Source organism: Pseudochaenichthys georgianus, chromosome 23 (genome assembly GCF_902827115.2).
Source record: "Pseudochaenichthys georgianus chromosome 23, fPseGeo1.2, whole genome shotgun sequence".
In the NCBI taxonomy this organism is placed as follows: domain Eukaryota; kingdom Metazoa; phylum Chordata; class Actinopteri; order Perciformes; family Channichthyidae; genus Pseudochaenichthys; species Pseudochaenichthys georgianus.
In genome coordinates, this window is record NC_047525.1 from 16264035 (window position 1) to 16336123 (window position 72089).

Genomic DNA, 72089 nt, shown 5'->3' on the forward strand with positions numbered 1-72089 from the left:
AACCCAGACCCTAACTATCACCCTTTCCCTCTCAAAGTCCCTGAACGCAAAAGTGAAAGACAGCATTACACAAACAAATTTGAGCAAGGAAAAATCGAGCATCTTAATATTCTCTATGCTTGTTACTACTATCGACAGATCCCAAAACAATACCAAAACTAACAATTAGTCCATCTTACTCCAACTCCCTTACCTGATTGTGGTACTCAAGTTATGGTTAAAACGTCAACATGTTAGAAATACTTTTTCTCAAAGTAAACGAGGGACGCTTACATTTTATTACACAACATCTTGTATTTGGCTTATATCCTTGTTATGAAAAGAATCGATGTTCTTCCAATGTAATCCATTTTAGAAGCGATAAACAGCAACCACTAATGCAAAGACGGCAGCAGCTGGTGAATATCTATTTTGAAGGGCCACTGTATTATATATCGTTTTTTATAACCTGAATATATTACAATATTTCTCACCTTTTAAATAAACCAACAACATATAAACTTATTTGTTAATAAAATATTTCCAGCTTTTAAGAAATATGTACTTTTTTATTAATAGGAAGAAGCAGAAACAGCTCATGATAACAGTCAAGTCAAATGTGTTGACCAGAGGTAGTCTGATGAAAAACAAACTCTGTTAGTCACTCAGATAAATTCTTATTTTTTATTTTTTCAAAACTCTCTCCCAGAGGAATGAACGGACTTGTTTTCTTTACAGCAGTATAATGCAGTGTGAATGTACATACTTGGTCACAAATCTCAGATAAGTGTTTTGGTCACAGGATGCCTGACACCTCATTAAGGGGAAATTCTAGGAATGTGGACCCATATTTGTCTATGGGACAGGACCGTCACTTTTTAGGTTCATCCATAAAACATTTGTGGCAATGGCTGTGTGTGAGTTCCTGTGTCCTATCTCTCTGCTCTGCAGCCACACGGGTCAAGGCACATGTAAAGTCCTACTGTCGAGCACCTTTGCAGCCCAGCTCTGTAATAAAGTCTCAAAATGAGTTCATAGCTTGTTTCATTCCTTTTTCATAGACATTCTCTTCCTTTTTTAAGAAGATTTATTTCAATAAATAACACAAATATATTTATACGTCATATATAGATAGATAAACATGTATAAACTACATGCATTTCATATAATTTAAATAATTTATATGTACAGTTCCCCGTCACACGTCCCCCCCCCCCCCCCCCCCCCCCCCCCCCCCCCAGCCCCTCTCAAACGAGTTCTTCTGCGGCGGCAATTGCACCGTGGTGGATTTGCAGCACATTGATGTGAATTTTAAGTGGACCCAAGGTTTCTTCAGTAGAAGTTTCTTTAGCAAAGTGTCCTTACAACATGATTCATAATCCCGTGATGGAGAACTGTGACAGGAAATAAAAAATCCTTTGCAGGAAGTAGAATTTCAAACAGGCTGTCACCAGCAAGGCTTGAATTGTTTTGATTACGTCCTATGTCTCGGACGTTTCCTCGACAACGCGCAGACGCAGGAAGTGTCTATGCGTATCCACCTCCAGCCAACTAAATTGCGAACTTGCGTCAGCGCGCGGACATAAGTCTGCGTCGTCTTGCACTGCGAGTTCCAGTTCTTGTCATCGATGCCCCTGCAGCCCCCTTTGAAGGGCCTTGGGTTCAGACAGCGCGTCTCAAAAAAGTATTGTTTGATGTTCTGCGTGGCGCTGGTTTTAATTTTGGCCAGTACAGTGACAGCTTGCCCTTCGGTGTCCACTGCATTGGTTTTATCTATCACCCACTGGCTCTCGCTGTCGCACACAGAATATTCCCCACGGTAGCTCTTGTGCTCAGCATAACGCTTCTTCCGTGTCTTGTTCCCCGCCGCCCCTCCGTCCAACCCACCGCTCACGTAATCGTCCGAGGGGTACAGCGGCGGGGGCTGAAGGGGGGGCCGGTCGCTCAGTAGCACTCGAGGTGAGTTGAATCGCTTGTGTTGCCTGAGAAGATTTGAGTTCAAAACCACGTCGTCACTGCTCCCCCCGCTGCGACCCCCCCAACGCTCCACATCGCCCTGCTCCTCTGAGGGAAAGTTTGCAGAGAGGTGAGGCGACAGCGAGTCCCTGCTCCCCCCCTGTTGGCTCTCGTTCCCCCTGGTCCTCCCCCTCGTCAGGTCGGCTTGTAGCAGCTGGATGATGAGGGAGTTCAACGGGTCGGGATTCGGCTGCTGCTCCTGATGTTGCCCCTGGCGACTGCTGTCCATGTGGGTCGCCTGGATACCATAGAGGTACATGAGGACCATCACATACAGCAGGATGGACATCACTAGATTTACCTGCAAGATCTGCAAAAGACAGAAGGATAGAAACTTGTAAGAGATGTGCAATGTAGAGGTGAGGCAAAGATACTTAAGTAGGTAGAAAGAGCCAATACATGCAACAACAGGAAGTTCATTGTTGTAGTTTAACCTGTTCCTTTGTCCCACTTATTTACAATCAGCATAGACTGTGAGAGATTAATTGCGACTGACACTTCCGGTTACAGTTTTGTCCAATGTTTTTTAGCAAATTTATATAGTTAATTACGCATGTTTTTATGGGAGCCTTTGGCTTGAACTCATTTACCACAATATAAATGTGGTAAATGTGTCTTGTATGCACACAGTAATCGGAAGTGACGTGCTGCTACATGCACAACCTACCATGTGGTGATTTGACACATATAATCGTATTACATGAAAATGCTTGGCACAAAATGTAACACACCTGCGCATACGCACACACACATTGCCAAATGGCCAATCCCTGGAAAAGCAGGATTAGTTCTTAGAGAGAACTTATTATTGAAGCAACAAAGATTACGCTTAAAAAAATACTAGAAAGTCAAATTGTTTTATTTCATGTGTATTAATGGATCAATGGATAAATAGTTAGATATTAGATAGATGGATATTCACTGATGTGTACTTTTCCAAAATGATCAGAAACACTTCCATCTTTACTAGTTTTGGAAACCTTAGTCAAAGATTGCATCACACCCCAACAGTGCCTTGGCTCTTGTCTTGCTTCCTCCAGTCAAAACCAAAATGAAAACAAGCCTCACCTGAAGCAGCTTTTCCTACCACAGTATAGTACCTTTGTGGGGGAGACTTCTGAAGCAATAGACTGTCTCTCTGAGTCAGGACTCAGAGAGACACGAGGAGAGCTGGAGCTTTGATGGCAAACACTGACGGTTTATTTGGAGCTTCGGCCGGAGAATTCACAATCAAAGGGCCACGAGTTGACCACACGGTGCAGGTGCCTGTGCTCAGTCAGGACAGTATGAACTGATAAACTGGGTCGAAGTTATGGATCTTGGAAAATATTTCCCCAACAACCTTCACATCTTATTTGGGCGCACCCAGTCATCGAATCAAGCCTGAAAATGCTCTTTCAGTCTTTCTAACAGACTATCAGTCATTCATTACAGTTTAAAAACCTGTGTGTTGATCAGTGGGGGAACTGCATATCACAGTAACATTATGCTTGTGCCACAAACCTGAAACCCATAGAACAACTGTACAAGAGAGCTATCAAGGTTTCTGACAGAAAACCAAATTCATATCACCACTGTACCATCCTTGAATAACACAATTTCTTGAGTTTTGACAATTTTAAGTCTTTTAAAAGTATGTGTTTTTTTTTATAAATGTTTACATGGACTGCCCCCCCCCCCCCCCCCCTCCCCCCTCAGGGGAATTCATCCACAGAAAACACACGCTGCACTAGGTCAGAAACCAGAGGAGACTGTGAGGTCCACCGTAGACGGACAACTTTTGGACAAAATGTACTCTCCATTAAAGGCAGGTCATTTTGGAATAGCCTCCCAACTGATATACAGGATTGTCCCACTCTCAATAGTTTTAAAGGACAACTTAAATAATGGTTGAGCAACAAACAGACGTGTAATCACCACTAAATGCACTATATGTAGCACTTTTATCTTATCTTGCACTTTATATATCATAGCTGCTACATTGCACTGCCATGTGGTAAATACTTGTGTGCTGCTCATGCTCTTCCCACTTATCATGTATTTATTTTTGCTATGTATATAATTGTCATGTTCTTATATGTTGTATGTGACGGGATTACGGATGGAAATTAGCTCAAAGCTAAAATCCGGCTCATTTACACTTGTCAGCATTATTTTGTTTTAAAGTGTTCATCAATGTGCACTGTCCCGATTCAAATAAACGATTAAATTAAATGAAAATTAAATGTCAGAAAGCCAATGTTTATGTACGTCGGTGCAGACGTTTCAGCCCCATGCTTGTTTCCAGACAGTAAGGTCAAGATGTGTTGCTGGTTTTAATCTCTTGGAAGATACAAGCTCTCAGATAAGATGTGTTTGTCTTCCTTTGTATTTTCTTTACCAAAGCTGATTGGTGTCTTTCATAATTTGAACATTTTAGCAAGAACATCTTGTACTGTTGGCCATTGTACAGTTTGACAGGTAGCTCAGCGGTCGACAGCCTGGAGATGTAATGTACCTTTGAATTAACCTAACCCTAACCTGCAATCACTGATGACTCAGCCGAAGAAAAATGTGAACACAACACCAACACATATTCAAATGTCATATTGAAAAGCCATTCATGGAAAAAAGAAAGCCATCCAGCAGTCATGTTCTGTTCAATATTATCCTACTGTTGCTCTGTTTTGGTCTCAACCAACTCCAGAGGAACGTTTTTGTCAGTTTAGCGGCTAAATGCTCCTCTTTGTTCACCAGGGGAGATGCTAACTTTGTGTGTGCAGCGCTGTTTAGTGCTGGGTAGTTAGGATACAGTAGGTTTATCGGGATTTTATAATAATCTAACACTGACCATCATTTCAGAAATGGTTTACTCTGAACCTGGCACGATTGTAACCTGGTAATACCATTTTGTTTCAAACATGCTTTTGGACGTAGTATTTTATTGTCTGACCATCATTACATTCAGTTTTACTAACCAACTGTTCTTGAGCCTTGCCAGATACACAGTTCTTTAAGCCATGCCCTGAGAAATCATTGTCCTTTAACTGGTAGCTTTGTTAAATTCTCTTTAGCATTTACATTGCAAAGACGCATCATCCCCCATTAGAAATGTTCTCCTCAGTTGTCCTTTGCTATAGAAAAAAAAAATCTTTCTCTGACTCATACAGTAAATATAATTCAACCCTGCAGGTTTCTCCTCAACTCGAGCAAAGCTAAACCAAAATGACTTCAAATTATTTCTTAATCATTATTACCACGAAAAGAACAGTAGCTCCTCTCACATCAAAGGCCATGTGAGGCTCTTGTTATAAATGGAGGTTATAGTTTAAGCACCTTTGTTAACTCTGAACCATAAAAAGCAGGCTGTGCTCTGCAGCATCATATTCTAGGAATCTACATGTATCAAAACGGAGAAAAATATGTATGCACAGTCATACTCCATTTCTCCCCCTGGTCACAAGGACAAAACACTAAACAATTCATATTATATTCATCTTAGTCTAGCAATCGTTGATAATAACTAGCAGATGTATGGGCTCAGAACAGTCTCATAATACACACATGTATGGGGGTTATTCCCTATCTTTATTCAAGAGCGTGGTATTTAAATTTGAGAGCATACTTTATGTATTTATTTCCCTCAAACTCTGTCCTCGCACTCAAATAGTGCCCTCGCACTCAAATAGTGCCTGCTTGCACTTAGATTTGCTCTGCTTGTGCTCAAACTGTACGCTTGCACTCAGATATATTGCTGCTCAGAATTATTCTGTGCGCGCTCGAAACTTTTTCTGCTCTCAGAATTATTCTGTGCGCGCTCGAAACTTTTGTGCAACAATCCTGTCAAAATCCCTCAACCAATAGGAGGCCAGGTGTCCTTGCGGGTGCGTTCGCTTTACTTACTACAGCGTCCCGTACATCACTTCGCTGTACAACTTTTTGGGGGGTGTAAGCACAGTTAGTACATGTTTATAAAACGGACAATTCAAATCAAGCAATCTGATGTTTCTTAGTCGTGATATAATGAGCGTATATCCGGGGTATAATTGTAGTTACTTTTCACAAGTCAGTATCCCTCCGCGTCTGAGAACCGCTACAACTGTTACATTACGTCCGTCACGAAACTAACTAACAAAGCTTAAAATGGAAACATTTAAGGTTAACTTCGACCTCCGGGGTGGCCTGACGGCCCGTCTACACTACAGCGTCGACAGCGTCGAAAGCTCCAATCTGCTCCAATATGCCCATTCACTTTCAATGGGGTGACGTCACGTAGCCTCGCTTTTTCGCCGAACTGAATTGTGGGTAGCAGAGCCAGGCGTCTCAGGCGTCTCAAGCGACAGAAGTTGAACAATGTTCAACTTCTGTCGCCTGAGACGCCGGAGTAGCCAGCGCCAGCCAATCAAATCCCGTTTCCCAAAATCTGACAGCTGAAGCCGTAGCCAATCAAACCGCGTCTAAGCTGGGAGAGATATCCCGCCGTTCATTTCTATATTTCAAAAAAAGTCGGAGGAGAAACTAACTATTGCCGTAGCAAATCACCCGGTTTTGTATGACCAGACCCTCTTCACCTACCGGGATACAAACCGGAGGAACCAGGCATGGAGGGAGGTGGCAGAGACAGTGGGGGAAACTGGTAGGTTTTCGCCTGTTTGGGGAGTTTATATATATATTGCTCGCATAAAATCCCCGGGGGTTTTTGCTTTGTATGTCGGGAGCGGGAGATTCATGTGATTGGTTGTTGGTCGTGTTGCTTGAATAAAATCCCCAAGCTCCAGACACGCCCAGCTCCAAGCTATTTTTGGAGCTGTAGTGTGGACGCTCCGTTACTATGGACGAGTGGATTGAGAAGTGCCTATCTCCAGAAAAAAAAGCACCTAAACGACGACAATGCTGTCTGTCTATTATGTTCTCTAGCTGTTATTATTGTTGCATAGCAACCACCTCGCACTATGTTTTGTGCAGAAGGCAACGGAGGGACTATTTTATTTTGAACCTCATTATTTAATAATAAAAAACTATTTAAATTGTGTGTATTTTTCTTTCACATTGCCAGCCACATGTGGTAACCGTTTTATAAATGCAATAGCTCACTTCAGGCCGTGATATACGAATATCTATACAATATGGTTGTCGACACTCCGCTTCGCGTCGGGCCGAACCAAGCCGTAGCACAACAGTGCTGGAGCAGAACAACAGTCTGGAGGAAGAAGTGGGCCGGTCGGAAAATTCACTAGCAATCCCCCCTCCCAGAGCTCTCCATATGGCGCTGCCCCCTCCTCCCGTTGACAATTTACTAGCGATAACGAGGGCCGGTCGAAATTCCCGGGCTGATTTTTAGTCCCAGTACGCCACTGAACGTAGCTATTATGTAAGGTGCTGGTATATATATATACTTTTGTATATATATATATATATATATATATAGGCCTACTAACTGTGCTTCCTCCCAAAAAAAAGTTGTAAATCAAACAAGTGAAGTACATGTTATAAAGCCGTGGAGGGCTGGAGTTTCTAAACCAAAGAGTAACCGCCCTTACGGGGCTGTAATAAGTAAAGCGAACGCACCCGCAAGGACACCTGGCCTCCTATTGGTTGAGGGATTTTGACAGGATTGTTGCACAAAAGTTTTGAGTGCGCACAGAATAATTCTGAGAGCAGAAAAAGTTTCGAGCGCGCACAGAATAATTCTGAGCAGCAATATATCTGAGTGCAAGCGTACAGTTTGAGCACAAGCAGAGCAAATCTAACCCCCTAAACGCACCAGGAGCGTCTGCACCGCGTTACGGCCGCGGCGGTCGTAAGGATCGCGGCCACTCTAGTCAATGGGTGCTATTCCACCACACGCGCCGCGTTACGGCTCAGACGCGTCCCAGAAGCGGCTCGGCGCAGCGCTTCTCTAAAATTAGGATGAATCCTATTTTTGCCGCGGCGCAGCCGTAAGGTAAGGTTGGGCAGGCAGCCCCCCCCTCGCAGGAAGTGGAAAGGTGAGCATCCGGGCCAGGCCCATCCCGCATATATACTAATTTAGCAGACCCCCCTCCTTCATCACAACACCTCCACTACGATACGCACAATGGACGACGAGGTGTTCATAATGGAAGTGGAGAAACACACCATGTTATACGATGTAACCAATGCTTTTTACAAGGACAACATCAGAAAGGACAAGGCCTGGTTTTTAGTCGCTGCAGTTTGTGGAGTGGAAGGTAACAACTACATATTAATGTTTTAAAGTTAATTAAGAACTGCGAGGCTGCACACACGACGCTCCGCTTCCGCAACGTTTTGAAACGCGCCTGGTGTGTTAGGTCGCAGGAGGAGGTCGCAGCGTGGCGCAGCCACAACGTAACGCGGCGCAGACGCTCCTGGTGCGTTTAGGGGGTAAGTGCAAGCAGGCACTATTTGAGTGCGAGGACAGAGTTTGAGGGAAATAAATACATAAAGTATGCTCTCAAATTTAAATACCACGCTCTTGAATAAAGATAGCAGCTACAGGTTAGCTTAGCCTAATCGATCAGTGCACTACGAAGCCAGTGCTAGACAGTGACCTGTTCACAGGGGGGAGCCCCGCCGGTCATTATCGGCCGATATTCACTCTTAATAGTTTGATCGGTGCTCTCTATAAAGGCCGATTAGGAGAGCTGGATCTGATCGATATGGACATAAACGCGAATGAAGTATAACCGGACGCAAGAGAGAGATCAGATCAGCTGCTGAGTCTGATGGAGACACGCTGCTCTGCATGATCACCTGAAGCTCCGCCCTCTGTTTAGCGAGCTGACCGGACTGCGCAAAATGCGTACATGAAGCGCTACGTCATGAACGCAAGAAATCATACCCTCGTGGGGGCGCGCTCATGTGATTGGCTTAGAATGGAGGAGACATCTGATTGGCTATAGATAGAAAAAATTACAAGTACGAATCGGCTGACCGTCAGGGGAGTCTCAAAAAACCCACACACGAATGCACAGCGATCCGTGCACAGAAAGCGGTTTGTGTTTGCAGGTTCAGGGGATTTAAACGGAAAACAAATATGTTAGGATCAAAAATACATATGTAAAACCTTTTTCTGTAATTGGATTGTATTTACATGTATATGAAACGGAACACATTTGTGTGTGCATTGAAAAACACAAGTGTGGATCCGGAAATACAAGTTTGAATCCTTCTGTGTGCATGTGTGTATTATGAGACTGTTCTGAGCCCATACAGATGCCCCAGCTTATAAACATCAGTGTTCCCTTTAGAAGAACTGTATGCAAAGTCAAAGACAAAATGAGATAACAAAATACTTTTCTCCTGTGTCAGCCAGTGTAATGATAGTATTTACACAGATAAGCAGATGGTGATAACAGATTTGCTTTTGGGAAGTTTTTGTTTATGTCGCAATGCAGTGCACATGCATGTTCAATAAACCTTTCAATGACAGGTGGAGGTTAAAATGTATTTCCGAGGGAGGAGGCGGTAAAACAAAAAGAAACATAATGGACAAACAGATGGCTGCGAACAAAAATAGTTGGTTAGTGACAGTGGGACTTCTGTTCAGCAGCAATGTCATCTTGTAATGGATCTTAAAACACACACACACAGACACATTTGTGCTGTCAAGGACCCTAATGGACATATTAACAAATAATTTACCCTGAAAGCATTTCTTAATCCAGCAAGCAAGCTCTTCTTCTGATTTATACCTCAGATAAAAATGAACATATAAAACACTGTTCGATGGTCATTGCGGTTCAACGTCAAGAAAGCAGCTCTCTCTTTTTGATCCAGTTCCTCTTTGTATTTTAGCTGTTATATAAGAGTTATGGTCTGAAAAAAGTATGCTTCAGTATCAGAGTTGGGTGTAACGCGTTACAAAGTAACGCGTTAACAAAGGGTGTAACGCGTTACAAAGTAACGCGTTAACAAAGGGTGTAACGCGTTACAAAGTAACGCGTTAACAAAGGGTGTAACGCGTTACACCCGTTACTGTTACACCGCGTTACTGTAATAATATTACTTTGTCGGTAACGGAGTAGTGTAACGCGCTACTTTTATAATTCAGTAATCACACTACAGTTACTAACATTGCCCCGACACGCGTTACTTTCTAAAATCAGTCATAATCAAACCTCAACAAACACCTGCAAAGAACACATGCTAAGGTGAAGCTAACGCACATAGCTGTTGTTTATTTATATCACACACGTAGTCTGTTCTTCTTCTCTGTTTTCCGGTTGTTGCCTGTTTTGAATGACGAATACACACTACCGCCGCCTGCTGGTAAGGAGAGTTATTGCCACTTACGCATGCGCAGTTCGTACGTGCTCGGCTGAAGTCTTTGCGGTGTGCTCCAGTCTGGCTCCAGTGCAACACATGGCCAACACGCAGGAGAACACGCTGACGCAACAGCGTGAGCAGAGATAGACTGCGCAAAATATACAGATAGCAGGAGACAGAGGACAGCCATGGTCAGATAGGAAAACATTCAGGAGCTATCTGGATCAGTCTTATGCGACAATGGAAACTGAACTAAAGAGAACATTTGAAACTTTAGCAGTCTGCGTGATCTGCCTGCAGGGAGGGGCGGGCCGGCCCTGCGAGTAAAGTAACGAGTAAAGTAACGAGTAAAGTAACGAATTACTTTATGTAGAGAGTAACGAAGTAGTGTAATATATTACTTTTTTTTAAAGTAATATGTAATATATTACTTGTTTTAGTAACGACCCCATCTCTGTTCAGTATATATGGACAGAACTTCTTTCACCTATGGTTGACTGTGGCTACTGGGTTGCTTTATGTTTGATTTTGGTGACACCATGAAGCAGGGTCGGCGTCATGGGGGGTCATTCGCGGGCCATGCCCCCCCCAAATGAGTCACTGTGCCCCCCCAACGCAGGGTGGGCAAGCCTTAATTGCCACTTTGCCGTTTTTTAAATTTTTTTAATCATATAAGTCAGTGACCACCAACTGGCGGCCCGCGGGCCACATCCGGCCCGCCAGACATTCTCATCCGGCCCGCACGACGGGGTGACTGTGGCGTTGGCGGAGTGGTTACTGCGTTCGCCCCCCACCCATTTCTTTGTTTACAACGTCTCGTGAGTAAGGTGCAGTACCGGAGTCCAACAGAGAGGCAGCAGCTGCGGGACAGTAGACTGCGTACTGCGAAACCTTCCCTCCCCTGAAGAAGAAGTGATCCTTCGTTGTGAAGAGTCTGGTTAATGCGCTCTGCACCACAGCAGTAGCCCCGCTGCGACAGAGTCCAACAGAGAGGCTGGAGCTGCGGGACAGTAGTCTAGAAGCAGGGTTGGGTTGTAACGGAATACATAATGGCGTTACGTAATCAGAATACAAAAAAAATCAAGTAGGCTAACTGTATTCAGCTGGCGTTACATTTGAAAAACGAGTAGTCTGATTACAGTTACTTTCGTAAACCTGAAGTGAATACATTTTGGAATACTTATTGGAATTATTGGTGTAAAACTTTCCTCACAAAATGTAATATTCATTACCGGCAGAACTGTGTGCACACTGCACAGCGCTGCAGCATGTCTGTGAGCGAGAGAGAGATGCAGCGTGTCTGTGAGGCCCCACCCCCGCATGCAGATGAGAGAGAGAGAGATCTCTTTTAAAATATATTGAAAGTTAGAAACGGAGATGGTTAGATAACATTTGCAAGATAACGTTTATGTATCATTTCTTTATTGTCGAAATGATGACATTTCATAACGGGATGAAATCAAAGTGAATAGCCTGCTGCTGCTGAATGCATGGGGCAAGTGACTGGAAAACGTTTTAAAAGTTATTACATCGTTTCAGATAATAAATAATAATGATAATTCATTCTATTTAGGGGCGCCTTTCAAAGCACCCAAGGACACCTTACAATTCATAAGGAAAGGTTTTAAGACAGTACAAAGAATGCAGTCCGGGTGATGTTTTTTATGTGGGTGCAGATGAGAGAGCTGTCCAGAATGACACCAAGATGTTGTGTTTGAGTTCTTGATAAGCCATTAATACAGTAAAATAAGTGTCTCCTGTGCACCAAAACATACCCATCTGTTATGGAAAAAGAAAGTATTCCAAAAGTAATCTGAATACTATTTATAAAATTCTGGTCTATATAAAAATGGCTGGCCCGCGATAGTGTCTATTGGTTACATTTCGGCCCTTGGACAAATGTAGTTGGTGATCCCTGATATAAGTGAAAACGTTTTGTGTGCAATACATCAGAAATAAAGAATACAGGTGTGCTCACTGCTGCTCTCTGATTGGTGTGTTGCTTGACCAATGACCCCCGACCTTTGTTTTGTTATCATTACGTGGATGTGTGTTTAGATGAAAGCCCAGTGGCGATCTGTTAATCTGTTACACTGATTATACAGTAAAGCTATCGAAAATAATATGATATACAGTACAAGTACAAGTAGCCTACATGGGTCTCTGTGTTTCATTCAAGCTCGGCTCTGTGTGTGTGTGGCACGAGCACATTTTGTGAGTGCGCGAGCGGTAACGTGGAATGTTGTTGTTAGCATCTGGTTAGCTAGCTATGCTAACGGATATAAAGAGCTGTTTCTACACCAAGGTGGAGGAGAGTCCTCTCCTGTCAGACTGAGAGGATCTTATAACGTCAGCTCAGTGAGGTAAGGACTCTCTCCGTGTTTAGATAGTTAACTTTAGTGTAGGTTAACTTATCTCAGTGGGTCTCAAACGGTTTGGTCACCATTTATGTAAACAAGTATTTGGGGGAATACCTTTATATGATCATTATAGTTATTAAAGAATAAGAGAATACATGAAAAATGGGTATGGAATACTATAGGACAGTAACACAAGAATACAGTTTAAAAGGGGAGTGATTAGTCAAATATCCATAAAGAAAAAGTACATTTGTGTACAGTTCTGTTTCATATGGATGCTGAGAGATGTAGGCTATCCATAGATCTCCTAATGTTGCTCTCAAAGTGCACCAGATTGATGCATTTAACTTCAATATTTTAAAAATAATCTTCCCGGGGGAGCATGCCCCCAGACCCTCCTAGAGGAGGTTAGGTCCACCCCCACCTAAAACATGTTCACATGGATAGGATACTAAATACATTTGCACACTTTTTTTGTATGGTGGCCTATGTCCATATGTTTCTGTTTTGGTGGTCGTGCCACAACCGTGCATGTATGCACAAGTCATAGGTGTGCTATACAATAGCACTACACCCTGCAATGTGTATGAAAAACAATAGACTTTACACAGGGGTAGACATTAAGGGTAAAATGCCATGGGCCCTCCGGGCCGGTGGAATTGTATTATCACTGGCCCCACCATTGTAACCACTGGCCCGACCGGAGCATTCGTCCAAAAAAAAATCGACTAATAATGAAGAAAATTAACACATTTGTTGCAATAGTAATCTATGCACTAACTACATTACAACTTGTACTACAACATTTGAATCATCAGTTCTTCCTCAATTTCCTCAATTGTTCATATTTGATTTATTAAAATAATGATATTGTGGTCATTGCTAAATAATGTCTGCTATTATTATGAGTATTATTATTTTTATAATGCGCTTTCTGCCTTCCTGTCATTAGAAGTTAGAAATGTAATGGCTATGTAATAGATTAGATTAGAACCTTCATTATCCTAAACTGCTGGGACATTTCCCTAAAGCCAATACCTTTATATGTTCTACTCTTCACTTACTTGTCAGCATGGTCGGCATTGATGTACAGAGCCGACAGAAGACCTTGTTTATATTGGCATCATATTGAGAGGTGCAGCCAGTGACGCGTCCTAAAACCAGGAAGTAAGCTGCTGGTTCCCTCGACAAAAAGCAATGGAATTTCTCCACAGGGTTTTGGAAAATAGCTGGAAATAAGGTCTGTGGAAAACAAACCTGTTTGATAAATGCACGTTTTGTTCAGCCGGATAATATCCACATGTCTACCCTACTTTTATAATTTTCGAAACTTAAATCTAATGATAGATTATAAAAGGGTTTTAGGACACGTCACTGCACCACTAGAAGCCAACTCCATCCATCAAGCTGGCTAAAACTTCCTCTCCCTCTTCTTCTCATGTCACTCTCCTTTAACTCCTCCGGTGACTTTCTTTTATTTGAAGATTGTTTTTTGCCCGGCGCTTGGCCGGTTACCGCTGGTATTAAAAACATTTTTGGCGAATGGTTAGGTGGCGCGATAGTCTGTAGTGAAGGAGCGCACTGCCGCTCACGGGAGCCTGCTCGCGCTGCGCTCCGCAGCAAACAGCTGTTTGCTTTCCACCCAACAACGACAACCGACTCACGAAACGCTATGTTGTAGCGTTGATAAACGAAACAATTTAACTAAATTGCTAGTCAAAATACCAATACCACCACAGGACCATTTTTTTTAAAGCAATATTTTTAGTGGCCCGAGCAGGCAAGTGGAAAGTACATTATGCTGGCCCGGGGTGTCTAAATAGTGCTTCCGGGCCAGCGGGCCATTTATAATGTCGAGCCCTGCTTTACAGCATGTTTTTTGAAGTTGCGTTGGTGTTTGTGTGTTGGTTGTTGATGGCAGTGTGTGCCCCCCCCTTGGTAAATGATTTCCCCCCCATTCGATTTGTTCTAGAGCCGACCCTGCCCTGAAGACAAGCAGACGTGATTAGCCCTTCATGGCTTTTTGACTTTGAAGGATCAGGTTGGGGCAAGAAGAAACATCTCAAGCCTCAGGGAACTCAGGATTCCTCACATTCATCTAGGTCATCAGAACTTCTGAGGAATTTCAGTGTTCACAGGAATCACGAAACTGGCCTCTTGTTTTAAGTGTAATGTCACCATCAGCATATATTATCTAAGCTCACAGTATTTATTTTAACTGACTTTTCCCTGTCGAAAATAAGAATGAACTTGAAAACAGCAGCAAGCGTGTTTACCAGAATTTCACCGGGTGCCTCTGAGCAATGTGCTTCACACTTAAGTGGGTAATTGCTCAAGGAAAATATATATTTTTCATGTGACATTCAGATGGTACTGTGGACTGAAAATAGTCACAGAACTGGGTGATACTGGAATGCAGGGTTTTGCACCATGTGACTCCAGTTCATTTAACAGCAAAATTAGCTAAAGGTTTTTCCGTCATTTTCTGTTGCCAATTAACACACGGAAATCTGCCTAAATTATGAATGATTGGACAGGACAGTAACAAAAATATACATCAAACAGAAGGTAAAAAATGTCCTTATATGAGGAAAATGTGCCCACTTCTTTCTTTATTTATTGAATAAGCAAACATTTTCCTGATGAGTTTATGGTCTCAGTCTCTAGTTTAAACTCTTCTTTAATACAGCATGATATTGATTGAGTAAACAATGATCTTATTTAGATTGAAATCATACAATAAAAAAGCAGATTTATAAGAGCGGTGCTAGCTTGTGATTGACTGGTTTCTAGGGTTCTTACAACCGTAACTCTTTTTCCTTCAACACATGTATTTCTATGATTTCAGTTGCCTAAATATGTCTTGTTAATCATTTGGTTGTACCAAGCTCTACTCTCTCATGTCACTTCTGGTTCCAAAATCACAGATAGCTATGCATATTGGGTCATACATTTTAACTTTGATAAATATCTCTCTCACCTCAGGCTGCGTTCCAACCTTTTTTAAACACGCTGTAGTGCAGCCTCTTATCAAAAAACAGAACCTTGATCATTCTGTTCTCTCCAACTTTAGACTTATGTCTAAGCTTCCCTTCCTATCTAAAGTCCTAGAGAAAGCAGCACAGAAACTGCTCTCCTAAGAGTTTTTAATGATCTTTTTTTAACTGCTGATTCTGGGAATTCTGCTGTGCTAGTGCTTTTAGACTTGTCTGCTGCTTTTGATACCATTGACCACCAAATTATTTTATCACGCCTTGAACTGTGTGTTGGTATTAAAGGTAACGTCCTAAAATGGTTTCAATCTTATCTGTCAGGAAGGACAGTTTCTGTGCATCTTGGCCACTATTCTTCAGCTGCAGCCGCACTAGGCTATGGGGTCCCTCAAGGCTCTATCTTAGGCCCCATTTTGTTCTCACTGTATTTGCTACCACTGGGGTCAATTTTCAAAAAGCATAACATTTCATATCATTGCTTTGTAGATGATCTAGGAATGCCTTGCTTAGCTGTCTGAAAGACATTAAATCATGGATGGAAATCAACTTCTTGACTCTCAACTAAAACAAGATAGAGATTTTAATATGTGGTTCCTCTGTGCAAGAAAGAAAACAGAGGTGACAGGGCTTTCGCTATTGCAGCTCCCAGACTGTGGAAATGCCTCTCAGTACATATCTGGGATGCTGAGTCTATTAAACTTTTTAAATCTCAGCCAAAAACTCACCTCTTTGCACTGGCTTTTAATACTAGTTGAACATAATATGTTTACATTTGTATGTGTTTTTATTAGTGCTGTCAAAATTATGGCGTTAACGGCGGTAATTAATTTTTTGAATTAATTGCGTTAAAATATTTAACGCATTTAACGCATGTGCAGAATGGCCCGCCCCATACGTGCCACCAGTGGCAGCGCCAGGGTATGGCTGGGGTAGGCTACACCCATACCAAGAAATGGCTTAGCCCCACCATGAAAAATTATGTTAAAGTAAGCAAAATAAAGTCTGCCAACTCGCGGAGTAAATTGCACAGACAGCAGTTAGTAAGATTGATTTCAGTAGCCACGGTTTTGAAAACTTTTGTCACGTAGTGATCGTCTTCTCAATAGAACATCTTTGATAACGGCGTGGTGTTGTTGCAGGAAGTCCCGACGGAGCATACTTTTGCCGTAGTACAGGGCAGAGCCATATAATAGTAATAATATGGCTCTGGTACAGGGGTGCACATAACTGGTACGCAGGTTATGGGCGTAATCTGAAATGCGTACCGTCACTTGTCTCACAAAGCGCATTTGCGTACCGACGTACTTGTGAAGCTTTTCCAGAAGGCGGTTAGATCACCGGACGACAGAGTCGGTCTCCGTGTGCACAGACAGGGCTGCTGTTAACGTCGGTCTGTACAACGGAACTGTGCCAAAACTACGCCAACCGGCTGCGGAGGGAGACTCCCCCCTTCACTGGAGAACTGCGCTAAAACAGCTGATCACAACGTTCACACTCTGTGGTCACGAAGTACTCCACTAGCCGCCGCCGCCCCCCCCCCCTCTGTCGACTTTCCTGAAGTACTCCCCCGTTGATAGAAATCAACACGTAATGAATTAAGACCCCACGGTTTGATGATTGATAGGTGTGTGGGTTGTCTTTCATTTTGACATGCAGAAAAATGTTATAATAAACATAGATACTGTATGTTAAATTGATATATCCGCCTTCTTTCATTTATCTTTCCATTCCCACAAAAATATACATAAATAAATGGCATATTTTGGACATAGTTCGAATGGTGATTAATCATGATTAATTAATTTTTAAGCTGTGATTAATCTGATTAAAAAATGTAATCGTTTGACAGCCCTAGTTTTTATATGTTTCTAGTTATTGTGCATTTTATCATGTTTTTAATTATTGTTTTATTATTTTACTCCCATTGTGTTATTTTATATTGTATTTATTGACTGTACAGCACTTTGGTCAACTGAGGTTGTTTTAATTGTGCTATATAAATAAATAAAGATTGATTGAGATTGAGATATGAGAGAACCTACATCACAATCCTACTCTCACACGCATATTTACTGCAGACAAGATGGAGAGGAAATCATTACGTAAACATGGATAAGAACAAGGTTTATTTCTGGCAACCACATCTCCAACCTCACACACATCACCGTACAGGGATGTTGAAGACAGAGATGTTGAAGACAGAGATGTTGTGTTTGACCCCCTTTGAAGGAAATGTTGCTCAACCTCTCACCACTCAGAGCCCACCACAATTGGTTTGAACATAATTGACCTGTACATTGAAAGATTAGCCATATAATCCGTTCTGAATGAGGCACACAAGCTTGCCCTTGCAAAGAAACTTGAGGAAACAACTTATTTGTGCTGCTGACCCTCATCTCAACCAACATAAAGCAGAGAGGGAGAACTTTGTCTTCATCGTATGGCTATCATTAGCAAAGACATGATTAAGCATGAATTGTATCATCTGCCTTGATTCCCGGTAATGACACACAGACTTCTGAGGACAGGTCAGGGCTTGATGAGGCAGATACTTGTGTTATACAAAATACAAAATTATACAAAGAGCAGATGTTTTCAGCTTCCTTTATCCGAACCTCAAAATGAGTTTGAAGGGCTTTCACCTCAGGCGAGGGCGAGGGGCAGAGAATATGAGAGGTCTGCAGTAGGAACAACAAAGGGAATAAAAGAAGGTGTGAAAGAGAAATCAAAGGAGGAGTGGAAATATGTAATACAATAAAAAGGAGTGTTTTATCATGAGGGCAGTTCATCCTCTTCATTTATCATTACTTATAACGCAATGTGTAATAGTTGGTTGGCTGGTTTGTGATCAGGTGTATAACTGTTGAATGTAAAAAAGTTCTTACAAGTGACAGATGATTCAAATATTTTTGAATTATATAATATCCATATACACAAACAGTTTGAAGTCTACAGATATTTTTCTTCAGGAAATGTGCCTGCCCAGCAAGCATCTTTCTGTCAGGTTTTTGGAACTTTCTCTATCTGCATGAGAAGTTTTTAGGTTTCTTCTCACAAAGCATAGGATTTTAGCAGGTTTCTAATTTTTGTTTGAAACTTGATTCTATTGTTTTAAGAACTTGCAATCTCTCCCGACAACAAGTGTAGCTATTACTTGAGTTCCTTGAACGTCCTTGTGCAACATTGTACAAGGCTTCTTAGCTGGCATTTTAATTGACTCAATAAAATAAAATTGGGTAAAGTAGTAACATGCTGGCGGGTGAAACTGCACTCTCTCTGGGTCTTAAACATTCACACTTTCTAGGTAGGATGAAAAGAGTTTAACAACAGTACATGATAAAATGCTGCTCGACCTGCATGTGCACATAAAAAAACACAAAGTCAGCACAGCGGTCCTGCAGTTCACTGCTGAGGAAACCTGTCTGTGCTTCTGCTAAGACGCTGATTATCCACATCAATCCCCCAGGAGTTAAAGGCTCAGAGAGCATGAGCCTGCAGCTCTACATGTGGCCCCACAGACTGCATGCAAAAAGTTACCTCATGGACGTATATCTGCCCTCTCACATTTGTGTGTACTTATTGCACATTTACATTATGCAGCTCTCAGCTTCAGCGCCAGCTTGTAAAAGCAGCTTCAGTGAGCATAAAAAGCAGGCAGGCCAAGGGCCTAGTTTAGTTTGCTGGGAAATTATTAGTACTGGTATTTTGGACGTGAACGGGTTAATAGTAAAAAAAAACGGGTTTACTAAAAGCTTAGGAAGTTGCAGTGCTGATGTAACCGATGTATAACTTCACTTGTTTCTATTTCAGTAAAATCATTTTTGTCCATACTTTATTTGTAAAACTTGTCACTTTATTTTTTAGATGCTTTTATTTTGAAAAGTATGTTTTATTTTGGTACTCGTGGCACCCGCACATTTCTGCAGACTCGCGCTGCTTTCCTCAGTTAGCTTCAGGCCCCACTGAGGAGAAGTGTGAAGTTAGAAAGCTGATGAAGCCATTTCCTGCTTTAATTATTATATTCTGTTTTGCACAGAGAATAAATCCTGGTTGGCAAGAAAGAAGTTGTTCTCATTTACACAACACAACGCAGAGATCACATGTGGCCAGGGGCGCCGCCAGGGATTTTGGGCCCCATGAAAATATATCACATTGGGCCCCACCACCAGGCACAGGCCACTTTGTTTATAAATTACCTCGAGGGCCGTACCAAATGTTCTAGCTGTCCGTATACAGCCCGGGGGCCGGAGATTCCCCACCCCTGCTTTAATATAATAACATTAGTATTAATATCATAACCAAAATGTCAGTGAATAACATTTTGTTTACAGACTGATCACTCAATGCTTCAAACGGTCCATCATCCTAAATAGACTAAAAGCAGTTTTTTGTTTTATATAGATCATTGGCTATGTGGAAAAATACTGTGTTTGAAATGTATAATTTAAATTAGATGTTAGATGCTAGATGTTAGATGCTTTTTGTTATATATATATTGTATTCCAGTCTCCCTTCAGATATGTTAAGTGGCATTCAACACAATGCTGCTCACCTCCTTCAGTTGGGACTAAAGCTGGTTCAGGTTCAGCCTTATGGGGGGACAGGGCTGCTGAGCCTAAAGATGGATCTGTTGGACCTGGCACCAGTGGGAGGGACAACTGATTTAGTATGAATAGGCACTAAAAATGTGCCTGCATTTATTAAAGGTAGGTAGGTAAGAATGGAGAAACCAGCTCGAGTGCGCTAGAATTTGAAAGTACACAACCGAAAAAGTTCCTTACAGAGCCCCTCCTCCAACACACACAAACGCGCACATGACCAATGAGGGCACGAGATAAGTTTGTGCACAGATGGAAGGCTGACAGGCAGGTAGGCCATCCAATTATTTTAGCTGGGCCGGCTCAGATGATTGGTCGTGCTTTTTATAGCGCCACGGCTTCCACAGATGAATTTTTTGTAATTATTGTCAAAGCATTTAATATATTCATTGCTATCGGGATGTTAAGAGCATTCCATGGAATATAACAAAAATGGCTTCTGAAGTGAATTACCTACCATACCTTTAAATGTCAGCTAAAAGAGCAGTGAATTTGCTGTAAAGATATTAACAGTACTTAATGTCAGCTTAGTAAACAAAAAAACATTAGCTAACAGACTCATTTCCACCACTCATGGACCACACCCACCTTTTCTTGTGAAAAACTGGGTGACATATTAGCCGCGTTCACACCGCAGGACTTTCCCTGGTACTTTAGTTCTTTAGTTCCGTTAGTACCAATAATGTCGCGTTCACACCGCCGGGACTACTCAGTGCCGGGAACTCTTTTGGAACTCTTTTGGTACTTTTTAGTCCCTGCTAGAGAGGTGGTACGAACCTGGTGACAAAAGAGTGCCAATTTCTATTCTATTTCTATTGGCTGGGCGAATTGCAAACCACGCCCCGTTAGACTCTGAATTTGTTTTGTTAGGCAGCCATTTTTTTCCTCGCTACAAAACCACATCCACACCTGAGCGAGTCTTTTTTTTGTACTTTAAAGCAGTTATGACCACACGTACTACAACACCGGAGCGGTGGAATGATGAGGAAGTGTCGGCGCTTCTGGCAATTTACTCCAAGGACGGGATGCAGCAGCTTCTACAGAAAGCAGTTCCCAACTCCAAATGTTTTGAGCGATGTTCGCTACTTGAGCTGGGAATCGTGCACAGTGCACACGGATGCCGGGTAAAAATAAAGAAACTCAGGCAGGACTATAAAAAAATTAAAGACCACAATAATAAGAGTGGTAACGATTTTCTATTGTTATTATATATATATATTGCCACTGTTTTTTAATACTGACACCTAACTTGCACTAAGGCGTGTCTGCTGCTATATATATTGCCACTTTTACATTGTTTTGAAACTACTTACACTTTATTTTACATTTCACACTGTTATTTAACTTCAATTTACATGCATACGACACACCTGGAACAGCATGATGCCGTTATTGTTATGTCTTGACTGTGCAATAAAACAAACAAACTGGCGAAGCTTTATTTATTGTGTCCCACCCCAAATTTGCAGAATAGAAGAATGTGAGAGCAGACAGGTGTCGGTGGTTGAATTTATCAGAAACACAAGTCTTACACACATAAACACAAGTAATTTATCATGTCATTTGTTTTAGATAAATAAGGGAAAAACACCAAACAAGGGTTGATGTCCTTTTCCAAAATCAGCCTGAGGGGGTAATATATAATAAATACATAAAGATAAAGTCCATTGTTATAATGGGGTATTTTATTTGTAAATTACCCTTATGAACTCCATCATGTCTGAGGTCGGAAAGTAAACAAACGCCTCATACAGCGGATGGGCTTTATACCCCCCCCCCCCCCGTGTAGTTCTTCTTCTCTCGTTTTTTTGTTGTACTCGCCGTGAAGTGGTTTTGCGGCCTGCCAGTAAACCCAGAGAAGAAGAAGACGAAGTGACGTCAGCGTAATCGTGCCTCAGGGAAAGTACTGCGGTGTGAATGCGATTGGCACTAGCCCCCTGGCGGATTTAGTGCCGTGGTACTTTAGTGCCGGCACTAAAGTACCGCAAGTCCTGCGGTGTGAAAGCGGCTATACTGGCGCCCTTTAGTCCCTCTCTCTTGTCTTTCTCTCCTTTCTCTTCTTTTCTTAGAGCCTGACTTTGTTGGTCGTTGAAACATGGTACAACACACGTATGTAGGCTAAGTACTAGCATCCCTCCTCACATGCTTTCACTCTCTGCAAGTGCCGGTGCCGCACCGCGTTTGGAGGCAGGACCAAACCATTACACGTAAATAGAAGGGGGTGTACAGAGGCTTTGGGTAATTAACTTTTGGTAGAAAATAAGTTAAATGGATCGTAAGTTTAGTGAGTAATTTATCAATATAACGTTCTATTAATGTTAATTATTGAGGATTGATGAAAGGTTACTTACATTTTTTTCTTAATGTTCTGAACATTTTGGGCCCCCTGTCAGTCACGGGCCCTTAGAATTGTCCTAACTTTTCACCCCCTTACGGCGCCGCTGCATGTGGCGTCAAACCAGACCGGTTACACTGACATGGCCACATATTCGTTTCAACCCGATATCACGGCAAGACGTGAACATGTGACGATTTACCACGTTGGGAGACTTGAAGATGTCACGATTTCGTCCCTTCAAACGTGACAGTTACACGGTATTGTTAACCCATGTTAACCAGTGGAGAAATAACCGGAAATGCCAAGCAAATGCTACCCCGACGGTTGTTATTGTCAATATTAATATAATAATGATTTATATTTTAATAGTCACACTCGATTACGTCGATTTTCTTGTTGCCCCAGCTGGTCGACACCTCTTTTAGCAGAAACAAAGGCTACATTCATGTATTAAATCGATGTTAATCCATGCGTGTGGAATGGATGTGGAACCGGAAACAGACGTAGGCAAGATCCTTAGCTCGATGATTGGATGGTTTAGCCGCAATGCATGCTGGGATTTGGTGTTTATGTGATGTGAAATCTGAAAACGTTTTTTAAAAATAAAATAATACTTTATTCCGAGTGTGCTTGCTTTTCTCTTTGAAAGTCATCACATAACGGCATTGTAATACACGGTTCGGCTGCATTAAATATTACATATCTGCCGTAGTTCTCTATTTATAGAGCCCTGCTGAGAAGACTTCTAGACAAACAGGAACAACTGCCGCCAAAACTGAAAACGTGACGTGGATCATAAATATATAAGCAATTAAACAGCATCTTACATTTCTTTTCACACAATACGTGTTCTTTTCCCCATAATGACCGCGTCGCTGCACATTATCCCGCTTATTACCCGTGGCCACATTCTCAACAAAGTAACGACATGACTCCCAATATTAATTGAAATGCTTTTATGGATTTAGAAAATGATTTTATTGATTTAAAAAATAGTTGTATTGATTTAAATGGACATGCATCCGCTAAGAAAAATAGTCCGTTGTTACTGTTTGAACTAACGTAGCAACAGCAGGAACTGCTTCGATAGTGTTTTTGAGGAGCTTTTTGATTACAGATTTGAAAACATTGTTGCTTGCTTTAACAGTATAGCACAATTCATTATGTCAAACCTTGGAAAGTATCTAGATATCCCTGCCTTAATGCCAAAGTAACTGCCAACTCCCCTCTCCTGCAGGGGGGCGTGGTCAGCTGCAGCTCACAGAATCAGGCCCCTGCAAAAACAGCGCCGGAAAGAGCAAATAGAGCGAAATGATGCATGGCTAAAATGCAGGATCTGTTTGGTATTTTGAAAAAAAAAAAATATTTATATACTTTATGTATGGCCCTACAATATATGTTTCAAATATAGCATGATAGGTCCACTTTAAACATTAAAGAGTACTTTAGGTTAAGGTATTCTTTTGAATAAGAAAAAAGCTTTGAGGGTATAGAAGAAGAATATGGAGGGATGAAACCCTCTTTAATGGTCACAAATGCAGAGCACACAGCACACACAGTGACATTTGTATCTACAGATAAATATTAAGCCTGACAAAGTACTTAATATATTGCTTTCCTACAATGTTAACTATGTTTAAGCACTTATTTTAACTGATATTATACATATGTATTATACTCTTATAAGATGTAGGTAGATAGTATAAGAAAAGTGCAGAATGTCAGTTTAGTGGTGGAGGTATACACACATATTGATAGATGTCTTGGAATGCACTGTTGAGGAACCTGTGACCCAAGTTTTTCATTAATTGCATAACTACACCGTAGTTGTGTATAATATGATATGTTAATAAACTTAGCTTAGAAAATCTTGAAATCTTGAAAGGGATGTGCAAACTAGTCATTATATACAGTCTTTAATGAACTATTAGTAGAGAATAACGAGTAATATCTAATAATAAAATAATACAATTAAATAACGTGCTTCAACCACCAGGTGTCCCTTTATATCAGCTCTGCACCGTTATGGTGTAAATACAGCCTATCTACCAATTGGATCAAATATAAAAGTCAGCCGAATTAGTGTTGATGCAAGGAGACGTATTGTGTGAAAAGAAATGTAAGATGCTGTTTAATTGCTTATATATTTATGATCCACGTCACATTTTCAGTTTTGGCGGCAGTTCTCCTGTTTGTCTAGAAGTCTTCTCAGCAGGGCTCTATAAATAGAGAATTACGGCAGATATGTAATATTTAATGCAGTCGAACCGTGTATTACAATGCCGTTATGTGATGACTTTCAAAGAGAAAAGCAAGCACACTCAGAATAAAGTATTATTTTATTTTTAAAAACGTTTTCAGATTTCACATCACATAAACACCAAATCCCAGCATGCATTGCGGCTAAACCATCCAATCATCGAGCTGAGGATCTTGCCTACGTCTGTTTCCGGTTTCGTTTATGACAGATGTATTTTGTTATACACACATTCCTTCACATTTACATTTTAATTTGCATTGAAGTATTTTGTGAGGCCTTCTAACATGTTTTTAAATATAAATACGGTTATAGTTGAAGAGTTTGTAAATTAACATGAACCGAAGCTGTTGCCTGGCAACGCAATCGCACAACGTCACGTCCGTTAATTCCACATCCACACGCATGGATTAACATCGATTTAATACATTAATGTAGCCTTTGTTTCTGCTAAAATAGGTGTCGACCAGCTGGGGCAACAAGAAAATCGGCATAATCGAGTGTGACTATTAAAAAATAAATCATTACGTCGAGGTAGCATTTGCTTGGCATTTCTGGTTATTTCTCCACTGGTTAGCATGGGTTAACAATACTGTGTAACTGTCACATTTGAAGGGACGAAATCGTGACATCTTCACGTCTCCCAGCATGGTAAATCCTCACATGTTCACGTCTTGCCGTGATACCGGGTTGATTCGTTTATAAACTCAGTTTGCATTGGACTAATGGTCTAAGAGACCCGATAAATTGATTTTAATATTAGAGAATGTACTCTAAATGCTAACAGTGCTTACATTTCAAATAAAATAAAAAGTATATATTTATGAGCAAATTGACCAAGTTCTATTGATTCTACAGTAACAAGAGGTTACAAGAGGTTTTGACATAATAGACATTGTAATAAAGTGACAATGAATATGAGCAGCTGAGCAGGTGAGTGAGATGATGAGCGGATGTTGCTAGAAAAGTGGGGAGGGGGCACTGACCTAACGAGCCCTGAGCCTCCTGAGCTGACCAGATGAAGAAAGCACAGAAACATGGACATCCTTGTTCTTCTAAATATAAAAGGCACATTTTCTTTGTGAACAATTTGTAATCGTTTTTACTTGGACATGAGGTCCCTGCAGATGTATTCTGTGATTTGGTTTGGTCCCGAAAAGCTTCTGATTAATCTATTAACTCATGTCTTGTGATGGTGGGTTGGGAGCAGATTGGGGTTATCTTTCTGTGGGGAGAAGATCATTGATTTCCTCTCTGATTGACTGGATTAGAGTTATTAAGTAATGTGAAATGAGATTAGGATAACATGGCAAGGATGCAGTAATTAGAGGAAGAAAGGAAAAGGGTGGGGAAACATTGAAGTATTATCAGCACACAGGTTATCCCTCAGGTTTAACCGAAGCAGTTTGATCAGATTATGATATTATGGATCTCAGCTTTACTGACATTTCAACTCATACGAAGTTTTGACAAATGACAAACATCTCCACCTGTAGGAAATTATCTGCAACAAGCGTGGATAACAATATGAAATACTGGGATTATAAACTCTGAACATAAATGACAAAACATAGAGAAGGAACCCTAACCCTAACCTTTTAACCCTCGATCCTGAGAATAATTTCTACGGTACACAACTAATTTCCAACGCTAAAAACAATTAAACAATAGGAGACCAAATGTTGTTAGAGACAACTGGAAAAGGATTTCAAAGGATTAGTGATCTCTGACTCATGGATTAATAGGGATTATGCTGCTATGGTTGATGTAGAACGACAGGTTTTTTTTGTTGACTAATTTGAATTTAAAAGAGGGTGGGAGATTTTATAAATTGATTAAAGATATACAATCAAAACTGTCAGCATGTCACTGGTTGTAGACAATATTATGGAGAGTTTCACCATACAAATTAAGATCGACACATTTAAAATATCTAATAATAAACTGCATTTATAAAAACCCAGAATTGTTCAGATATATGTGGTCAGGGCTGTAAGATGTGATAGACAATAAGAAAGTGGTCTTTGGCTTTAGAGATTTTGACTTTGACGTGCAAAAACCCACATAATCATAACTAAACTAAATAGTTCATTCATTCACAGTATAATCCTATATGCTTAAATCACAGGTTCAACTGGATTAACAACACAGTTCAGCATTGTTGCTGACACAAATGTTATTGATTGGAGACTACTACTGTAAGTGGACCATTCAAACACACTGAAATGTTGACTTTTATAAAATGTATTATGTCAACAGATTTCACATAACTGTAATAGGTTAGTTATAAGCAATAATATTACGTTTTCATAAGAAATATTAGGTTCAACTTAATATTATTGCCATTGACACTTTCGAAGAAGACCTAAAGAAGACTGGAATAAAGTGTATTGGGAAGATGTAAACGAAGCTTGTGAGCTTTTTTCCATAACAAGGAACCACGAGGTGACTCATGCCCAACCATTTCTGAAGATCTCTCTTCCAGTCCCATGTATTTAGGCCTAGCTAGTTCTAAGAGAATAATCACAAACTGCATGAGAAGCCAAAACAAACATACCACTATAACACCTCTATTAGCTGACGCCAACAGGCAGGAAGGAGACGAAACGCAGAGCTCGCAGCAACACAAGGCCTCAGGCCTGTGCTCAGCGAGGGGAGAAAGTGATCAATAAACTGGGTTAAAATGTTATGGGCCTAGGAAAACATTTCCCCCAACATCCGGAAACCACACACACACACACACACACACACACACACACACACACACACACACACACACACACACACACACACACACACACACACACACACACACACACACACACACACACACACACACACACACACACACACACACACACACACACACACACACACACACACACATTAATAATGATGTTGAATTGGGAAGTTAGTGTCTGACTTGAGACACATATTTCTTTCAATGATTATTCAAATCATTCAAATCATCAAATCATCTCGCCTTCCAGGAGAGAATGTGTCCTATCATTTCAATCAGATATAAGATGTTTTTGACCTTTTCCACATCCTCAGGTTTAGTTGTTTATCAGATATCAACCCACATTTTCTTCTTAGGCCATCCTAAAGTGTACTTTTGTTTTCCAATACAGTCCTTTAATCCATTTCCAGTATTAGGTCATAAGCTGCCTCTTTTGTGAATCATGAAGTTGTTTTACAGGATTCCTTCTCTGATGACACTGCCAACCGTGACATTATGATGATTTGGCATTACTTCTAACCATGAATGTGCAGTGGTGATAACAATGCAGTAGCAGTGCAGACAGCATGGTTATTATTTCACATTTAGCTTGCCTGTAAATGAATAATTTGTTCACAAAGCGAGAAAAGGTCAGCAAAACAATCTCTTACGCCTGCACCCCTTTTAATGCAGCACGTGTGTGTGTGTATATCTGCTTGTGTGTAGTCGTCAGTGCAGCCTGTGGCAATAGAAGTCAGATCATGTCGGCAAAAGTGTGTGTGACTCCTATGAGCAAGTGCTTGCAGTGTGTGTGTTAGTGTTCATGTTTGCAATTAGGTGAATGAAAGTTACGTTAATTTACGTGTGTGTGTGTGTGTGTGTGTGTGTGGCAATTCAAATAAACAGAATCACCGTCATTAGCACTTCAAGGCAAACACAGGCATGTTTGTTGGATCTTTTAAAAAAAGCAAAGCGTTAGAGCAACGTGTTGTGACTTTTTCTTGGCCAAGCGCAGACACTGGTTTTGGATAGCTACTTAAGAGCTTTACATGTTAAGACCTGGAGCATCCTGGAGCAGTCCTTGAAGAGTAATACTTTAGTAGGGCTGGCCCTGTTATGTGAGCCAAATACGTTGAAGCCTTGAAAATTTTTGAGGAATTAGAGGAAGAAAAGAAAGTGTGAGGAAGGTAAAAAGAGGCGAGGTGAAGAAAAAGGTGTGAGAAGATTAAGCTGTTAAGAAATGAAATGCAAAGGAAGTGACAGTGAGCAGCAAACTTTTGTCTAACCTCTGAACTGATTCTTTCTGTGATGGCTGAATAAGGCAAGCTGTCAAACTTTTGCTCATTTGCACATTCTTTAATCTATTTAGGGGCGAAAGACGATTTACTGTATTAGCTGGTTCCCTAAAGCCAATGATTATATCTCAACCTTTCCTTAAATTGTACATTTAATGAAGGGATACCACCTATGTGCACTTCCAAGTAATGTGAATGTGTTATAAGTGTATTTTGAAATAAGCAAAGCGAATAAAACTTCAGGTGAGATAGGCAAACATTTGATAAATGTGTTTTATTAGGCTACATTTGGAGGAAAATGAACAAATAGTCCATCTGCTTAAAAGAAAATACTTTATTAAAAGCACTATTCTTGAGCATGAATAAAGAAAACAGGTGGTTTTAATGTAAAAATAATAATTTCAACCACTGCCTGCAAAACCATGATCCACTTACTCATGCTTACTTAGTGTGCTGCATGAGTCAAACATGAAACTGCTAGGAAAAATAAATACTCGTGGAAATCCGGTCAAGTCTGATTCCTTTCGTGTGTTCATATACTTTGCCAATAAAGCTGATTATGAAAGAAAACAAAGTCAAACACGTTAAGTAAAGAATGCTTCAAATATGGATGTGGCTCATTCTAACAAAGAGGAAAGAAGATCCATACATCACAAATTCAGTATCCCACAGAATGTGAAACATGGTCAAATCTGCATGCGTTGAATACATTACATTACATTACATTACATTACATGTTACTTGTTAGACGCTTATATCCAAAGCGACTTACATACTCAATACTGGCAATCCCCACAGGAGCAATTTGGGCAATTTGGGGTGAAGTGTCTTGCCCAGGGACACAACGACATGCTGACTGCAATGGGGTTTGAACCTGTGCCAAACCAGAAAATCCTCCGAAGGGATTTTCTCCTGCCAATGTCTGAGCCCTAATACGATCCAATTGACTCCAGATGTTACGGCACAGAGAGAGTGGGAACACGACGGATAAAGATTTCCGGTCTGTGGCTTGGCTTTATTTATACCGCATAATATAATTCAGAAAAAATAGTTGCAATAGGTGAAATAATGTGCCTAACAGTGCTATTACCTAGAAAGGTACAGATATGCAGTGAATCTATGGAATGCTGAGGGGCTTGTGGCGTCTTGATCTTTATGCATCTTTTCCAAGCTCACATATAAATGAACTTTTTGAGAGCGGAATGAAAACATCGCTCATGTTTAGCATGTTTCAGAGAGACAGAACGACACAAATAGGAAGTTGATTGCAACAGATCCATCTGGATTTCTGAACCTCCATCTCCCCACCATCTGGTCTCTTTTGGGAGAGGGAGTGGTGGGAATGAGGATAGGCCGGAGGAGATGTGGAGATTTTTCACTGGAATTCCTGAAACATCCTGGAATTCACAAGTCCACATATGGGAAACCTGTGTTTCAAGTCAAGGGGTTACGAAGCAATTTCAAATATGATAATGTGTTCCTCCAGTACATGTTACACTGAAAGTAATAATCTCACGTTTTTTGTGTCAATGGATTGAGATTGATGCTGCTCCATAGTCTTTTTGTCGGGGTCAATGATCAGACTGATCTTTTTTCATGAATGACTGCCTCGTTGCACATTATCCGGCTTGTTACACAGGCGCATTCTAAATAAGCCAACCACCTGACCCACAATATTAATAACATTTGATAATTTAAAATGACAGCAGCACTGATCAAGGTTTTCTGTAACTGTCTGGCAACCTTCATGTAATGTCAATACTCCACTAGTACATTAACTACTAAGAAATAAAGTCTTATAAATCCATGACACGTCAATTTAGCAGTTCTGTTTTTTTGTAGAAATTCAACAAACAAGATATAATACTAAAAGGTGCTGGTTTTGTAAGAAGAGGCCAGACTAGATGTTTCTTATTTGATAATATTATAATACTCGTGTAAGTTTATAGTTATTACTTCACTAACCTGTGCTATTATCCACTTCCTCTGGGAAGAGGTCTTAGAAGTGATGATTCTTAAGGCGAGCCACATTTAGGTTTTATTTGACTATTTTTATCTTTTTGTGTCTGTAGATTTTTTCTAAATTCACAAAAAGTTAGCATTACATGCCACATAGCATATTTAGCATTCCATTTGTGAAGATGTGTAATACAAAAATACAAGTGATCAACTGGGTTAGTTTAATTGAGATGTCTTTAAGTTACAATGTCTTACCTATTTACCTGTAGTTGACCTCTTAACACCACATTTTAAATAGAGTACATTTTAAATCTTACTTTCTGATTGAGGCTGTTTATACGATCGGACTTGTCTTCCTCCTGCCTTTCTCTGTTTTCACCCCCTAGATGTTAGGGTAAGATAAGTGAAGGGATGGGCAAAATTCCAATCAAAACAGTGAATTACCCTCTGAATATTTGGCCGTCTGCAGCCAGGTGAGTCATTGGCATATTCCCTTCAGCAAACTAGTTTGTGTACATTTGTGGTTGCAGAGCAAGCGTCTTTGGTGTGGCGCATGTTCATGTTTGCAATTAAGAGAATGAAAGTGTGTGGGCCTCTGTGTGTATTAGTGTTCATTTCGTTGACTAAAACTATGACGAAATATGTTCGTCAAGGACCTTTTTTTCCATGACGAAAACGAGACGATGACGAGACGGCACCGACGGCAGTAAACAATAACTGTAACAAAATCATCATGCAATATCGTTGACGAAAAGTGACGAGACGAAAATGTAGTTTACTAAATAAAAACTATGCCAAAATCTCTCTTTACTTTCGTTGACGAAAAATAACGTTACATCTCTGATAGTCAGTTTTTCTCCCAGCAGTTCCATTTCCGGTGCTGCGCTGGGCAGCAGCTGTGTGTCTGTGGTGCGCGGCGGTACATTTGAATTATACCGGGCAGCGGCAAAATATGAACCGTCAGGAAGACTCGGGTCTAACTCATGGTCTAACTAACCTTATTTAACAGAAAATAAAATGGGGAGCAGGGCTTGGGAGCAGTGGTCTTAAGTGCTTTGACAAAAAATCCATAAAAAAATGTAATCTGTAGAAGCCGTAATACTGTAAAAGGTACATCCAGTCCGTTTAGCCTAGCCGGCTAAACGGACTGGATGGCCTACCTGCCTGTCAGCCTTCCATCGGGGAACAAACTTATCTCGTGCCCTCATTGGCGTTCGTGTGTGTTGGAGGAGGGGCTCTATAAGGAAGTGGCAGATTTTCTCCGGTTGTGTATTTTCAAATTCTAGCGTTCTCGAGCCGGTTTCTCAAACTTACCTACCCCACCTTTAAAGAGCCTGTGACACCATCCCAACAACTGTTGTGCAATGAAATATTGGGCTACTAGTAATCTCGAACCGTCAGTTTAAAAAAGAAAAAGCGATACCGTTTCGTTAAATATCAATAATTTCGGAAATTCCTTCACTCATTTTGAAGTTTTGGGGGAAGCCGGAAGTGACGTCAATGCGGGAACGCTTCGAGAGCCAAACACGGACAAAGTGTGTTGTGTCATGCGTAGAAATGGTGAATTACTGAGTTTAGGCACGTTGATAACGTTTTGATGAAGTTGACTACAGTATATTCATATTTGTCAGTGCTTTCATGTCAATTCGGCGACATAAACATAAATGATCGTGGTGAAGATGATGATTACATGAGGATTAAAAATCGGGAGTGAGAGCTGCTGAATTTCCTCCCGTCGGATGTGATATAAAAACAAATCGATTATTTTTGTGGTTATAAACTCAAGTGGATGAAACTACATTTATTAGTGCTTTCATGTCAATTCGGCGAACATATGATACATTAAATGATGAGTGAGGATGATGATTAAAAATCGTTTGTTTGAGCCGGTCTGCATTTACTGATGAGAAAACAAACCGATGCTTTTTGTAGTTGTAGTACACCAACGTGGATTAAATGTGTGGTTTTTTACCACATCCATCCATCCATCTTCTCCCGCTTATCCGTGGTCGGGTCGCGGGGGTAGCAGTTCCAGCAGAGAGCCCCAAACTTTCTTTTCCCTGGCGACATCAACCAGCTCTGACTGGGGGATCCCAAGGCGCTCCCAGGCCAGCGAAGAGATATAGTCCCTCCACCTGGTCCTAGGTCTACCCCTTGCTCTCTTCCCAGCTGGACGTGCCTGGAACACCTCCCTATGGAGGCGCCCAGGTGGCATCCTAACTAGGTGCCCGAACCACCTCAACTGGCTTCTTTCGACGCGAAGGAGGAGCGGCTCAACTCCGAGTCCCTCCCTGATGACCGAACTTCTCACCTTATCCCTAAGGGAGACACCAGCCACCCGGCGGAGGAAACCCATCTCGGCCGCTTGTATCCGCGATCTCGTTCTTTCGGTCACGACCCATCCTTCATGACCATAGGTGAGGGTAGGAACGAAAATGGCCCGGTAGACAGAGAGCTTTGCCTTCTGACTCAGCTCCCTTTTCGTCACAACGGTGCGGTAAAGCGACTGCAGTACCGCTCCCGCTGCTCCGATTCTCCGGCCCATCTCACGCTCCATTGTTCCCTCACTCGAGAACAAGACCCCGAGATACTTGAACTCCTTCACTTGGGGTAAGGACTCATTCCCTACTTGGAGTGGACAGTCCATCGGTTTCCTGCTGAGAACCATGGCCTCAGATTTGGAGGTGCTGATCCTCATCCCAGCCGCTTCACACTCGGTTGCGAACCGATCCAGTGAGTGCTGAAGGTCGCAGACCGATTAAGCCATCAGAACCACATCATCTGCAAAAAGCAGTGGTGCAATCCTTACTCCACCGAACTGCAGACCCCCCCCCCCACGACTACGCCTCGAAATCCGATCCATGTATACCACAATGTTGGGGAAATTAATGGATAAAATGCACGGATTATTATTATTATTCCCACTCCGATCGGGACACTAGGTCCACCGTTTCCCCGCAGCGAGGCTCCCCCCGTTGACAGTTTACGTGGGCTGGGTGCAGTGGCGGACTGGCCATCGGGACGAATCCCGATGGGCCGGTACCGAAGTGGGCCGGTCGGATAAGTAACTAGCACATCCCCCATAGGCGGCGCGTGAGGCTCAGGTTTGAGAAGGCTAAATAACTTATTTTACCTGACGCTGCCCGTCTCCGGCGTCTATAGAAAAGAGATCCACTCAGTGTGCGGAGTTTAAATCTCTCAAGTCATATTACAGGATAAAGGAAATACAGTTTAAACTGCCGTATGCAGAGAAGACGCCGACGTGTCGCACTTATCATTCATATTACATCATCAATCAGATCATCGATCATATAATATCATAATATATCATATATTTCCTTATCTGAGTCAGCTTCTCCAGCCTCACCTGGCCGTGCAACACTCACAGTGTCACATACTGTATGCAGAAGTATTATTTAACACATTATGTTGACGAAACACTCGAGACAAATGTAATTAAAGTCAGATCCACTCGTGTCTTAGACGTGAACGCGCTCTCAGCAGGAGAGAGAAACCCTGGCTTGATTTACCGAGTTGATAACCAGCGTAGTAGGACCGCTTAGCGAGATCTCGTTTGTTAGTTTGTTTATTACTCAAACATATCCAGGGTCTGTTGAACTGGCTTCGTAGTACAGGGCACAGGTGGCTAGCAGCGCTAATGTCAAAGACACAGACATTATACATTATATTTGTATTTTACATCCCCCGCCCCCCCCCCGTTGACAATTTACTAGCGGTACCGAAGTGGGCCGGTCGAGAGTCCCGGGATGATTTTTAGTCCCATTCCACCACTGGCTACATGACCATATGATCGCCCATATTGACGCACCTCATTCCTAAACTTCTAACAGATACAACATAAACCGATCCTTCAGCCTCATATGAGCTCTCAGACACGTTCAACATTAACCTGTCATCGCTGTCTGAGCTTGCTGCTGTGTGCGCCGTCGTGCGTTTACATCTGACTGTATATATATAAAGGTTTACATGCAGATGCTGGGATCCTGAACGGTGCAGCTGGAGCGCTGTGCCCGCAATGACGTCACCCATCATTTGGCGGGACTTGAAGAATCCGCGAGAAGATCCAGAAAATTGTCAACATTGAAGGCAGATTAATGGTTATCAAAGTACAAATATCCAAAATCAGTTCAGTAACGGTTTTCAAGGGGACAATATGTACTCAAATTGATGGGTTTGGATGATGGGGGAAAACCGTGTCACAGGCTCTTTAAGTTCTTGTTGAGAAAAACAAGCATATCTGCCTTCTCAGGCATACCAGGAAGAAATGTTTGAACATTTTAAAGCAAAATCCTTCAATCTGGTGCACTTTAAGCAGAATTACTAGAGACTAGATCTAGGGGGTACATAAACACCCATATGAAAAAGATCGGTTTACATTTGAATAATTAAATAAGTATGTGAGCATAACCAAAAACCCATAGCCAATAACAAATACATGTAACGTATTTTATGTTTGTTGTTCATTCATATCTTATTTTACTATTGTGACGTGAATGCGCCTGCATGGGCACTGATTAACTGAACTGAAACAGGTGTGTTAATCAGCGGAGGAACTCACAGCTGGGAAACTGACAGCGGAGAGAGAAAAGGCAGTGGAGAACTGTGAATGGAGGTTGGAGGACGCTACATGTGACTCGGCACTCTTTTGGGTGGGAGGGTGTCGTTTGCAGCGGATAGAGCTGCCGGCGACAAAGACAGCCAGACAGGAAAGACGTTAGAGTGTCAGGATCGGGAGGCCTGTTACCTCCTATAGATAGTCAGGGCCGGGGTTTTAGTGAGTGCGAGCCGCGATCCCTCCTTACGCACGGCGGTGCCCAAGCAACACGGACACCAGCTGTAGTGACTCAGTTCACGTCGTCCAGCGAAGCCGATCCCCGGGGAGTTGGACGGCGTCCCAAGCGTAGACCCCGGGGGAGGGTCTTGCCAACTGGCGAGTTACGTATACCCATTTATATTGTTGTATGTCTGATTTTAGAAGTATTTTACAGTGTATGGAAGGAGAGCAGCAGGGGAGAGGCTACCACGAATTGGAGCTCTTGCCCTAAATTGTTGGTTGGGTCATTGCAGTGTGTGTGTGCTGTGTGTGTTCATTTTGCCTAGTTGTGTGCCTCCGGCAGAGGGTGTTTGCATGCCGTGTTCTTGGTGTGGTGTGCCGTGTTAAACGCTAGTAAAACTAGCCCTGCTGAAGTGTATTTAAAAGTGGACTCCACAGTCTAGTGGGGGTTTCTGGTGCCCCGTGGACTCGCTTCCTTTTGTTCTCTCCTCTCCTCTTACCAATTAACTGTGTTAAAATAAAGATTGCCCTATATTTTGTACAAAGCTGACTCTGTATTTATTGGAAGGTTCTGACAAAGTGGTAGTGTTTCCTGCCACACCTGAAGCGAATCCAACATATATTACACTATTTTATTTATGCATATTTTTTTATCTCCAGTTTAAAACGATATGTCTGGTTTACTATCCTATAGTATACATTGGAATGATTTCAAACCTGTTTTATCCCAATAATTATAAAGGAGTGCCTTGGAAATATGTGTTTACATAAATTGTGATCAAAACGTTTGAGACCCACTGAGATAACTTAGACTAAAGTGAACTATCTAAACACTCAGAGTACTTTACCTCACTGAGCTGGAGTTATCAGCCTCAGTCTGACTGGAGAGGACTCTCCTCCACATCATTGTAGAAACATCTTCTTCTTCCGTTAGAGCAGCTAGCACCAGATGCTAATAATAACAGCGCCGGTTCCAGTGCACCCTCCCTTTCTCCCTCGCTCACTCGCACTTTGGCTGTGAGCTGCGGGTGCCAGATAAGCCAACATCCCCCATTTTCATCACTTGCAGCGCCCATCGTACAGGGGAAATGAAACGTGTAACCGGGGTGAAAAAGGGTGTTACATTTACTTAATTATGAATGTTGTTACATCAAGGCCGAAAATTAGGATGAGCACCAACGGTCAAAACATTTGTTTTCCCTCCCAGAGCTGTCAGCGCAGCGCCTCCACAGATCTGGCGCCCTAGGCGAACATCTATAATGCCAGTGCAAGAGTGTCACTCGGTGACACCTGTCAGTACCAGATGTGTTTGGGCTACATGCATGGATGTATAATAACATGGGGCTACCAGATATGTTCGGGTGTATTTCCGTCGCCAAAGTTCAGATATTTAATAAAATACTCAGGGGAGTTTCCTGAATTTTCATGCCCAAAGCCAAGCACTAGGCCCTGGGTAAATTAAGAGGCTGATCTCGGGCAATTTTGTCCACTTTCCCTGGTGGTAGAAACTCAAGCCAGACATCCCTGGAATCGTCTTAGAGAGTAGATGATCAGTGGGGCCTTGTTTTTACTGAATGATTTGTTTTTTTATGGGGAATTCAAATATGAGCTTATTTTTAGGATTTTCTGAGACTTTGCACACGTTTTCACAAACATTTTCACGCTAGGAGTATGGGGGTACTTCCATTCGAGTATGGGAGTACTTCCATTCGCTTTGTCTTGATCTGTAGATGTGATTTGATGTGTCGTGTGTCTCCCAACTCCTCTCCAAAGTTCAGATACTATATAAAAATACTAAAAGGTAAATAAAACATGAAACATAATGACAAAATAACAACCTGAAAGATATGTATTCTATCTACACATTTCGTAATTATCTAATCTAGTGGCTTTATAAAAGTGTTGGCTAAAGTAACGCAGAATATATATATTTTTTAATTGTAAATAATTAGAAACATTTATGTGCACAAGTACATGGGACCCCACCATAGCACCCCACACATAACAAGCTGTCCCGAGTTCCTCCGGCTGCAGTTCCGCAGACAGCCGGTGTGTGGCAGCAGAGCGCTGGGAGCAGAGGGAGGTGAGTAGACGGATATGACGGATGACGGATGCGACGGAAATACACCCGAACATATCTGGTAGCCCGAACACATCTGGTACTGACTGTCACTACCCGATCCGTCCCCCTGCCCGATCGGTACTGCGCATGTGCGAGATGGTCCGCCATATTGGACAACTCCGGACGGCAACCCACGATGAACAGTTGACACAGTGGCTTTTAGCAAAGCTCAAAAAGAAAAACCGAGAGAGATGAGTTATTGTTATTACAACGTGACTTCACTATTATTAAACAACTCTTTTTATTGGGTTCTTTTATTTTGGGTTAAGTACATTGTCAGAATAAGTGAGAAATTAATTTAACTTCTGTTAGACAGCCATATGCCATACATGTTTGCACACATTCACAGTAAATATGTATTCAGTATGATAGCTGTCTAACAGAAGTTAAATCCATTTCTCACTTATTCTGACAATGTACTTAACCCCAAATAAAAGAACCCAATAAAAAGAGTTGTTAAATAATAGTGAAGTCACGTTGTATTAACAATAACTCATCTCTCTCGGTTTTTCTTTTTGAGCTTTGCTAAAAGCCACTGTGTCAACTGTCCATCTTGTGTTGCCGTCCGGACTTCCGGACCATCTCGCACATGCGCAGTACCGATCGGGCAGGGGGACGGATCGGGTAGTGACACTGACACCGGCCCTGGTCTCAGGTTACACTGTAGGAAGTGTAGGTACGCTACATTTCCCGCCTCGCCGCAGTCATACAGTAGACCAGGGGTTCCCAAAGTGGGGGTCGATGTAGATGTTTTCAGAATCCTCTTGATGTGACCCCTGAGGTGTTTTTTAAAAAAAAATAAAACATTTAAAATATATTTTTAAATAATTATTATTTTTATTATTAATAATAATAACGTGTGCATAGACATTTTGTATTATGTAAGTCTGTTCAAGACACGTGGGCGTCCGCCGCAGAGATGGAGCCCCTCACTGGGTCGGTCTGGGGCTCATCGACAGCGGCAGCCGCAGAACCGGAATCCCGCACCATATCAGGCCGAGACCCGGTGGCGGCAAGAGACGCGGGAACGGGGCCCCGGCTGGACCTCACCATGGCTTCACCCGCGGAAGATGTCCTAGAGTTAGACTACATGGAGGACGAAGAGGATACCTCTGAGTTCCTCCTGTCTGACTCGGATGAACAGTCCTCTGCCCAAGCTGCCTCGAACTCTGCTCGGTATAAAACACCGAAGACGCAGAGGTCGCAGCCCACCCCGAGTCCCCAGCCCAGGCTGGAGACAAGGGCAAGTTGGCCGAGAAAATCTCCGGTTCCGGCTGCAGCTCAGGCTCAGCCAACCCAGAATTTCGGCCAGCAGTCGAGGAAGAAGAAGCGAGCGGCCTGACAGCCCCTCCTTCTCCCCTCTGTGACAGAGCTGGAAGTTCTTTCCCCGGCTCTAAACGTGTCCCCGCTGCCTCGAGAGATGCCTCAACGTCATCCTCAAGTCTGCATAAAACACATGTCACATCTTTGTTGTTTAAATAAACCATTTTCCGCTGACGCATCCAGGCTTCGGCCAAGGGCGCAGCTCAAAAAAAATGAAAAGAAAAACAATAAACAGTCCGTTAACTATAAATCCCCTTCTGAGAGCAGCTACGGCCTCTCTCAAAAGGCGGATAATAAACGGGTCTGTGAAGGCACCACCGTCACGCGCATGCGCAGTGCCGGCTGGGGTCGTGAAGGCTCCACCGTCACGCGCATGCACAGTGCCGGCTAGAGCTGTAAAGGACAGCACGCCAATTCTTCCCCTTTTGAGAGCAGCTACGGCATCTCTCAAGAGGCGGATTATTGACGGGTCCGTGAATCCACCGTCTCGCGCATGCGCAGTGCCGGCTAGAGCTGTAAGGGCACCTCCGTCATGCGCATGCGCAGTGCCGGCCGGAGCCGTAAGCGTGACATCTCAGCTGGCTCTAAGGAGCATACAGCAGGAGATACTCACGACATCTGCCTGGGCTTCTCAAAATAGTTATACTTTATCTGTTTTCACAAACCCAGAGAGAGTCAACCCATATTCTGGAGAGAGAGGTTCTCTCTCTCCTAGAAAGAAGGGTTTTATCTATAATGCCCACCGAGCGGAGTCAGATTACGGGGGAAAATGTCCTCGTAAAGCACCCACTCAACATGGGCCTCATAATACAACTAAACCCCGCGCGCCACGGTGTGCGGAGAGTTTTGGTTATTATGTAATGCGTAGTGGCACTACACCCGACTTTTCTAGTGTGGGACGCGCCTACGGGTGCCGTCCTTTCACGGAAGGTGGTCACCACGGACGCAGGTCAGACAGGCTGATAGGGTATTTACGAAGGTCGCCCGGTGAGAGGTCCCTAGAGCAGAGACATCCAGCGGGCACACGTAAACTACCCGGAGCTTTTAGCGGTGTTCCCCACCCTAAAACGCTTCCTGCCTTCTCTCAGAGGACACCATGTCCACGTGAGGACAGACAACACGATATCGTGTATGAACCGCCAGGGGAGGTTGCGTTGTCTCCAGTCAAACACACTGGCACACAAACTGATCCCTTGGAGCGGCAGACGTCTCCTCTCTCTGAGAGCGACACAGGTACCGGGAGTTATGCACCTCGGGACAGAATTACTGTCCAGAGGTGCACCACTCTATGCAGACTGGACTCCTCATCCAAGGATCGGGAGTCCGCTGTGGGTGCGTTACGGCGGAGCCGCGTTAAGTCTGTTCGCAAAAGGAGAAAATGCTCGACAGCTGTTCTCTTTAATGCACGATTTAAACACACTGTTAGGCAGGGACACACTCGTACACGATTGACCTCCGGGTCCTCTGTGCGTGTTCCCACCCCTGGCTCTGTTACCCCCAACTCTGGCCAGAGTGAAGGAGCAACGCCACTCACTTACTCTGATGTTTCCGCCCTAGCCCGTAATGTACGGGCTGGCGGAGATATATCAGCTGTTGTGCGGGCAGCCATGGCAGCCCCCACCACGCAGGGACAGATTGTCTCAGGCGGGGGAGATCCTTTACCCACGCCCAGAGCGCGGGGCACTATGGGCCTGACCCGTGAGTGGTACAATCTGAATACAGTGGGACTCCCTCAGAAGGTGATAAACCCTATTCAGAGTGCGAGAGCTTCCTCCACCAGGTCTCTTTACGACTGTAAGTGGAGGATGTTTGAGGAGTGGTGCCTTCAAGAAGGACACATCTCTTTTCAATGTCCTGTCGGGGTGATTTTATCATTCCTACAGGACTTGATCGAAAAACTCAAAGCTTTCTCCACGATCAAGGTGTACCTGGCTGCTATTGCTGCATGCCATGTGGGCTTTGAGGGTAAGACGGCTAGCCAACATCCTTTGGTTTGCCGTTTTATGAAGGGAGCTCGCAGGCTCCTCCCTGTCTCCAGGTCGCTGGTGCCCTTATGGGACCTGGCAGTGGTTTTAAATGGGCTCAAAATGACCCCATTTGAACCCCTGGAAGGAGCTGACATGAAACATCTGTCACTCAAGACAGTGCTGTTACTGGCCCTGGCATCCGCCAAGCGGGTCAGCGATATCCATGCACTGTCTGTACATCCCTCATGCACTCAGTTCGCCCCAGGGCAAACGAGAGTGTTGTTGAAACCCAACCCTGCCTTTACACCAAGGGTGGTTGGTTCGTGTACCCCAATTGACATTGAGACATTTCCTCCGCAGCTGGTTTCCTCCGGGGAGCAGCAGCAGGATCTGTTGTGTCCAGTCCGGGCTTTACACACATATATGGACAGATCAAAAGAGCTTCGTCTTAATGACCAACTCTTCGTGTCCTGGGCTAAACCTCACAAGGGTAAGCCTGTTACTAAGCAACGGCTCTCCCACTGGATCGTGGAGGCGATTGCTTTGGCCTATACGAGTCAGAATCTGCAAGCACCTTCGGGTCTGCGGGCTCACTCGACTCGGGGCCTTGCTACATCCTGGGCTTTGTTCAAGGGTGTTTCCATCCAAGACATCTGTGCAGCGGCAAGCTGGTCTTCGCCGCTCACTTTTGTCCGCTTTTACAGGCTAGACGTCTCCGCTCCAAGCGTGGCCCGAGCAATGCTGGGCACCTTGTTGAGTCGGGACTCTACCTGTTAAATTCTGGTTGATCGGTGATCTTCGAGATAAGCTCGTCTGGCAATACGGGAGCTACAATATCCCATAGTGAGACATCGAACGGAGTGTTATGAATGAGAACTATAGGTTACTTACGTAACCCCAGTCTCAGAGTAACATGAAGTGAGATGTCTCACCAGACGGCCTTCCTTGCTATGGTGAAGCGAGAAGAGGTGCTTATTTTGAATGACGCATGCGTCGTGGCGCAGGCTACTTATAGGGGGTGATTTCCCCTGACGTTGACGTCAAGATCACCAGCCAATCAGGATTGGCGTAATGAGATTGATGCTTCTGTTTGCTCCGCGATGAGGCGCATCCCATAGTGAGACATCTCACTTCATGTTACTCTGAGAACTGGGGTTACGTAAGTAACCTATAGTTTTGACTAGTTTGACTGAAATGTTCTCTATAATCTGATGACTAAAAAAAGACTCAACAGTTTTCATTGACAAAAAGTAGACTAAAATAATTAGTTTTCTTTGACTAAAATAAGACTAAAATGCTCAGACTTTTAGTCGACTAAAACTTGACTAAATAAAAACAGGATGAAGGTGACTAAATATGACTAAAACTAAAAAGCAAATTTAACACAGGACTAAGACTAAAACTAAATAAAAAAATAGCTGACGAAATTAACACTAGTGTGTATACAGTATTTTTCCAACACAGATTGCACACAGGTACACATTCCTTCAGCTGACAGACCAGAATACACACCTTGCGAGTTCGACCACATAAAACACGGAGAGAAGAAACAGAGAATATTTTTGTGGATTCTCTAAATATATGAACGATATCACCAGTGCGTGATCCAATTGCACAACTTGTGGACCATTTATACTCTCAAATAATTGTTCAAATGTGAGCTCTATGTAACAAATATTGAGAAGTTGAAAGCGTTTTCAAACCTTGCCCCCAATTCATCCTTAAAAGTCCTTTGTGACATGGTTCAGTAATGGGTCATTAGGAGAGCAAGCAACAACATTTCTATTGAGTAATAGTGAAATTATGATTAAGTTCCCTATTGTCATAGAACAAATAAAACAAATATATAAAATATAATATAGTACAACGAATACAATAGAGTTTCCTGCCAATGCTTTTCCATTATCACACTGATTTACAACATGCCAAGAAATGCAGTCATGCAAAAGCAAAGGGCAAGGAAAGCGTAGACTGCGGGAAAGTATGTGTAGCTGTGAACAAAACAGATTTCAAAAGCCTGAAATAATCTGGTCGCCCCTTTGGTTTATGGGTTTGGACACCATCCATAAACTACATAAACTATTGTCTCTGGTTCAAGTCAATGCTAATAAAGCTGTAGCCTACTTGTGTTACCTAATGAAATGCTGAAAGAGAATTGGCATTGCAAATGTTTTCTACGATTTGTGTAAGGCCTTAATGATGCACGCAATTGAGTATAAGATTGTCCAGCATTGAAAAGTAAGGGAGGTGGTGTCTGCTTCGTGGTCATTTCAAGTGGTGCTCAGATGTCTCTCTACTGGTGCCCGATGATATCATGCTACGGATTGCGGTACAGACATTAACGGAACAATTGTTATGCACGTTTGGAGAGCTCGCAGGCTGCTGAAGTACAGAAAGCCCAGGTTTCCTGCCCTTCTGTTTTAGACAGGCATGTGTGTGAACTTTTGGAAATGACACTTCTCCAGTTTAAACAGTTTGAACAGTCCACCATGATCGTTTCAGTCCCCACAAACACAAGATCCATCTTTCTCAACAACTACTGCCTAATTGCCCTCAATGTCCTGACGGGCCGACCCCAGGCATTGCAGGCGGGTAACATCACATCTTCCACCATGGCCCTTTAACATTGGAGCCCCTCACGGCTGCGTGCTCAGCCCTCTTTTCTTCTCCTGTTTCACACACCACTACGTCACCACACACAACTCTAACACCATCGTGAAGCTTGCTGACGACAGCCGCCATGGGCATGATCACTGACAGCAATGAGACTCTGTGCAAAAGGGAGGTGAAAGCCTTGAGGTATTGTTGCACTGCCCTAAAACTTAAAGACTATTGGTTGAATCTGCTCAGCACATCACTACGACAGAGCTGTCATCCAAGATATTAAGGATTGTTTTGAAGTTAAAAAAATGATGGTCTCTATCAATGAATCCTACTTTACCCATGGTGTCCTTTGTGAACACAAATCTCTTTCAGAATGCCCTTGCATTGTTTATAGTGTAGGCTGTATAATCAAAAGTATTCATGCCAAAATAATTCACTTGATGAATGTCTCATCCAAAGCCCAAGAATACATTACCGTTTTAAGGTTCCAAATACTTTTCTGTGTGACTGGTTGAATGAAGTGGACATGTAAAATTGGCGAAATGTAGCTTAAAGCCTGAAATTAAAGAGAGAGAACTGAGCAGGACTATGTTTCCATGTTCCACTGAGAGGCCACAGGTAACTTCACACCATGCCTTCACACTTCATAACAGAGCAGATTACTAAAGAGTGAAGCCAGCTGCTCCTGTGTACTCTGTGGCACATGTCCATCTATTGGATAAAGGAGAGCAGCAGTGTTGACACATGTCTGTTAGTCCTCAATGAAAGAGAGAGGAGGAAAGAAAAACAGAGAGCCTCGATCCATCTCCTTCTTACACAACAGGCCACACACACACACACACACACACACACACACACACACACACACACACACACACACACACACACACACACACACACACACACACACACACACACACACACACACACACACACTGAAGTCAGGATCAACTGAAGTTTGTTCTCTTTTCTTCCTGTGTCTTTTGTTGGAATCACTCTGGAGTTACATTTCTCTAGACTCCCCTTCACAGCAGCAGGTTGACAGAGTGTGTGAAGTGATCGGCGGAGCAGTAACTAACCCAAATCAGCCGCAGAGATCAGGGAAGCTAATCCGGTGCCAAGCCTAATAGAATCACAGACAGGAATAGACCATAGGGCTCAACAGTGGCTTTGGCCTTGCTTCAACGTGTGAGCCAGCGTGTGTGTGTGTGTGTGTGTGTGTGTGTGTGTGTGTGTGTGTGTGTGTGTGTGTGTGTGTGTGTGTGTGTGTGTGTGTGTGTGTGTGTGTGTGTGTGTGTGTGTGTGTGTGTGTGTGTGTGTGTGTGTGTGTGTGTGTGTGTGTGTGTGTGTGTGTGTGTTTTTATAATGGTAGTATTTCCAGGATTAATGCTGCAGAGGCTGGATTGCCAACCAGAATTTTGGGATTAATGCAGTACAAAACCTGAATCAGGAGACACTTCAACTGTGAGATAGACTCAAAACGATTTAAGGGAAGTTTTGACATATGTCTGTTACCTGAGTGGTCTAAGGCAGGAGCAGTTTAGACAGTGTGCACTGCCGGAGGATCTCGCAGCATACAAGCAACACACCCAAACTGGTTTTAAGCAGCAGTTATGGCCCTATGCTCACTGCCCTGACTTGGTATGCCCTTGGTTCTGATTTGCATCCGGTGCTTACTGTACTTACTTATCTTAAAGAGGATCCCAGTGTCATAATCAATCTGTTTAGTTCCAGTTCTCTAAGTGTTGCAACAAATTGTAATATTCTAGAATTAAAGTGTTTAATTGTAAAGTAACACACTAGTTCTGGGTTGAGTTATTATAGATGAACTGTCTTCATTGGACAGTGTAAGGAATGGGTCCCAGCAGCTCATGTTTTCCCCCGAGGCCCTGCAAGTAGATTCATCAGGACACAAAGTACTGTAACAGAGAACCCAATAATTATGTATCTAAGAAACGAAAGGCAGAATTCTCAGGTATTTAGTAATATGTGTGTTTATGTAATGATATATATGCTTATATAATGACATAATAACTGTGTGCCGGTCTGGTGAAGAAGACGTCATTTTTTTATGAAATTAAAGTTGTTGAAATCAAATGTTTTCCCCCTTCAAGGGGTTTTCAGACAGGCAATGATTAACATGCTTTATAATTATTCTTTTAAGGAAGGGTAAGGGGCAGGTTGGGTGGTGAGGGCCCCCTGACAGTGCAAACACCCTGGCATATAGCATAGTGCTAGCATGCTTAATTAAACTCACTGATAAACGTCTTAACTGCACTAATCCAAGGTTAGTAATTGCATTGTTTAGTCATAGTTTCTTTATTTGCCATAGCTTATAAAGAAGATAGTTGTACGGCAGGGATACAGTACGGCAGGGATACAGTACAGCAGCGATGACAATGCTATGGTTATTAGCACCTAGCGCAGCGCTTGTCGATTAACACGAGGAGCACAGTGACCCCAGATCTTTAACTGGTTACCAGCACTTGTTCTTTCCTGTGTGTGTGTGAGAAATTGAGAGCCACCGTACATCTTCCTATAATTACCATGAAATAGCTCTCGAAGCACGATAGATTAGACAAGGATAAAACAAAGTAATGAACACAATATGTCACATGATCAATTCTCCCCAGAAAAAGTATGAACTGCACCAACTTTCTGAAAGCGGGTCAACAACTACAGCAACAGATAATTAAAGAGCTTGCCAAAAACAAAAGTCACGATAGGATCTGTTTTGCAGTCTTGTTCTGATCTCAGTCATCTGTCTGAGATCCTAATATATGTTTTTTGTAATGCCTGTTGCCATGGTCGCTGAAAGTAGGACTCATTTGTTGTCATTCTGCAACACATTTGTAGTTTTGTCCATTTATGCTACACTAGAAAAAAATGACAAAACAAAACATAGCAAAACAGTGCACATTCCTGATTTATAAATTACATCAGTAGGAAGTATACAACAGCATGCAAACACAATTATAAATTAAAATAACCTTTAGAAATGTGTTTAACACTTTAACAAATGATTTATTTATACAAATTGACCTATGATTAGGGTTAGGGTCTGTGTATCTCCAAATAAGTGATTCAGACTTGTGGCTGGTAAATATAGATATGTGATGTACATAGGCCACCACATATGGGATCTGATACCCTTCAGGATATTTAACTGCAAAGCTCACTTACACAAGGACCGTGTTGAGGGGATTTTGGCTTTGTTTGTGTGTGTATGTGTGGTTTCTCCCTCGGGCCGTCTGAACATCTGTCAGCTTAAATATCAAAGGTGTCCTCTAACTTGACACATCAGTGTTCACAGATGTCATCTATAGGCTCCTTAGTCCGAAAGGAGAAAAAGAAACTGATTGTACAATAGCCTTTCAATTGGCAGGTTACCAAGAGGTCACTCAGAAGGTGTAAACCTCTCGTAAAACCAACAAATGTGCAGTCAATTGGAGTGATTTTGGTTCTAATTTCATGGTTTTATTTTTCCTTAGCTGCAGAAGGCCCCAGATCTTAATCTGATATCATCAATAATATAATACAACAGTACATTGTGTAAGGCCGACTCATTTTAAAGTAATGGAAATATATGGATAACCTTCTACGACACATCTGCCAAATCTTTCTGTAGATGGAGCAGTTCAGTACTGTAGGGATTGAAAAGCGTTGAAAAGGCATAACTGTGTTTGAGTACAATGTTAAAGAACTTAGTATAAGTATTTCTGTCCCGCTGCGGCAAAAAAGGTTTCAGCTTCTAATAATATATTTTACTGGCAACTGGATTTGAATTTGATCCAAAAAGATAAAAAACAAAGTAAATACATGCAAATAAAACACACAATGCTAAAGATACAAACCACCCGAACCACTATTATAACTTCAACATTGAACTGAGTCTCAAGTTCTATAATAGGATCTGCATAAACAAAAACAAACCATCAAGAGCCATCTAGGAAACATACATGCAAATCAAACAGGAAGCAGTCGATTTGATTGACAGCTCTTTCCTTTTGTTAACTTATCATAGAACAGAAATGAAGCTATTCTGTCAGTTTGATTGGATTTAAATGTAAGTAAGGCGTTGTCTCTTAACTAGTGAACTCTCTGTTTAAATATAAGATCCGATCTAGACACAATCGAGATAAGATGTAGGTATGAGACGACGTTGGTATAAAAGATCCACACCAACATACAAACATAAATCAATCACTAGGTATAGTAGTACATCTATAGAGGCATAAGAGTAAATGAATGTCTTATACGGGAATTCACTGTAGTCGGCCCTATCATTCATCAGCTGTCTCAGGACCACGCAGGTCTCAGGAGGTCACAGATTCAGAGATTGAGAGGGGGATGTAGAGCGAAGGGGGACATTAAGATCCGTACAGTCAATGTGAGCCAGATCAGGAAAATCGCTGAGACAGAGAGGAAGATTATCAGGTCAAAAAGGACAGAAAGAGGAGGGCTGAACTGTCATATGACCGAAGTGCCGGGAAGGCCAGGCCTCACCTTCAAACCACATGATCTCTATCTCAGGGAGACAAAGTTGAATTCAGCATATCAGTTGAGAGTTACATGGAAGTAAGTGTTGAGGTTAAAGCAATGAGTCCTCTACGAGTGTCCTGACATGTATTTGTGTGTTTCTGCCCTGTTCTAATCCAAAAACGTACTCTTTGTTTTGCTGTAATCAGCCGTAAGAATGTAAACACTGAGCTAAATGTATAAACCATCTAGCAGCAGGCTGGGCTGTGAAACTGCGACAGTATAGATCCACACACACGAACGAGAGAAGTATGGAACAAATTCCAACTTTTTCCTAAACACAGCAGTTTAGACTGAAGCATCACAGATCTGCAGTTCACTTAGTTTACTGCACAGAACGTCTTGATTGAAAGGACTAGAAAAAGGCTCTTCAAACCCCAAGTGCTTGGCCCCAGTAATCATGCGAACAACACAAATCTATTAGAAAAGTGCTTCAGTTCCACTTGACTTTGATCATAAAACTGTCTTGAAAAGCAGTAACAACCTGCAAGCAATGTTGAAGTGGTTCAAGAGTTGCGAAGTGGTGGGGGGACCTCAGGGAACTGACATGGGTCTAACGCAGATTATAGGACATCTGTTGCGTTTTTTTACTTCCTCTCACCAACACACTGCGTTCTACCGCACTGTTTCCCTTCAAAATGCTTTTTCAATGTTTGCGATCTGAAGTGTTGGTCTTAATAATTTCCCCCAAAATGCAGCACAGCTGTGGCGGGAAAAAAAGAAAGTCCCATATGAATTTGGATCTGGATTCAGAATCAGAGGAACCTTAATTATTACAATTGACTAAGTCTGTCAGTGCCCTTGCATTATATAGTTAGGGTTGCATTCTGATGTAAAAAAACACAACATTATATTCAGCTTTAGCAGAGTTAAACAATCACAAGATTATCTTTCAGTTCATACAAAAGTCTTTCTCACATCCCTTCAGCGCTTCTCTGCACACACAAAAAAAAGAGAGAATTCTTCAAAGGACTAACTTAATATTATTGAGATAATTGATACATCCTGTTATCCTGAATCATTCCACAAGAAATAGGCACACTTTCCTGTTATTCTTTTTGTTATCAAGAAACTTCTTGTATTCACTGTAGCCTGGTTTTTCTACGTGGGTTATGTTATTGTTTACTTTTCTGAATCTGAAAATGTCAAGTGTACATTAAGACACAGCATGGGGAGAGGTGAAGATTTCTGAAGACACTAGAACACGGCTTGTGCCGATTTGCAATCGGATCAGATTGAAAGAATGATTGTTCATTGCCTTTTCTCCCTTGTTTTGTTGGTGCTTGCCTTGCAGATAAATGTAACTATGCATGGGGGGAAACAATGTTACAAAAGGTCCGTGAGATGCTCCGCCTTGGCGTTGCCCCCTAGGGTTCGGATGGCATCTATTGGCAAAAACGGTTAAACAAAAGGAAAATATAACTTTTGGCTCAACTCCATAAATCCAATCAGACTTCCATGAGATTTCAGGAACATCTTATGAATGGAGGACAACAGGTGACTGTTTAAGAGAGAGCTCTGATGGAGCAACCAAAAGTAAGAGATAAACAGGAAAGCTACCTAAACTGCATAATGTCATCGGTTTGTTTGTTTGAACATCTAATTAGCAAGGCACCATGTCTCTATCTGACAGCTACACAATCACACTCCTGCAAGCCTGCCCTGCAGGCAAAGAAATGTCAGAGAGTGTAAAAGAGTCTTTTACGAGATGTGTTCCAAAGTGCAGTGTGTTTCATTTCATATCGCTCTTCGGCTTCATCTTTGACTGTCCGGCATCTCAATAGTTCATCTTTCCACTTGTTCTCACATTTTGTATCTGTTTGTCTAGAACCAGCTTAGTTCAGAGCTGCTTGGTAAACCCTGCGTTAAGTCTGTGATACTAAACCCATAACTACTACAAAAAAGTAAATAAAAGAAAGTAAATAAACTGTATATCTAAGTTAGAAACCCCTATATTGAAATGTAGCACCTACATTCCTCCTTACCCCGGTCCCTAACTTTTCTTGTGGGCAAACAAACAATTGCAACCTTTCCAAAGAAGCCACAAAAGTATTGTGCATTTACAATGTTGTTTATTTCTGTCACCTGGTGTTTGCAGACCAGCCCTGCAACATGAATGAGAGGAAGAGTACAGCAGATAGAAGCGGGGAGTTGGATACACACAAGGCAAAAAGGTTGGAATGCAGAGCCAAAAAAGACAACAGCAACTCTCCATAGTAACACTATCAGTTTATTAAACATCCTGGGAGCCATGTTGGCTCCTTTATATACCCTTAAACTTCTGTATGTCCTCCCCATGAGCCACGAGCCTAATGTGGTGGAGCCGTGCTCCTAATTGTTTTTTTCTTTCTGCTGCAGTAAAACACAAATTGAACATTGTTAAACTGAGTCTTTGCAGCTGCACGCAGCAGCCCAGCTGTAGTAGAACGTTTTCTCATGGAGAGCCTGGGAGGCACTCAAGTGCCATAAATGGAGTTACAGGATAGAAGCTCCTTTTTTGAGTCCTATATCCTTTTCCTGCTGTGCGCCTGCATGTCAGGAGCGGCTGTGCATCAAATCCGCAGCGGCAACAGCTGCTCCAGCAGAGGCTGAGCGCACACAAACACACTCAAGGACATGCACGCGCAAAAGCGGACTCCCAGGCCATCAGCAGGAAGGCATCATTTAAGGCTCAAGAAACCAACTCATGCGTGTCTGTTGGCAAAGCTGCCCAAACCGCACTTCGAATCAGACATTGCCGACACCGCTGCACGACTCGGGGCATGCGCACAACTGTCTCCGTGTTATGTTATCAGGCTGGACACACGCGCACAGTATTTATTGGTTACTGAGCTCTAATCACATCCACTGCTCCCATCACTCAAATGCTGCTGTCTGGGGAAACACGAGGACGTATACAATGTTTCCACAAGAGTACTCGCATTAACCTCAACTCTGCAGAGAAAACTTCACATCCCCAAAGTGATCTCATTTTGACATAATCTAAAAAGTGTCCCCCCTTGAAAAGGGGGAGGTCTCTACAAAAATGATCAATTATGTAGTTGCACTTGTCAAAAAGGATAACGTTTTAAGACTGCATGAGACTTGGAGAGGGACAGTTTGCATGCAAACACAAACAAATATGCACACGGGGAAGGGAACGCGCGGGGAGGGAAAGGGGGCCGATTCAACGCAAAGTCCGCCTTTGTTGTGGGAGTCAACTGACACATAAGCTTTCACTCCGTCTAACGCGTCAGTACTCCAAAGACACAAACTGGACCACATCTGCACCGTTCCGTGCGCGTTGAGCTAGTTCCGCTCCCGAGTGCATGGTAAACAGCAGGAGTCTAGTGTATGTGTACGTAAACCAGCTCAGCAAAGACCCAACCCCTTGCTCTACCTGAGCAAACGGAGCGGAGGAAGAAGAGTGTGCTTGGAGGCAGCGCACGCGCGTCTCACAGTCTGCTTTAGTTTTACCTGCCGAGACTCAGCTTAGAAAAACAACTCGCCACTAAAGTTGTCATGCAACTCATTTGTGAATAAAAATAAAAATAATTTGGAACACTGAGAACCAATTTCACGACTTTTAAAAGTGATCCCCAAGTCCAGTACCAAGTCCAGTAGCTCAAAAGGTGCTCATCACACGCTGACTAAAGTACAACTGTGTGCGTCTCTGTCATCTGTCGTACACAGTGCACGCTGTGTGTCAGGTTCTGTCACTCCACTCGTGTCAGACTCTGTTCCTCAGCGACATCTTCTTCAGCGACATAAACAAACAAATGAGTAAAGCAGTCCCTACCGTAATAAAGGTAACCATAGCATCGGCGGGTAGCTATCCAACAAAGTCGACATGAAGGAGATTATTTTTCAAACAGAATCCTTTGGCGAAAACTTCCCACTGTCTGAGGGCTGCCGCCAGTCTGTGCACTACACTAGCTCTGTGTGGAGAGGATCAGGGTGTGCGTAATGCACGCTCGCTCTCTCTCCCTCCCTCTTTCTCTCCCTCGCTCTCTCTCCCCCTCTCTCTCTCTCTCCCTCCCTCCCTCTCCCTCTCTCTCTCTCTCTCTCTCTCTCTCTCATCGCTCTTCCTCTTTCTGTTACGGGACAGATGGCTCTGGGCCATACGTTGCTGCAAAGACCTGCATGCATGCTGCCACTGTCTGCGAGCCTTACTGACAGGAAGTACACAGAGTTAGGAGCATGCATCTGACACTAAGGCAATCTTAGACATGCATTAAATTAAAGTTACTACTGATTTACACGAATGCTATGCACTGAAATCAATGCATATGAGATCATTGGAGCACAACAAAAGTTACATTACCCACATTTAAGCTGCTGTAAAGCACTCAAAAAGTACCTTAATAAGTGTGATAAGAAGTTCAAGCAGAATGTTTTTAATGTTCCAGTGTAGTTAACATGTACACGACGTGTATTGCAATTTCTCCTACTTTTACATGGCTTAATAAAATACAAAAAAATATAATTTGGACATGCGGTCTGTTATTTCTCGATAGACTGAAGCTATGATCAAGGGACAATGTGAAGTCATCAAATCCGCAGAAAGAAGTCTGGTCAATATAGCAATGTCAGCTGCGGCCAAAAAAAACGTTTGAATACACATTTTTATATGTGTGTGTAACTATGTCCTCAGTCAAGAAAAGAAAGAGAGTGCAAGAACAAGAGCACAGTGCAAGAGAAAGATAGAGGGCAAAAGAGAGCCAAATGAGCATGGTAGGGCCCCTTTAAGACCCCCTTTTTATTCCAACAGACAACCTTCACTATACTGTAGTCGCCAACAGAAGGTCCACCATAGAGATGGCAGATGATCAGTTAAATTAACATATCATTGGATTTGTCTTTGACCTGCTCACCGAACATCACTGTGTTGTTGTAAAAATGGCTGATTCTCTAGCAGACACACACGCTTTAATTCTACAGACAAGTGTTTCTTCATTTATCTTGTTTACAATTTTGTACCCGCTCTTGTGCTTCTTCTGTGCATTAGCCCAAGGCAACTCAACCCAAGACATGAAAAGAGACTTGTTAGCACTGTAGTATATAGGAATGCTTTGTTATTGGCCAATGCACACAGGCAAGATGTGACCTGACTGGTAATTGAGCAGATGGGTGATGATACATGGACTGATATTATTAAAATGTAACAAAAGTAAAAGGTAAGAAGGCATGCTCGCTCTCCTGTCAGCCTGTGTACTAAAAGCTCTCCCAAGGATTTCAGCTATGTTGGTGGAGATTAAGGTTTGTACCATTATGGGGTTTGAGCGAGCATAACCGCAGCCATAAAAGCAGATTTATACGCAGCCCATTATTTTTTATAAATGTGTGCAGGAGATTAGGCGTGGTAAATGATATGAGTTTTTTTCGTTTCGAGTTGTCCCGAGCAGTTTTGCATTAACATTTGCTGCACTATAGAAAAAGAAGTGTGTACAAAAGGGACAATCAAAGATATTTAGGCTGCATGTGTCAATTGAGGTGTCTGGTTGCACTTTATATACTATACTCTTTTTGATGCATCTAGAATAGTGTTCCTTTAAGCAGGTTGGCACCACTAGACTGTATGGGTCCCGAACGTTTAACTTGAATGATTACTGGTTTAGTTTCAAGCCCGGAATCTGCCTTCTGAGCATGTTACACTGACATCCACATAGACGGATAAAAACAAAAAAGTTTGTGGTTCAGCATCGTCACTGTAAAGGACGCGTTACATTTTTAACGAGCACAATGGCAATGCACATCTCCAGCAGATCTTCGGGGATGCCCACGTGACACGAAAACTGTGTGATTATTATCCCGGACCGCGGTGAAGTCATCAAATATGAAAAGAGCGGGGGAGAGGGGGAACGTTTTAGAGGAGAAAGTGAGGAGGAAGAGGCAGAGGAGAGCTGAGGATAAGGAACAATAGGTGAAGCTGGGAAAGATGTATTTCCAAATAAAATGAAAACTGCTAAAGTCATACCAATACATACATCTGGAGATAAACATGTACTGTCAAACTATAAGCAACTATAGTTTTCTAAAATACTGGAACAAATCTACTATACAAGACTAAATGACTTCATCAGCAAACATAACTCTATGAAACAATATGGTTTCAGAGCTAACAGAACATCATCATATGCAGTTATAGAATGTATGGAACACATTACTAAGGCAATAGAAAAGAAAGAATATGCAGTAGGGAGCATTTGACACGGGAGTCGTGTGGCGCAGAGGGTAGCAAGTTCGAGGCCCACTGCAGTCAGCATGTGGTTGTGTCCCTGGGCAAGACACTTCACCCCAAATCTCTCCTGTGGGGATTGTCCACAGTATTGAGTATGTAAGTCACTTTGGATAAAAGCGTCTAACAAGTAATGTGTAATTTAATGTAATGAGTCCATGTGAACTCATACTTGTTATTTCTTGTCATTGTAAAAGTTATTTATTTTTGTTTTTTTTTACAAAGAAAATTATTTGTTTAAAACAATGAATCCAATATCACGGATGCTGATGACTTAATCTTTTATTTTCAAGAACAAAGAGGGGGTAGGATCAGAAACGTTTTTAAGCTTTTCTTGCCCCTGTTGAACATGACAGAGACTATTTGAGAATGTATCAAAAAAACATATTTGTTGTACCTTGAACGTTTTTTTATTTTTGCTTCTCTTTGTCATAATTATTATTATTAAAAAAAACAGAAAAAGTATTATTATTATTGTTGTATGTTTTGTTTCTGACATGTTCAATACATTGAATTAAAAAAAGGTTTTAAAAAAGATGGAGAAGATAATAATTTATATGATTAACAGGTCTGGCTCATTTCCCCCATAAATATTTTATTGTGAACGTTTTTGTATACACACCCAAGTGCGAGCATTACAAATACTCTAGTGTGTTACTGGATCAGATAAGAAAGAGACTTTGATACAGACATACAAAAAAGTGTTTTGTTCAAAAACAAGAGATAACAGATTTAAGTGTTTACTTTATTGTGTCTTTAAGGATTTAACTACAAATTAAGCAAACAAAAGATTCCAGTCTTCCTTGATACTTCTCCCAATGAGGTGCAGGAGCTTAAAAGTCCATTACAGCACCTAGATATATACATTTTGTATCAATATAATTGAATTCATGTTCAATCGCAATGGGGCATCACTAATTTGAAGATTGTAAAATGACAGCCATTTAGTTAAGAATTTTAAAATATACTCAAATTGGGACTCTCAATTTGGCCAAATCAGCATCAGCCGTGACCTTGCAACATAGATGATATTGGAGGTGGAGCAGAATGCTAGCTGATGGCTTAAATCCACATTCTGTGTCAGATTGCTCGGTATGAAAGATCATCTCTCTTAGTGGGCTGTTTGTTGTTAACTTTCTCTGCATCTATTTGTTATATAGACATCCTTTAAATGACATGCAATGTCTTATCTAGGAAAGTAGAGGGCACTCTAAACCAGTGGTTCCCAACCTGGGGGGCGACCAAAGATCGCAGGGGGGGCGCCAGGCCTCAGATGATTTGAGGCCAAATATCATAATTTTAAAATACATGATTGTCACGAAAAGCCTTGTCTCTACATTCCAAAATATAATAAAATATAAAATACAAAATAATTGATTAATTAATTTGAATAAAAATTCAAGTTAGTAGCTAATAAAGGCATAAAAAGACAGAAATGTATAATTCTTTCTATAGAAATGTTTCTTCTGCCCGTAAAGTTTCCAAACCGGGCTTTTCTGGATAAGCGCATTTTTAAAACATAGTCATTGTCCATGCCGGTTTCAGTTGGATTATTCGTCACAGTTGCTCCGATCAGATCGGTCTCCTCCAGTTTGTAGATTATTTACGACAACACATCGGCAAAATCCGACTTACTTTGAGCATGTGTTTTAAACAGTTGAATCCCTTTGTGAATTGTTTCCACTTGCGCCGTCCTTTAATATCTTCAAACAGCGGGAATCCAAATGAATGAATCCTGAGTCCAATAACGATCAAAGTCACTCCAATAGTGCTCCTTAATTACGCTGTCATCCTCCTTTAACAACATACTTCACATTCATCCAGTTTAGTAGTTGTAGCATTTTGAGACTTTTAAACTTTAAATACCGCTGTTGCACCCCCCTTGTGTGTGTGTGTGTGTGTGTGTGTGTGTGTGTGGGGGGGGGGGGGGGGGGGCGCAACTTCCAACAGGAGTCATTTGGGGGGGCTCTTGGGAAAAAAGGTTGGGAACCCCTGCTCTAAACCATATGATAAAGACAAATCAATGAATTGTGAGGTGCTCTGTGTCCATTTGGCTCCATAGAAAGTTTATGCACAACCCGTAGAATCCCAAAAGCTTGGTTTCCTCCTCCTGCAATGACACAGCAAGTAGTTCTCCACACTCTACAATAAATGAACATGGACATTATATCACACCTGCATTTTGCTATACAATGGATTAACCCTCTTTTTTAAACCCTGATTGTCCTCGGGTCTCCGGTCCTCCAGAGTCGGTCTGCTTGAATCACATGAAGCCTATCTTACCGTCAGATGCGTCTGAAGCCATTTCTGTGTAAACCTGACTTTAGGCAAGACAATCACTTGTTTAAATGTTGGGGAAGATTGTGGATATGCTTGTTGCTTGTGCGTTCAAGTCTGAAGATATCCTTGCAATCACACATACTGGAACACTGAAATCACTAAAGGCGCCTTCTCTGCTCTTCCTGCTGTTTCCGCTTTTGTTTTGTCTCTTCCTTTGTTAGTTTAAATCTCCTCCTGAAAAATTGTATTTACTGAATTCCAGGATTTTGTCCATGGAGCTTAAAACATGATGCCCCTGTTGGGACACCGTAAATCAACCCAAACAAAGTCATTACGTCTAAATCCTGATGGGTTCACAGCCAACATCACATTAACAGGATTAGATTTGTCAGCACAGTAAATCCATGTGATTCATGGTGAGATCCTAGCAAGCCTGTTCCAAAGCACCGCGCACTTGTTTCTTTGTTTGCACCGTGATAGGCATCAGCGAAACAATCCCAACCACCCACAGCAAACACTGTCCCTGTTGTAATTGATGGGACAATGATTTTTTTTTCACGCCACCATGTCATGAGCCATGGAAAATTAAACAGCGCGCACATATTCATTTGAGATGATCGCAGCGCATGCATGCTTATTCAAAGTCCATCGGGAGGACAAATGTAAACACAGGCACATTGTGTGCTGGTGTACAAAACAAACACACCTGATGGAGAAATGAAAACAAAAGGGTGAGGATGAGGAAGTGAGAGGAAGGAAATAAAGGGGATTAAGAAGATGTGTGTGTGTGTGTGTGTGTGTGTGTGTGTGTGTGTGTGTGTGTGTGTGTGTGTGTGTGTGTGTGTGTGTGTGTGTGTGTGTGTGTGTGTGTGTGTGTGTGTGTGTGTGTGTGTGTGTGTGTGTGTGTGTGTGTGTGTGTGTGTGTGTGTGTGTGTGTGTGTGTGTGTGTGTGTGTGTGTGTCGACAAGCAAGATGTTGGTGATTATAATACACTGTTCACTAGCAGGAACCACGCCACAACAATGTGATGTTTGTAAGTTTATTGAAGTAACATGTGAATGATATGAGGGGGGTGAAGAGATGATCTGGGAGGACGAGCTGTGGTCCGTGCAGTGGGAGACTCAGAGTGGGGGTTCCGTCTCCGGCATGATCTGCGTGGGCTGATTACGGGCCCCCAAAAGAGTCGGATTAAAGCAGCTGACTTAAGCGTGTGCATGTCTGACCTTTCTGAGATTGTTGCGGATGTAAGCGTGATACGCTTGGATGACGAGCGGCCGAGGGCCTAGATGGTTGGATAAGAGATGCCCGGTCTAGCTGCTGTGGACGCTGCGCCGGTGCGGGAGAAATGGCTTTAATAATGTTCTGAGAATGCCCCCAAAATGTGCGGGATGTTCTGAAAGTGTTTCTGGACCAGAAACATGTGGCTTGAAAATAACATGCCCGGAACGAATGACTACATCTTCACTTCTAAATCCAACTAAACATTACCTGGAGGAGTTAGAATGATGCGCGTGTGGTTTGCCCAGCACCAGGCCTCCGGTACACTCTAAAGGGGAAATACGTTTATGCCTTAAATGTTAGGTTGGGTTGTGGGGGCGGGTGCTCCTGATGTGAGCGACGCCGCGGAAAGAGCGGATGTGAATTAGGCGGCAATTAGAGAGAAAGCAGCCTAGCTCATTGAATGTATTACTCCTTACTGCCTCCCTGCGGGTGATAGACGGTTAAAGTCTGAGGCGTTGCGTGATGGAGAGGAAAGTGAGTGAGGTGTTTGAGGTGGTGGAGTGCTGACTATGCATGCTGAGGCCGGGTGGGAGGGGCTCCGCATACTTGGCAAGAGAGGGATGCGCATGCTGCAAAGATGCGGCAGTAAAGCTCGGCGTCCAGAGCGCCCCAGTATGTTCCCTGATTGAACTGCTTGATGCGGCCGGCGGCTTGGCTAGCGAAGTGGACATGGTAGGTGTAAAACCCTGAGCCTCCGAAGCGTAAGGCCATGTCGAGCTCAATGCGAAGATACTCATCTAACTCGGTTCTGCGTGTGGGGTAGGCTGAGCATATGACGTCGCGGTAAAGGGAGAAAGCTAGGGCGAACTCTGCTGGGGTTAAGTTCTTGGACCTCGTAGGTGATGGATTTCGCAGCTGGACTAAACCGAAATTGGTCTGTATTTCCCTGGGCTGGCTAGTGTCTGTGATTGATGGCTGTAGTAGCTGAGCCAGGTCTACGTAGTTGCCCAGGAGAATCTGCTGGCGCAAGACGGGGGACACGGGGGAAGGGTGGTAGACTGAGGAGGCTGGCTGGATGGGTTGTGTTGCTGTGGCTAGAGTGTAGCTGGTTGCACGGGGAGGAAAACATTTGGGTGTTGGGGAAAGGATGGGGTAGGGGGAGGGGGAGGGGGAAAGGATAGACCAGTTGGGAAAGAAGGTACTGGGTAAGAGTCGGCTAACTGGTTAGCGTGTAGCATGGCCCCTTGGGTTACTGGGTGGGGCGCTGTTTCTACGGGGTTAGCCGCTGAAGGAGGAAGGTAAGCGGGAGCTAGGTTGCTGTGGGCCGCTGAAGGTAGAGAAAAAGAAGGGATGGAGGGATGAAGGGATGTATGTGCAAGGGGACTTTGTGAAGCCTGTGCGCACAGGGATGAGAGAAAGGTTGACATGAGCTGTGACATGTCGGACACAGAGAGAGCGGGCACAGAGGGTAATACGACCTGGCCCCCACCAGGGGGTGCTGGTGAGTCGGGCTGTGTCCGTTGAGGAGGACGGCGGCCTGTGACGTCACGACCCGTGGTGCGCGCGCGCCGCATGGTGGTTGGCTCTGGAGCAGTCGTTGCTCTTGCCGTTGTGCTGCTGTAGGCTTTGTAGAGATTGAACATATAGCCTTGTTGTCGTTTCGGCGAAAGTGGATGCCGTTTTCTCTCAGGAAACGTTGGAGTTGAGTGACTGTCCACCTACGTAGTTCGGGCTCCGTTTCGGAGCGCGGCTCCGTCCGAGAGGCGTGTCGAGTGCGCCGCTGCGAGTGGCTGGGGGCTGCGAATGAGGCAGGCTGCCGTTGGTGGGGAGATTGGAGCTGGCTGTGCCTGCTGTGGCCCCGGTTGTTTGCCCTCGCTGGCGGAGTAGACGAAGCCTGGGACCTGTCTGGAGTTGGAGGTGTCTCTTTGGGGGAGCTTGAGTGGGAGCGGTGGCGGCTGGTGTGTGGGACACTGATTGCCGAGCGCACGCGGCTCCGTTCGGAAGCTTGGCTTAGATCCAACTGCTGAAACGTGGATGGCGGGTAGCCGATGTCGAAGAGATCTTCGTCTGACTCCGGTGAGTTGATCAGCAGTTCGGAATCCATGGTAAGTTGAATGTTCTCGTGGTAGCGTTTAGCTTGTTTGAACCGTGATGACGCGCGGCGTGAATCACGGTCTGGCTGTCAGTCCTTGAAAGGATGGAGACGAGCAGTGGCCGGAAGTGTTGCCGGATATAAATAGGGGTGGCCGTGGTTCGAGGCGGAGTTTTAGGCGTGGCCATGCTCCTGAACCTATGTTAACAATTTAACCTCATCTGTGTGCAGGGGCGCAGTTGCGGATTTTTTAAATGGGGGGGACATTTAATATATTCACAATATTTACTTACTATTTGTTTTACTATGTGTTTTACAATCATAAGTAACATTAACTCAAGCTCCAATATGAACTGTTTCAGGATCAAATATAATACAATGTAAGTATGTGGATTATATATATATAAAAAAATGTAAATGCCCCTGGCTGTGTGTAATTCCAGCACGTGTGTACATGTCTATGAAAGCTTTAAAAATGTAAAATGCATGACAAAAATTACACGCTGATAGATCATTAGCTTTTTAAAGGGTTGCTTCATAACCCTCTCTTCTCTCCATTGCGAAATATCAGTGACCATATTTTGGAATTCCCATTTCCATCCCAATACCATGGAGGAATTTAGATTGTGTTAGCAGACATGTAAACTTGTAATAACCCTAACTCATCAGTACTCACACACCACCGTAACATGGATAATATCTCTCTTTAGGCTCACTCCTGAAAAAGTGTTGCTGGATGTAATCTGTAATTAACATTCTTAAAACTCATATAGGATATCGTTTATTACAGTATTGTATTTGTAGAGAGGAAGAAACATGTTTCACTGACTTAGAAAAAAGAAAAATCAGAGGAAAGACCAATGATGATGATGATGATTATCAGAGCAGAACACTGCATTATTCATCCCGCTCACTGGGGGAGAAAGCGGGAGGATTGATGCAGGGAGAGAAGGTAGAAAAAATTAAGTGAGCGAGGAAAGGGGGACAAATGAAGAGGAGAAAAAAGGAGGAGCATAAGTAAGATAGGAGAGGAAGGGTTGAAAGAAAAAGAAGGATACTGAATGATAGAGGAGGAAGGAAACTGAAGTGGAGGACCCGACAAAAGCAATGGAATATATTGATTTTACCACAAAATGTCAAAATGTTGTGTGTCAAATTTCTAATCTGACTTGTATTTAAACGTGTCCTAACGGGTATTTATATTGGAGATTTGGAGCATCCTGCTGACAATGTGACTTCAATATACATCCATTTAAATCCATCCTGGTTTCATCACTTGGTTGAGTCATAAAGCCCTGAAATGAGTCAGCAGTATGAGTCCTAAAAGCTTGGCATGAGTCAGCATTATGACAAGTTGGCACAGAAATGATTAGGTGTAACAGGAAACAGATGTGTCACAGAAGTAAACTAGCACATAGTCACATCATCTGCAAGCTTATTAAATCATTCATTTGGCGGAGGTGCAAAGACACTTCTGTTGAACAAATGCTTTGCCAACTGGCATGCTAATAAATATTTGTTCTTATAAATATTGTGCAACAACATGACATACAGGAAAGGCATTTTATCATTTCAAACAAGTGTGGACGACATATCAACAACTTCCAGCCACTTTACAGAAGCAGCTCCCAACATGTTTGCATGCGTTATTCAATTAAAATGACCTTTATTGACACAGGGAAGGTTTGCTCAGCACCAATGTTGCTTTGACAACGCCCACACACAGATGTAAGAACATGATACGACTTCATTCACAAATATTAACAACGGTGTGGCCTGTGTTGAACATGTTGACCATTGTGTTTGTCTGATTGATTATTTGGTCCAATTAAACACATGCATTAGAACTAAAAATGCATATTGCACTCTATACACAGGTGTCTGTTGTGTCTCGTCAAATGTGTTAGTTATGTTTATGTATTTTGTCTGTCATTTCCTATTTTTCGTTGTACTTACCTCTTTCATCAGCGTCTGCCCCGCCCCTGATTGTTTCCACCTGTTCCCACTCACCTCATGTTTAAATAGTCCTGTCTCTCCCCTGTCCTGTGTCAGTTCGTCTTGTTTGTTTCCCCGAATGGTCGTGCCAAAAGATTGCTTTCTCTCACGTCAGGTTTTGTTATGTTTGTTTATTTTGTTAGGCTTAAGTTTTTATTAAGTCCTCTTTTTGTTACGCTAGTTTTTTCCTCCTTGTGAGCGTCTTTTGTTATTTCCACCACCTACTCTGTTAAGAGGGATTACCTGAACTGTATAAATAAATATATATGTTTCTATATTCAAGACTTTGTCTCTGGGTCGTGCATTTGGGTTCATCAGTTTGTGTCGAGGTCCTGACAGTGTCCTGCTAAAGGTGTGTTCCTGCCTTTGTGTAAAGTGTGATGACAGTACAAAAAACACACATATACTATTTTATCTTCAAGGCCTTGAGAGTTTTCTCTGAATGAAGATATTCCTTCATACCCTAGGTGTCACTTAAAGTGTTAAAGTCCATGAGAACTCTTGTGGTTGGGAAAAAAAACACTATTACTTTTAAATGTAACATATCAAATGTTTTACTAAAGCTCATGTAAATGTGATACATTTTGTCCTATTTTGAAAGGAGCTTAGATGACCTTAAACAAAAACTAAACGTAAATGTCTACAAAACTCTGACACACAGAGCTCACATAGACAAATCATTCATAAGGTTTATTTTTTTAATGTAATAAGTTAACTTCGGGTTGCTCTTAGCCAAAGAATGTAGTCCAAGGAGCTATCATTTATTTTCTCGCCTAAAGTTCACTTTCTGTTCTGCTCTGCTGTTGTTTTAATAAGGTGTGTGTGTGTGTGTGTGTGTGTGTGTGTGTGTGTGTGTGTGTGTGTGTGTGTGTGTGTGTGTGTGTGTGTGTGTGTGTGTGTGTGTGTGTGTGTGTGTGTGTGTGTGTGTGTGTGTGTGTGTGTGTGTGTGTGTGTGTGTGTGTGTGTGTGTGTGTGTGTGTGTGTGTGTGTGAGTTCCTACCTCACCTCTGTTAACATTCAAATACATAATGTTCCTATGTACAATTTAACATTAGTTAGCCTATATTAGCTTGGGGGATAGGTAGTAAACAATGGTCCTATATCACAGAGAACAGAATGAACCCCATGACAGATTTGAACACATCTATGATTAATACTGATGCCCAGCACTTGCTCGAAACACACAAGGTGAATATGGAAAATGAAAAGGTACAATGTCCAAAGAAAAGTAACATGTTGAAAAATAAAAACCCTAGCCTCCTGATTCTACAATGACCCATACTGTATGTCTATATGCCAATGAATATCCTTTCAGTGCTTAAGATATTATATAAATTAAGTTTATGCCATTGAAAGAAATAATCAACATTATCACGAGAATGTGAATGGGTTACAGTGTTGAAGACGTTAAACATGAGAATGCTCCATAACTCTATGGTCTTCTTCCTTAATTTCCCACATCATTTCTCAACACCTACAAGGGAACACAAAGCCAGTACACTGCCTTTTTTCCTTTTTGAACAAGCTAGAAACAGTTTTCTCCTGATGGTAAGAAGAATTTCTACTGCAAATTGTAGACCACAATCAAATGTAAAAGACTTTCCATAAAACACGTGTCACTGGGGTTTTAAGGAATTACCACAATTGTATCAGATTTTACTCAATGATTGTATGATCTTCATCTTATTCTTCTTGGGACAGGGTTCTCATCAAGTTACCACTATAAGATGCAGGGATTTGACCGCGGATCAATGTAAGCATGTGTTTTCTCTTTGTGCTGGTGGAATCTCCGGGGATTCACATCTATATGTAACAGATCTGTTAGGACTTAGGAATCAAGCTGATGAGGAAAGTTAAATTCAAGTGGAAAGTGAAAACCAGTTATGAAGTGATGATGCCTTCCTCCGCTAAAGGTCAGCACTGTCATGGCGCTCTGCTATAATCGTCAGATTAACTTCGCCCCTACAAGATAAGGCACTTATAATATATATTCAATTTGAAAAATTCAAAGGATAAACTTGTTGTTTCAAAAGCTGCCGAGACCTTAACCCTAATTCAGGAGTAAAACACCACATTTGTCAAAGGGCCAGACATTTTCCGAGCAAACTGTGTATGGGCCAGACTCTCAAATACAAATAAATATAAAACTCCATTTATTTATGCCCAATTAGCCTTTTATTTTTTAATGTATTTCTTTCTTATTTTGTATGAGCTCATATTAGTGTGAACAGAGTTACTCAAAACCATTGGAAATCCATAATGATAATGCTCTCATGGCCAAAGCCAATCTGCTACTTCATATAAGACAGGGGTGTCAAACTCAAGGCCCAGGGGCCAAATCCGCCCGCGACTTCATTTTATGTGGCCCGCAAGAGCTTGCAAAGAATATAATACGTTTATTATACGGTTACATGCCACTTTACAGAAGCAGGTTGCCAATAAACTACATGTCCCACAATGCATTTCGTTTTGTGACATGCACACTGAAGAGACTTGCAATGATTTGCCCTGGACTTCTGCTTTCAGACGTAGTTGGTAGTTAATTACTAAGTTATTATCCTATCCGATAATAATCCAATTCAGAGGCAATAGTGTAATATAATACATTATTTTACATATAATTATATATTTATATATTTACAAGCGGCCCTTTGAGTGCAACCATAATGCTAATGTGGCCCGCGATGAAATTGAGGTTGACACCCCTGATATAAGAGATTCATATTGGAAGAATTGTACTTATCGTGTAATTGCATGACTAATATGTATATTCAATTAACCACTTGATGCAATCTGTGCCTGCCGTTTATTTCTAATTTGCACATTCTACAGCTTTTAATATTTGAACCATATATGTTTAAAAGTGACATTTAGGTCGGACACTGTCCCCATTAGGATACGGGGGGAAAACAAGCGGTTTGATTCCTGAGTCTTAACCTATGGTCTTAACATATCTGTGACATATAGATTCAAATCATCCCAGACTCAAATAGTAAACCCCTGCAAATCATAGCAGGGACCTCAAATCCCCTCATCTCCGTTTTAATTAGCCATATGCACTTTTTTGCATATCATGTATTTTGTTTTTGCTATGTTTGTAAAATGTAATTTTCTTAAATGTTTTATGTGAGGGACTTTATGGAAATTAGCTCAAAGCTAAATCTGGCACTGTTACGCTTGATACATTTGAATGTTTTAACTGTTCATTACTGTGCATTGTCCCTGCCAAATAAACGATTAAATAAATAAAAAAATAATTAACAGGGTTATTGTTGGCTCTTCATGACGGACCTGGCTGGTTTTTGGCAGTATGGTTTTTGTAATTGAATGTGTTGTTTTCTTTCCCTTTTGGAAAAGTCCCTTCCCCAGTGAACATCGGTTTGCAAGTAGTCGCAATCGCTGTCCAAATAATAAATGGCAGAATAGACAGAATCAAGCCAAGCAGCCATCAACGAATCACTCAACGTAACAAAACACGGCCAAGAGATGGTTTACTTTAAATTACACATCTCTACTCTACTTTTTTTTTAGGAATGACTTTCCCCCCACCCTCTTCTCCCCTTACTGAATTCTTCTGTATGTGTGTGGGTGTGTGTGACAGTGATCCGGGGCCTGGAGCCGAATAGGGGGCGGGAGGTGGGGAAAAAACGGGGAGGAAAGAGAAAAGATACATTGACAACAAAAAAAAACATTGGGCATGCATGGGGGAAATAATTAAAGGAGGAAAGAGTGAGGTGGGAAAAAAGTAAAAGGTAGCAAGAAACCAGGTAAGAAGAGAAGGAAAGAGTGAGAGAGAAAGGAATACAGCTTTTACTACTGTCTGGATCACGTTTCTGCTCAGTTTCATGGGTCATCGCTTAGATGTCACTCACATACAGCACAGGGAATACACACACTGACACAGGAAACAGTATTCATTTTCACAAAAAAGTCCCCTAAGAAATCTTTTATTTTCCTTTTTTTTGGCCAATTTTTTAGAGATGGATTTGGGAGTAGGAGATAGAGGGGAAGATCCCGTCCCATGGGCTGCCAGCTCTATCAAGTGAGCTATGCTTATCTTTAATTTTTTGAAATAGGAAAAGAAGTTACATGGACAGATAGCAATTTATTTTTGAAGGAAGAATTAAGGCAAACATATACAATATTACAGAGCTGCTCCATACATGTTGTCCTAGCGATACGTTTGTGAATTTTCCTTCAGGGCTTCACAGTTCTTCGTCTCAGTCTCATATTTACACTCTTCCAACACACACACACACACACACACACACACACACACACACACACACACACACACACACACACACACACACACACTCACATAGCGCCTTTATTGTTTCCTTACACACACATGCTCTCGCTTACATGAGCAACATTTAATCTGTGAGGAAGAACGCACTCTTGCTTGCACACAACATCTCATCAAAGTGTGAGAGTACATCTCTCTGCTGTTGTTTTGCCTGTATATATTGACCAGATACACAAATACTGAAAAACAAATCTTTCAGCACACTGTGATAAACAACACATGAATCAAGTGCTGTGTGAAAGCACACAGACAAATGCATCCTTGTGCACCAAATCATATGGTTGTGTGAGAGGGTTGCAGGGGTTTGCATGTTTGTGTCTCCTGCATGTGTCTCTTCTTTCTGTTTAACACACTGCACACAAAGTCCAAGAATTCTGTTTAGGTGTGTGTGTGTGTGTGTGTGTGTGTGTGTGTGTGTGTGTGTGTGTGTGTGTGTGTGTGTGTGTGTGTGTGTGTGTGTGTGTGTGTGTGTGTGTGTGTGTGTGTGTGTGTGTGTGTGTGTGTGTGTGTGTGTGTGTGTGTGTGTGTGTGTGTGTGTGTGTGTGTGTGTGTGTGTGTGTGTGTGTGTGTGTGTGTGTGTGTGTGTGTGTGTGTGTGTGTGTGTGTGTGTGTGTGTGTGTGTGTGTGGGTGTGTGGGTGGGGGCGTTAGATTGCCCGCTGCGATCAGTGTGTGGTTCCCATGTGGGAATAAGAAGGCAGTCGGTAACTGGAGAATAAGTGTTCCTTCAGGAGTCAATGAATGAAAAGGGAAGGCAAGTGAAACGTTTGTGGAGCTGCCGAGGGAACTTCTGGTTTCTTGGGTTAAAAGTTTCAAATAGTACATTCACATTGATTAAAAAAAGAATGACTACTCTACAAAAATGTGTATATCTTTGGAAGCAGATAATAAAGTGTTCCTCTTTGTTTGTCAAAGCTACATTTGGAGAAAAGCGTATCAGCTCAAATGTCCATGTCTGCCAAGTAAAACTCTGGATTTTGGATTGTGGACGTATTCATGAGAACTGCTTTCCATTGTGGTGCCTAATGTATCACTGTGGCTCTGTGGGGAATTGGTTAGGGTTAGGGTTAGTGGTTGTTTTGGTGGTTCGATGCCTTGTCCCTGCAGTCAACATGTCGACATGTTGGGGAAGATATTAACCCTAAATGTATCCCGAATGGTGTGTGATCTCCGTATAGAAGTCTTTGTAAGTTGCTTGGATGAAAGCATCAGCTACACAATCTAATGGTATGTATCTTTGCAATGCATTGTGACATTTAAAATGTTATGCGAACATTTTGGCAGACTGGATTGCATTAAAAATTAAAACACATGAATTCACATACAAAATTAACTTTAAACTGCAGTAAAAACAAAGGAAACCCTACCACTAATGACAATATAAAAACGTTAGGAAAGTCAGTTCTCCCATGTACAGTATGGACCAAAGACCTTCCATAAAACAGTGAAATCACACACCATTACCTACTGTATCCAGTTTTTTCTCATTATTGTATGGTTGAAATTGTTTTAAAACCACACACACACACACACACACACACACACACACACACACACACACACACACACACACACACACACACACACACACACACACACACTCTCTCTCTCTCTCTCACACACACGTACACGGCTGGGGAAAACGTGGCTCGTAAAACGCGCAGGAAACTGCACAGAAGGTAAACAGCACTACATGCACATTCTTCTGTGTGATGGCATATTTATGTTAAGGGTTATTTGGGAAAAGGTCTCTTTTGAATTGTGGTCTCTTTTAATTGCACAATTATATTGTTTCTGCAAATAAGGAAGGAATCATCATTTGACCTCATAATTAAAGGTGCGGTCATTGTAATGTCGAGTCTCACTGGAGAAGAACACGGTATGGAAGGGAACAGAGAGTGTGGCTTGTAAACCTCCGGAAATACATACCAATAAAGCGTCCCGCAGCATCACTGGTTACCCTCACCGCAGCAGCATGCTTTCACACAAAGACACAGGCTCTCATTAAGCAGAAGGCCATAAAGAGCATGCTGAGAACGGGGAACACATACAATGGAGAGGAAAAGGGTGTTGCCTAGAGAGAATTAGGTGGGAAATGAAAGTGACTAAACAGTAGGAAATCAACAGGAGAGGTAATGCAGGCAGGAAGGGAGTAATGCATGAGGACAAAGTATGTTGTGTGGCCTCGGCCCTTAAGGAGACACACAAGGAGGGACTTATTTCTTTCAAATGTTCTCACCCATCACCCTGATGTTTTCCTTTATGCGCTGTAACCTAAAGAGCGGCAGTCTGCACTGGCTGCTGGGTCAACCTATCACCCGGAAACGCATCACCTGGAAAGGATCCGATACACTTCTGAGAATCACAAGGTGGATATCATGGATCCTGTTGATCAAGACATGTTATGTTCAAAACCAGTTGATGCCTGTTCATATTTCCCTTGCAAATATAGATTTTGTTGGACTAAGTGAATCCATATGTTCTAAGTTTTAAAAGCACATTTAGCACCTTTTTGGACTAACTGTAGCTTTGTAGTTCTGTGAGGTGTTCACTTGTTAATATGTTGAAACTGTATTTTTTTCCCCTCAAAATTAAAGAATCTCTGCACAAAAAAACCGGAATATGAACCTATTTATTGGTACATTGATGTCTTTTATACATTTACCACATGGGAGAGTACCATACCAGTGTTACAATATAATACTATGAACCTATCCGTTGCAATGACACCAACTCAAGACATTTATAATAGTTCAACAGTGCCAACAGGAAATAGTACACTTGATAAGACGCAATCCTGTAGGACAAGCACACTGAAAATACATCCATCATCAAGGACTACAGGAACCAACATGAAGCTGAAGTTGTGCAGGGTAGCTAAGGCTGGCAGCATCTGTGCATGTCTCCAGATAACGGAGTAAAGTGATACAGCAGAGAAAGAGAGGCTTCTACCCTGAACATCGACCTCCAGGAGAAAGGAAGAGAGAAATGAACAGGCGCTCATTGTCCACTTGACTTTCCATCTCTTGTTCTCACGGCAGAGCGCTGTTTTCACCTGCGGGAGGGTCAGGGGGAGCAGGGAGTTTCCTCTCAGGGTATGGGAGGGTCGCAGGGTTGAAGCCAACGCCCGGATTGTATCATAGCTGAGGCCCTGTTAATGCATTGATCTGCTTTGACCCGTGCAGTGCCAACAGCTGAATTATTCATCTTCATTATTCCTTGTGGTAATAATTGTGATTTGTTGTCTATGTGTACCACCATGGTTGTTGATGGTGCGTCTCGTGGCAACGTTTTAGTTTCACTATTAGATAAATATTTGATAGCTTTACTGACTATATTTATAAGCAAACATAAGTCTTTGTTTGTTCTGGAATGCACCCAGTAGCTACAAAGAGATACTTAAGAAAAGTAGATACTCAAATCGAAGTGCTCTTGTGTTATGTTAGTGACTCTATGCGTGCAAATGTGCTTGTGCGTGCATGATGAAATTATTTTGCCATATAAATCACCTGGTGACTAACTCAACCATCTCCACTATGCTTTCATCCAACCAGAATGTTATTGTTGGCATTCTGTGTCCTCTGCTGTGTGTTGGCTCCAGATTATCTGTTGTGGTTTTTTTTTTTTCAACGGCACTTTAACAGTGTTTATTTTCTTTTTCCTTTGCTGTCACTGAATGCGGTCGTCTTTGAAGGTTCTAGGGACGCCGCTATTTTTTACTTTTAACCTTCGCTACTGAAAGGATCCGGCTGGTCCTTCATCAGTAGGTTATCCCTGCCATGTGAGCCTCAATGCAGCGTTTGTCTCGTCGCCAGATGTCTTTCAAACATTATTTCCTCAATGAGTTTGTTCCTACACCGCCCTGCTTCTCACACAGTTTCCTCACGGTCATAAGCAACACGTGGCTTTTTTATGTCAAATCTCCGACTCTCCTTATTGGTTTAATTGGTTTAAAGGAATGCACAGTCACTTTTATTTCCGTAATATCATATGTGTAATTGTGTATGCATAATATGTCACTTTTCTGTGTACTGCCTATACAGCCTTCACTAAATAAAATGTGCTCAAATCAGAGTGAAAGTAACTAAACAATCTGTCCACCTTTACCCATATCGTTTTCCCAGACTCCCCCGTCTTCCTCTATTCAAATCTTTCCCTGTGAATAGGGGAAGAGGGAAAGCAAACCAATGCCAGCCGGGTCGCTGACCTGACATAACTCTTATAGCCCAGGAAAGCCAGAGGCAGGTGTTCAGAAATAGTGACAAAGGGTTGATATATTTGCACAGTTCCATGACAATAATCCAATGTTTAGGTCAATGTAACTGCTACAACGTGTAAGCGTCTAAATCTAACTATACCGATAGTATACTGGGTAGTCCTAAGAATATGGACAAGGTTTGTGAATGGTTGCTTCCTATAAATATAGCCTTTTCTGTCAATATCCCCCTCTGTTATCCACAGGTGGGTGATAATAAAGGATTTAAAAAAGCAAATATTTGGCTATAAGATTAGTTGGGGATTTAGGTATTTGATATAATATCCCAAAATGTAAGGGATTTACAGTGATGGAAGGAATGCTGAGATGGACTGACAGACAGAGAGCCACAGCTGGAACACTGGTCCTTACCACTGATTAAGGGAGAGATAAGCAATCTGCATTATGTTGCGTCATATTTTCCGATTCTCTCTCTCTCTCTCTCTCTCTCTTTTAATCGATAGAAGCTGATACTCACACAGTAGCTTCCTGAACGATCCAGATAATACTTTATGCTGTTAATGTATGCATTTGGTGCTGGCTGATTCCAGTGACCTTCTGGTCTAATCCACAGATTGGACGCCTGGATTTGTTAAAGAAACGAACTGAAATCTACTAGTCTTACTATGTTGGTTTGACAGCCCTGCAACTTATTGGTTGAGTCTAACAGCTCTCATCTGCACCAAACGACAGAGAGTTTGCAACTGGCTGCTTAACCGAGTATCACATTGAACTGTTTTTACTTAATTACATTTTCCAGGTCTCTCTGAAACATTTCCTAGTGTGGTTTCCTATTGACTGCATGAATGCGTAGGTGTAGTACTTTTTGATTGTACCTGAACCACACTCCCAGTGAAAAGATAAAATATTTTCAGTTTGTGTCAAAATGTACATTCGATATTTGTTCTTCTTCTTAGTTTCGAAAAATGATTGGTAATTTGCCACCATAGTCACAGTATAACAAGTGCACACATTATATGTGGGCTCCTGTACTCAAACATTACCAAGATCATGGCAAGATCAGGTTGAAAATGTGAGCGTGCCTGGCAAAAACTTCTCAAAGAAATACTGTAATACGTTTTGTAATTCGGTGAGTGAGGGTATGATTCCACAGGTCAGCTGTGAGTGGGTCCTGCTGTAACCCGTACCCTTCATTTTAAGTTGCCTCTCAGCATGCCTTCATATATTACGCTGTCCAATCAGCTCGGAGTGACAAAAAGTAATGAGGTTGTACCTTCTCAGAAAGAAAGTCTACATGAACCTGAGACGTGCTGTACTCACCTAAAATAACAACAACATCCCCCAGGCTCACGTGCGCAAACTCTGACAGTCTTGCAATAACCCTCCTCCTTTAGTCATACATGCTTTCATCACATATCCTGTCAGCGGCTCTTTGACAACCACATTTCAGCTGGATGTTATCTCACCCTTTCCATCCAGCAGCACAAGCAGAGCATACCTTTGATGCGGTTGAACGCTCCGCCTGCTCTGTTGATGGGGCGAAAACACTTAGAGGAACAACTCAAAACACTGATTCAGAGCAGCTTACTCCGAGCACAGGCTGAAAAGAAGTGGTGAGCCATGGACTCTGAAATCGTAGTCTATTAGCTA

General features: G+C 42.3%; 1 protein-coding gene across 1 annotated transcript; it reads right to left on the reverse strand.

Annotated features, from left to right (window-relative positions):
* Positions 1-1226: 1226 nt before the first annotated feature.
* ntf3 (neurotrophin 3) lies at positions 1227-52015 on the reverse strand. The gene is made up of 2 exons (XM_034075006.1): positions 51890-52015; positions 1227-2305 (listed from the first exon to the last, which is right to left on the reverse strand). The coding sequence occupies exons 1-2, from the start codon at positions 51905-51907 to the stop codon at positions 1454-1456; spliced, it is 870 nt and encodes a 289-aa protein (XP_033930897.1). The 5' UTR covers positions 51908-52015; the 3' UTR covers positions 1227-1453.
* Between the last annotated feature and the right edge of the window lie 20074 nt (positions 52016-72089).